At 38.0% G+C, this 60948-nt stretch overlaps 1 protein-coding gene and 1 long non-coding RNA gene across 3 annotated transcripts; one reads left to right on the top strand and one right to left on the bottom strand.

Moving 5' to 3' along the window:
- Positions 1 to 3679: 3679 nt before the first annotated feature.
- On the bottom strand, positions 3680 to 49116 carry SLF2 (SMC5-SMC6 complex localization factor 2). 2 transcript variants are annotated; one of them, XM_081104616.1, is made up of 20 exons: positions 48816 to 49116; positions 45971 to 46014; positions 44766 to 45496; positions 43446 to 43503; positions 36393 to 37348; positions 35348 to 35418; positions 32295 to 32417; positions 31760 to 31927; positions 28372 to 28474; positions 24672 to 24747; positions 23764 to 23905; positions 21541 to 21643; positions 19292 to 19468; positions 17856 to 17953; positions 17187 to 17274; positions 15416 to 15547; positions 14917 to 14994; positions 10442 to 10528; positions 7481 to 7549; positions 3680 to 5536 (listed from the first exon to the last, which is right to left on the bottom strand). In XM_081104616.1, exons 1-20 carry the CDS (start codon positions 48953 to 48955, stop codon positions 5501 to 5503), a joined length of 3480 nt encoding a protein of 1159 aa, XP_080960742.1. In that variant the 5' UTR covers positions 48956 to 49116; the 3' UTR covers positions 3680 to 5500. The 2 variants fall into 2 exon arrangements, with proteins under 2 accessions (XP_080960742.1, XP_080960743.1); XM_081104617.1 differs by having other exon boundaries at positions 44766 to 45208.
- Positions 49117 to 49369: 253 nt separating this feature from the next.
- Positions 49370 to 50679, top strand: LOC308528819. Its single transcript, XR_013996736.1, has 3 exons — positions 49370 to 49614; positions 49733 to 49800; positions 50326 to 50679. It is a non-coding gene; the product is annotated as an uncharacterized lncRNA (long non-coding RNA).
- The last annotated feature ends 10269 nt before the right edge of the window (positions 50680 to 60948 follow it).

The raw sequence follows: 60948 nt of genomic DNA, 5'->3' as shown, positions 1-60948 counted from the left end.
AGAAGAGGGACAGAGGAAGAGACTCGAAAGCAAACCAAGAAATTAATCCTAACCTAGCTATGAATTTGTGTCACAGGCAGGGACACAGGAGGTAGGTCGTTCTTTGAGCAGGTTGTTACTCATCCTTAGAATCACCACCTTGTCTGTTTCAGTGTGGCTGTGAGAGGATCCCATTTGAAAACCTGGTATACTTTCCAAACAGAACGCAAATGTAGGTTTTGTATTTGCATTTGCTAGATTGTTCTCCCAGCTCTGCTGAAGGAAAGTGGCTGTGGGTAGTGCGGGTGTCCTCAGCCACCCACACCAGCATTTGGCTCCAGGCTTGGCAGAGCAGTTACTCACTGTAGCAGGGACCCTCGGTGTAGGGGGTAGGTATGAACTCCTGAAACTTGAGCAGAGGTTCCCTGAGGCAAAAAAACCCAACTCTGGCCTAGTCAAGTTGTTCTGCTTGCTGTTCACTGTGGCAGCATTTCTGTTCCTGTTTTGCCGTCTCCACCTCTGGCTTGCCCAGTACTCTCCCTTTAGGTGGTGTGATCTTTACTTTGGCCACACTACAGCTGAGGTGCTGCTTCAGCAGGGACTGTCACCAGTGCAACAATGCTGTCGTCTTACTGATCCACAGTGCCTCAGAAGCCTGTTTTGCCTGTTAAGTTTTCCTCCCAGCCAGTCGTCTTGGAGTCAGACCCAAAGCTGGGCCTTCTGGTTTGACCTCTCTTAACTCCAGCCTGGGGAATGGTTAGCAAGGAAAAGGGAGTGTCAGGACATGTCCACAAAATGCTGGGAAATCACCACCCACCACCCCCCTTTCTCGGCTTTAGCATGCTGAGTTTTAAAAAGTCACCACCTTAATTTTTTACCAGCAGAGGCAGACCTGGACAGAGAAGCCTCTGGGGCTCACTGGATCAGAAAAAATAGAGCATGCATAGTTTCAAGAGGTATTTGCTCAGATGTCAATGAAGCCCAAGTGCCTTAAGACCAGTTTTGTCATCTGAGAAGAGCCTCAACTTAGAGCTAACTAACAACAGTTAGCATTTATTGAGTTCTTGCTATATGCCAAGACGTTGCTAAATATTTTTCATGCATTCGCTCATTTAGCCCTCACAAACTCATTATTCGTTTTAGCAGATGAAGAAACTAAGACACAGAGAAGTTAAGTAACTTGCCAAGGATCAAACAATTGTCCTGGTGAATCTGGGATTTGAGGTCATGACTAAGTGCAAGGGCAAGGACCTTGTACAAGGCTGTGCTGCCTGTGTCCCAGTTCTTAGGCAATGTCTCTGCTTTTGCCTATGCTGTTACTCCTCCACTGTCAGAGAAAAATGCTTACAGGCTGTCTCCTTTTAACTAGCCTGTCAGAAGGGAGAAATATCAACATGATACCGAGACCCAAGGCCCCTGGCAATCATGTTTAGCCCTTCTATGACCTCATAACTCCTGTGAGGTGGTGCCAACCAATGTCCCCACAGCTGGTATATCCAGGGTTGTATCTGCCTGGCAGGTTGGAAGTGATCCGGCCCTGCCTCCACATTGTATAGCTTCTCCTGGACTCTAGAACAGGGGTGTCAGGCCAAGAGTATTATTTTCCAGTTCTCTTTGCCCAATAACAAAGTATTTTCACCTGGATACCAGAAGGTAAGATTCATGAGAGCTCTGTTTGTTGTTCACCACTGAATCCTAAGAGTGCCTAGCAGGTAGTAGGTAGGGACTCAACAGTTGTTGAACATAGTGAATGAGGTAATGTAAGAATGAGATTACTGAATTCCTAACTGCAAAGTAAATAGCAAATTATTAATTGGTTATATAAAAGTGAACTATATACAACTATGGTTTTAAGTATTTATTCCAGAAACAGGAGACATCAAACTAAAGACTGCCTGGAGAATCCAAATCAAGAGGAAGAAAGAAGCCCTAGCCAGTTTGGTTCAGTGGATAGAGGGTTGGCCTGAGGACTGAAGGGTGCTGGGTTCGATTCCAGGCAAGGGCACATGCCTGGGTTGTGGGCTCAATCCCCAGGGGGGGGCGTACAGGAGGCAGCCAATCAGTGATTCTCTCTCATCATTGATGTTTCTATCTCTCTCCCTCTCCCTGCCTCTCTGAAATCAATAATATATATATATATATATATTTTAAAAAGAGGAAGAAATCAGTTTAAAAAGCAGGGAATGGGGCAGGTGAAGAAACAGGACATTCCAGATACTTAACCATCCCCACTCCCGAACAAATATTACTGAACACATGTTCAAACTGAGAAAAAGCCATTTTAATAATGCACACATACATTCATAGGACTTTAAACAAGATGTAGTATAAATCTTTAAAAAAAAAAGGAAAGAAAAAAAAGGAAAGAAAAAGAAAACCTGTATCTCCTTGTAAACTGCCTAGGAGCTGGTGGATTAACTGGCTGACAGGACTGCCCAGGGAAAAGAAACACACAGATTAGAGGTGCACCACTGTTAAGAAGTAATAAATAACCACAGATCATGCTCTACATGCCCACCCATCTGCACCCTAATCTTGCCTCCGTGGAGGCGAATCAGGACAGTCCTTCCCTAATTTTCAAACTAAGTCACTTGTTAATGGATCAACTCTTAAGTTTTTATTTTAAAATGTAAAAATTATTCTTGGTTTAAAGACTTGACACATTATTACTGGCCAGTCCCCACCAACTATACTTGCTTGACAGAAATAAAAATGCAAATGTTCCAACTGAGCCTGGATGACAACACACCATTTTCTCTCTTTTACATCTGGGGAGATATTTGTGAAGTCAAAAGCAAGCTATTACTTGTATCTCAAAACAAAAACAAAATGCCAACCTTCCAAAAGGTGACAAAGGCACCATTGCCGTCAGGAGATAGACAAAAAAATGTACAAATGCTGTTACTTTACTGCTACATAGATGCATTTTGTGCATGGAGAGCATCTTCACTTAACATGATATAACGAATAGAATTGTATTTTCAGATAACAAGAAAAGCAGTTTAGAAAAGGCAAACAGTTACACACAAAAGCATAAACACTTACAAATACCTTAAATTTTAGCTTGCAATAAGGGTAGGAAGTTTGACATACATATCCAGAAAATTAGACAAGGTGATTTTTTGGCACAGTAATAATACTGCCAAACACACCACCACTCAGTGCAAGCTTTGTTTGCCAAGTCCCAAACTGGCCTGACATTCTCTGTGCAATGAACATTTTCTCCCCCACTACCATCCCGTCCACTGGGTGGGCAACAACAGCAGGAGGGAGACAAAGCAAGGGGACTCAAGAGAGAGAAGGGTAGTACTTGATTTGGGAGAAAAACCATGGGCTACTTGTGCTAAAAGAGAATCCCACCATTTTTATGAGAACCTGAATGCAAATACTGACTGAAACATGACCTGGAGACTGGAGACGTCTACCAGAGTCACAAGTACAAGAGTCCAAACCGATGTTTGGCCATTTATTTTAAAGGGACACATGAAGCATATTTCTCTAATGGAGAAAGATAATTAAAAATAGAGACTTTTCTTATTGGAACTGCTAAATAAAAATGTATCAAAGTGGTTTTAAATTTGATGGGCAGTTACCTGTTGAAACTGCAATATAAAAGGGTCACTTAAAAAAAAACACACCTGAATATCCCACTTGCCCCCCATCAATGTACACATTAGAAAATATTTACACACTGTAATTACAAGCAATAGAAGCCGTATTTTATACTTTTGAGATTTTGTACACTTTACACAATGCAAAATGAGAAAAATATGAACACTTATAAAATTACACACAAATAATGTATCTACAAAGTATTAAATTACAGAGTGAAAGCCCCCACTGTTGGGCAGATAGATGCCAGAGTTTCAAGCTTCTGTCAAATATAACTCTTTGTATCTATCTCACTAACCAGAAGTGGCATTTTCTAACAATACCCTTAAGAGGTAGTATCAAGTTAATATTCTTACCAGTAAACTCAATACGGAATAAAACTTTAGTTGGTCTGACAGGGTTCTCAGGAACTGAATTTACTTACGTCTTCCCTAGAAAATCTCTAACTGCTCAATGCTTGACATGGGCTCAAAAGTATTTTAAATGATAAATTAAAGATACAATGTTTTTTACTCCTCAGCCTCAATTCAGAGGTAGAAAGCCAATTTTCCAAAATTTCTTTTCTCCTCTATCAAACTACAAACATCAAGTCCAATTCCCTTTCCCATCATCTTTCCCCCCACAACTGGAGACCTCAGGGTGCTCAGGAGAGCTAGCAACGTCACCCAAGTTAATACTGAAAGAAAAAAAGAAGCTGGCATTTTCTTTTATGAAAGAAACCCTTCTAAAAGGGACACTCAGTCAACAAAAGAATTTTTCAGAGCTAATAAGAGTCTATTACTACCAAGGGCTTCGAAGGGCCCTTGGGCTAAGACCAGCATATGTATTTCCACTAACCCTCCACCATGTAAACCAAAGGGTGGCTTTCCAGTGTTTAAGAGTTTAGAGCAGCTGTGGTTTTTAAGTGCAACAACTTTAAAATACAAGCACAAACACACGTGTATGTGCAAACACATGTGGCAATGTTCTAAAGAATAAACACCATTCAGGTTTCTGCCAAGGTTATATACTCATGAAAATAAGGTTTTGGAAACTTGTCCAGATATTTAAGCTTTTACAATAAGACACTTCTGTAATATGGCTACTAAGGGGCCAGAATTCTAAGATTTAGCCAAGATTCTATGATTTAACTGGTATTTTAAAAAATGCACTGGAGATTAAAACAAACTGCATATGAATGTTTTGGCATGAAAACAGAGCCACTATTTTATAGCTTAACCTTTGCCCCTTAAGGGGATCTGACAATATACCTTCTATTTCTCAACCATTTAAATGTATTTTAAAAAACCTAACTGATTTATAATCTTGAATAGTGAAGGAAAATGCATGGATTGGAACCTCCTATGGTTTGTAGGAGTTACAAGCGATTTATCCTTTTTGTTACTAAACTTATATGAAGGTTTTCCATTAAGTTTTAAAATAACCAAAAGGGAAAATTAAACCCAACTAGAACTTGGTCTTGGTTTCCATGTATAACTTCTCACATTGGTCCAAATCTTTTCTTACATATTTCATGTGATTATCCAACTGCCACAAATACAATAAAAAACAAAACAAACCCAAACAAACAAACAAAAACAACACCACCACTGGCTTATCGTTTAACAGAGGAGTTAGTTAATAGGGGCAGATAAGACATGCAACTATAAGCTGCTTCTACTCTTCCAACCTGTTATAGGATTCTACTCTTTTAAAAGGCCAATTGCCTTAATTAAGCAGATTGTGTTTCATATCTGCCTCAGAAATGGCAATTTCTTTTATTACCAGCCTCAAACTAGATATTCCAGTGGCACACTTGCTGCCCATTTTCTTAGCATTCCGCTGGATTTTGTAGTAACCCTTTATACTCCTCTAGGAAAGGCTCTTATTGAATTTCTCTTGGTTCATATATTTGCTGTTGCAACTCCTGTTAAGAATCTGGAACCCAGAAGTCATGAAGTTGCCCCTAGAAAATAGAAGAGGGGAAAAAAACAGAATAAAGAAAAACCAAATTATGAATTAATCTTTATAACACATATTATCATCATCAAGTTTTAATAACAAAAGAAATAAAATCTTTATATTATATAATTCTCTAAAAATTTATGATAATCAGATTTAAGTTTCATATTTTGTGGTCTAACAATTAAAAAGTATAAAGTAAGTACAAGATGATTTCTCTTCACCAACACACACATTTAGAGGGTGATATTTAAAATTAAGTAAAATGTTGAGCAGATTAATACAGCTTAAGATTTCTCAAAGACTTCTCTAATAGGGCATGCATATCTTATGAAGGACACCAACAACAAGGGAGTCAAAATGTCATAAAATAGTGAGATTGCTTCCTAATTAATATTCAGTATTCCTGTTACTTTGATAAAAAATATAAGCAACGCCTAGGCCCTGGACCAGCAGCATTGGCAATACCTGAGAACCTGGTAGAAATGCAGAATATCTGAGGTCTAACTTCAGACAATGAATAAAAATCTGCATTTCAACAAATTCCTTGTTGATGCTTATGCACATTAAAATTTGAGAAGTTCGTTTGTAAACAAGCATGATGGAAAACTTAATAGCAGGTATTTAAACAATACCTCTCTTAAATAAAGTCTCCTTAGATATGACACCAAAAACATGACAAAAGGAAAAAAAAAACAGATAAAAGGAAAAAAGAGATAAAACTGGACTTCGTCACAATTAAAAACCTTTGTTCTACAAACTATACCATCAAGACAATAAAAAGACAACACACAGAATGGGAGAAAATTTTTGCAAATTATACCTACTAAGGGATTTGTATTTAAGAGTATAAAGAACATTCTTACAATTCAATAATAAAGATAAAAACTCAATTAAAAAATGGGCAAAGAAATTGAACAGACATTTCTCCGAAGAAGCTATATGAATGGCTAATAAACACATGAAAAATGCTTATTAGTCATTAGAGAAACACAAATTAAAACCACAGTGAGATTCTACTTCCCACCCCCCATTAAGCTTTAGTAAAAAACAGGTAACAAGTGTTGACAGAATGGGGAGAAATTAGAAACCTCAAATAGACTGGTGGGAATGTAAAATGGTGCAGCCACTTTGGAAAAGTCTGGCAGTTCCTCAAAACACTTAACAGAATTACCATATGACCCAGCAATTCTACTCCTGGGTTTATGCCCAAGATGTTTTCACTTGAGAAGATATGTTCACACAAAAACCTGTACACAAATATGCATGAAAGCATTATTCTTGATAGCCAGAAAATAGAAACAACTCAAATGCCCACCTAATAAGTGGGTAAATAAAATGTGATATATCCATGCAGTGGAATATTATTTGGCAATAGAAGAACATACATGCTACAACATGAATTCACTTAACATTACATTATGTGAAAGAAGCCAGTCATAAAATACCATAGTGTATTATTTCATCTATATGAAATATAAAGAACAGGCAAATCTATACAGACAGAAAGTCTGTAGTTGTCTAGGGCTTGGTGCAATGGGAATAGTGGTTGGGGAATGGGAGTGACTGCTAGTGGATATGGGACTTATTTTTTTTACTAACAAAAATGTTCTAAAGTTTGTTTGTGATGATGGCTGTATAACTCTACATATACTAAAAACCACTGTAAACTTTAAATGTCTGAAATGTATGATATGTGAATTTTATCTCAATTAAGCTGTTAAGAAAAATGCTTCTTGTGAAATATAACCTCCATTTGATGCACGTACACTTCTTGAAATAAATTAATGAATATAAAGCAAACAAAAAACCCCCCAAACTATTATATTGGAGTTTTCAGTTTATCTTAAGATACATAGAAGTGCTGTCATATTTTTTCAAACAATATGAAGAAATACCAGTTAACAAAACTATTAAGAATAAATAAAACTGTTTAATAAAATGACACCTGAGTAGGCCGACAGTTCTGGATAATTTCCTGCCATTTTCCATGTATCCTGGCAACCAAGTCTTTTACCTTAAAAATATCAAATAGGGGAAAAGGATCAGATTAAAACATCCTCACCTAAAATCAATTTAAGGCTTGATACAAAAGATCTGATAACTGTGACAGGCCTACACACAATTTGATTTTTGTCAAGAAATAAAAAAATAAACTACTCATCTTCTTTTTTTTTTTTTTTTAACAGAATCTACTCTGCTTTTTTTTTTTTTTTAATATATTTTATTGATTTTTTACAGAGAGGAAGGGAAAGAGAGATAGAGAGTTAGAAACATCGATGGGAGAGAAACATCGATCAGCCGCCTCCTGCACATCTCCTACTGGGGATGTGCCGGCAACCCAGGTACATGCCCTTGACCGGAATCGAACCTGGGACCTTTCAGTCTGCAGGCCGACGCTCTATCCACTGAGCCAAACCGGTTTCGGCAACTACTCATCTTCTGAAGGTGCTTTAAAATCAGTGCTTAATAAGACTCATCCCCATAATCTAAAATAGTGAACACTTAGGACTCCATTTTCCAATTAGATACAAAAGATCATCCACAAAAACATATTCCCTATCTTCAAGACACACATTTTCAATTTGCTGGCTTTTGAACACTCAGAGAAGCTAAAGGGGAGCTTTTGTTATTGGGGCCCTAGGCTTAGGCTGTTCCCAGCTTCTATATGAAAGTCTGAAGGCCACAAAGAATGGTTGTCATTTGTTCCTTTCAACATGATGAAGCTTCTTTAAATACGTGGTACAGTCCTACATTTGGAGGTTTAACAAGTTTTTATGTAAAACTTAAATTTTCCTACCACTCTAGAGATTCTCAATTAGGTCTTGAACATAACAGCCTGAGAAAAATGTTTTAAACAAGTCAGGAATTTTATAGCTACTTTAAGTTTATAAAGTAAATTACAAGATCTTTTTTTTTTTTAAATATACTTTTGATTTCAGAGAGGAAGGGAGAGGGAGAGAGAGAAACATCAATGAGGGGCAAGAATCACTGATTGGCTGCCTCCTGCACGCCTCCCACTCGAGCCAGCAACCCGGGCATGTGCCCTTGACCGGAATTGAACCCGGGACCCTTCAGTCTGCAGGCCAACGCTCTTACCCACTGAACCAAACCAGCCAGGGCGCAAGGTCTTCCCCTCCACCCCCCCTCCATTTAGAGTTCAGTAGATTCAGTTTCTCTAAAACAATTACCACCTAGAGGCTTGTTGAGAGAGGCTCTCAACTATTTCAACTCAACTATTTCAACAGGGCCATCCCCTAAACAATTTCCATAGACCTCTACGTTATTCTCCACTTTAAGAAAGAGGAGCCCTGGCACCAATCTATGTCCTGCCCTTGGCTTTAAAAAAGAAAAACCTTGGGTGGTCTCTTTTTACCATGTCTGTCAGCAGTAGCCACTACCACTGAGTTCTACGGGCCAGTAACTCTAGTTAGTATTCAAAAGAATGTGTGCTTCTGAAACTACAGTTTCCACTCTAGGCCAAAGAGCTATCCCCTACATGTATTTGAAAACCTGCAACCTGATACAGCTTTCTTAGTTGCTTATTATTGTATTTAACTTAAATCTACTAAAATAAATACAGATACTAAATCCAAATGGGCTAACGTTTACAGCCAATTAATGTAAGATATAGTTACAAAGCAGATAGTCAACATTCAATGACTATTCAAACACAGGGACAAAAGGAATCAGTTTTGCATTATAAAAGCTAAAAGATGATTTGGAATAAAAATATTCTTAGAAGAAAAAGTTTTTTTAAAAAGTGTTAAGTTAGTGTTTCAGGAAAAACTGCCAAATAATTTTATTAATACTAAAGTTGTTTTCCTAACTCTATACTCATATACTTAGCTTTTTTACTCTTTGAATATACTAAACCTTTAAGGAAAAAGCTTAGCAAGCTTACTGCTAAATCATTTCCATCCTAGAGCTCAGACTGGCTGATGGGTAGGACTGAGAGACTTGAAGAGTCCTTCTTCCTTTAACACATTCTCAGGTGGAATATTCAAAGAATAACGCCTACCTTATTTCTTCTCTCTGAACAAAACAAACTTTTATAACCACCATTTTAAAACTTTTATATTTACTTAAACAATGCTTTAATCCTTCAAGTCTACTTAACACTAGAAAGACTGAAATTTAGTATATACCTATATTGCCCAAAAGCAGTCAAAATGACTGCATTGTGAAAGAATAATATCGGAGCACTCTTCACTTATGTTCCTTAGCTTTTCCAATAACTCACTTCTATTCGACATTTCTTTCACGAATTTAGGGCGCAAAAGAAATAAAATAAACAACTTATTATAACAAGTATCACTGCATAAAGATTCGAATAACAAGTACTAGTTTAGCTTATTGAGCAACTGCAACTTATCAAGTATCGACAATTTATCATGTACTTGTATGTTATCATGTGACGGTAATCGAAAAAAACCGAAAACTGTTATTTCAATACAGAGCTGAACTGGTCATATAAGAAATTTACTCAATTCAATAATAAGAGTCTAAAATTTCCCAAGCAGTCAAAATGACTGCTTTTGGGCAATATACGTATAACACCTATATATATATATATACCGGAAATGAAGGAGGGGGAGGTAACTACAATTATTAATAAACGCATTTATATGTTGTACAAAAAGTCACAAAATTCTAAGACATTGTGTCCTTATATACATAATTGTTTTTCTAATTGAAATTAAAAAGCAGTCAAAATGACTTCCTTGGGCAATCTAGTGTTAAACATAAAGGTCTTAACTTGTACGTAAGCTTCATTAATAGAAGAATTTTCCTCATCTGTCAGGAATTTTAGAATAGAAAGCATAGTAAAATTTCTCTTCCTCAAATATTAATGTAACCAATGTTTAACAAACAAAAAAACATGTGAAAAAATGAAATGCACACTTACCTTAGTTCTATAAAACAGTCTTGCATCTTCCCTAATATCACACTTAACATGCTTTTCCAAAGCCCCACAGAGGTGCACAAAGTGTTTCTGTGCAAAACAAATGCAAGGAATGAAAACAACTCTGAAGCATTACAAATTACTAAAACTCAAAAGCGTTTAAAAATTTACCATTCTCCAGTTAGCAATCTCTGATTTAACCACCCAACACAATAGCAGTCGTATCAGTGAAGTAATAACTGCCACAATGGTTTATTGCTAGTTAATGTAAAAAGATATACACAATAATAGCCTGGCCAGTGTGGCTCAGTAGTTCAGCATTGACCTATGAACCTGGAGGTCATGGTTCAATTCATGGTCAGGGCACATGCCTGGGTTGCAGGCTCCATCCCTAGTGTGGAGTGTGCAAATGGCAGCTGATCAATGATTCTCTTTCATCATTGATGTTTCTCTCCCTCTCCCTCTCCCTTCTTCTCTGAAATCAATAAAAATATGTTAAAAAAAAGATATACACAAAAATAAAAGTTGTTTTTTTGCTACGAATTGAAGCACATTAATGGAAATTAATCCCAGAGCCCAGATTGTGACGTAATGTGTTAAAAGTCCTTCCTTTAACACATTTTTTTCATAAAATATTCAAGTAACAGCTAACATATTTTTCTCTATAAACTATTTTAATAGTAGTTTCTTGAAAAATTAAATGTCTTACCACAATTAGATATCACCTCACACCTGTCAGAATGGCTTTCATGACTAAAGCAATAAACAAGCGTTGGTAAGGATGTGGAAAAGGGAACCCTTGTGCACTGTTAGTGGGAATAAAGATTGGTGCAGCCACTGTGGAAAGCAGTATGGAATTACCTCAAAAATTAAAAGTGAATCTGCCTATCACCCAGTGATTCAACTTCTGGGAATTTATCTGAAAAAACCAGAAACACTAATTCAAAAAAATATATGCACCCCTATGATCATTGCAACATTCTTTTTTTTTTTTTTTTAAAAAAAATATTTTTATTGATTTTAGAGAGGGAGAGGGAGAGACAGATAGAAACATCAATGATTAGAGGGAATCATTGACTGGCTGTCTCCTGCATGCCCCCTACTGGGGACCGAGCCCATAATCTGGGCATGTGCCCTTGACCGGAATCGAACCCAGGACCCTTCAGTCCGTAGGCTGACGCTCTATCCACTGAGCCAAACCAGCTAGGGCTCATTGCAGCATTCTTTACAATAGCCAAGATTTGGAAGCAGCCCAAGTGTCCATCAGTAGGTGAGTGGATAAAACAGCTATGGTACATTTATACAACGTACCATACTACTGGACCATAAAAAGGAAGAAAATTTTTACCCTTCGGGACAGCATGGATGGACCTAGAGAACATTATGTTAAGTGAAATAGGCCGGTCATAGAAAGACAAATACTGTATGATTTCTCTCATATGTGGAAATTAATAAACAAACTAAACTACCAAGCAAAATAAAGACAGACTCATAGAGAGCAGGCAGGGGTGCTCTGGTGGGCAAGGGTGTTGCGGCGGTTGGTGGGGAGAGAGGGAGAAGGATTGAGCAAAAAAGAAAAATTAAATGTCTTTCAAGTTTTAGAAGTATATAGTCCAAAACAGTCACTCTCATACCTATACTTAAGTTGAATATACTAAGGTAAGAATGTAAATAGATACTTTAAAAAATATTTTCTTTTTTGCCTGGCTGGCATGGCTCAGTGGTTGAGAGTCGACCTGTGAACCAGGAGGTTGAGGTTCAATTCCTGGTCGGGGCACATGCAGGGGTTGCAGGCTCGATTCCCAGTGGGGGCATGCAGGAGGCAGCCAATTGATGACTCTCTCTCATCACTTATATTTCTATCTCCCTCTCTTTCTCCTTTCCTCTCTGAAATCAATAAAAATGTATTTAAAAAAATTTTTAAATTGACTTTTAAAGAGAAAGGGAGAGGGAAACATTGATGTGAGAGCAAGACATCAATTGACAGCCTCCTGCACGCCCCCCACTGGGGATGGAGCCCCAAACCCCTGCATGTGCGCTGACTAGGAACTGAACTGGCAACCTTTTGGAGCATGGGATAAAGCCCAACCAACTGGGCCATACCAGCCAGGGCTAAATGGTTACTTTTTTAGGAGGGAAATGTGATAATAGCTATTTTAAATAATTAAAATTTGAAAAATTTATAACCTTTGATCTAGCAATTCTACGAATTTACTCTACAAAAATGCTTGCATAGGTTGGTAGAGATATATGAATAAGCATATCCATGTTAGTACTGTGTGTAATCACAAAAATATAATATTCAATAAAGGTTTTGAATAAGCATAACCAATGGACATAAGACACTGGGGGATAGGGGAGGCTAGGGGACTGTCTAGGGCGGGGGGAAAAAATGGACACATATGTAATAATACCCGTTGTAATACTTTAAGCAATAAAAAAATAAATAAATAAAATAAAATAAAATAAAATAAAGGTTTTGAAATTATATAGTTTTTAGACAGAAGTGCTTATATCTTAAAGCAGCGCTTTTTCAACCAGTGTACCATAAGAATTTTTTTTTTAAAGGGGAGAATGATTATTTTTATTTTTTATTTTTTTAATAGATATTTTACACGTCTGTTACCTGGAATGCCTGAACTATTGAAATTAGGACTGAGCAAAAAGAAAGAAAAACTCTGCGAATCGATTGTCTTAGCTCCGTTCCAAAAAATAAAAGAAAAATCTGACAGTGGTAGATTTCCCACTGAAATTATGTTCCTAAATAGCATGCTAGAATTCTTCCAGTGGGCACCCCACACAATGGTGACACAGGCCTAAGGTTTTACCTGTGTATGCTTGTTTTCTGCACTGTACTCAGGTTTGGTTGCTTGATGTTAACTTTAAGGAAAATATAGCTACAGTGTTCATTATGAACACAAACAGGAGACAATACACCTAATAACGCCCATATAGCCAAAATGTAATCTCATGAGTACATGTTTAAAAATTAACAGGTGGGGCCCTCCTGGGTGGCTCAGTTGGTCAGAGTGTCATCTTGTATTTTTATTTTTTTATTGATTTTTTTTTTACAGAGAGGAAGGGAGAGGGATAGAGAGTTAGAAACATTGATGAGAGAGAAACATCGATCAGCTGCCTCCTGCACACTCCCTACTGGGGATGTGCCTGCAACCAAGGTACATGCCCTTGACTGGAATCGAACCTGGGACCCTTGAGTCCGCAGACTGACGCTCTATCCACTGAGCCAAACCAGTTAGGGCTACCATAAGAATTTTTAAAACATGCAATACCTGACTATTTAGTTAGGGGCACTGACTGCTTTTCCCTTAGAGTATCAAATAAAAAAAGTGACGATATCCAACACAATAATAGCCATGAATGAATCAAAATTGTACCTATTTGTTTGGTTAGGCTGGCAAAAAAATATATATATTTGGTGTGACGCAAAATTTTATTAATTAGTTTATATGTGCCATGAGATGAAAAAGGTTGAAAATAACTGTTACACAGCAAATCCAAGGTTAACTTTTATTAAATTTTCTCCTACAAAAGAATTTTCATAAATTGGTACATGGAAAACAGTATGGAGGTTTCCCCCCAAATTAGAATAGAACTATCATATGACTGAGCAATCACTCTTTTTGATATCTACCCAAAAAATCTGAAAACACTTATTTGTAAAGATATATGAACTCCTATGTTCACATGGTGGTCAAGACATGGGAACAACCTAAGTGTCCTTCGATGGATGATTGGATAAAGAAGATGTGGTACACATATACAATGGAATATTACTCAGCCATAAGAAAAGATGAAATACTGCCATTTGGGACAACATGGATGGATCTTGAGAGAATCATGCCAAGCAAAATAAGTCACACAGAAAAATATAAGAACCACATAATTTCACTCATGGAGATATAAAACAGAAAGCAACAAATGGACAAACAAAACAAACAAAAAACTCATAGACACAGATAACAGTATGGTGGTTACCAGAGGAGAATGGAGGTGGAGTGAGGTAGAAGAAGGTTAAAGGGGTTCAAATATGTGGTGACAGAAGATCTGACTTTGGGTGGTGAACACACAATACAATATATAGATGATGTATTATAGAACTGTACACTTAAAACTTATATAATCTTTTTTAAAAATGTTTTTATTGATTTGTAGAGGGAGAGGGGGAGAGAGGAACACCAATGAGAGAGAAACATCTACCGGCTGCGTCTTTCACGCTCCCTACTGGAGATCGAGCCCAAAACCTGGGCATGTGCCCTGACTGGGGATCGAAACTGTGACCTCTTGGTTCACTGGTTGACGCTCAACCTCTGAGCCACACCTGCTGGGAAAAACTTATCTCATTAACCAATGTCACCCCAATTAGTTTAATATAATTAAAAAGGAATGTTCATTCATTCATTCCATCAATAGTGACATTTATTAAAAACAAAAACCAAAAACTATTTAAAACTACTTACCCGTTGTCCAGAAGAAAAAGAATGGGAACAACTAACTTCACCAACTAAATGAAGAAGAATGTAGGTCAGGTAATATGCCTATTAGAGAAATGAATAAAATGAACACCCATGAAATTAGCTAGCATAGATATCACTCCAGTTTACACATTGGGAAAGCTGCCCAGGAAAGATTAAGGATTTGCTAAAGTAAATTGAGTCAGTAAGTACGAAAAAGCCATGCATTTAACCCAGACTTTCTGATTTCTAACGCAAGTGCATTCATTTTACCTCACAACTGCCCAAGTAAAGGGCTACAAAAAAATATTCCCAGTATTAAATTACCAATAACCATCCTTTTTTAACCTCAACCTCAACTCTCAAGTTTACTGAAGAATTTTGTGATAGTAACATTCACTTTATAGTACTCTCTAAATGCCTATGCTATATCAGTCTACGGTTAGGAAGGTGGCATCAGTCATGCTCATATGTACTCTTTTTGAGATGATCTATTTTCAGATACCTGCTTTTCAAGTTCCAAATGAAGACTGTCATCAATGATGCCATTTGGTTGTTCAGCTCTTTTCTTCAAGACCATTTTCTTCAATAAATCAGAAGGCTTCATTTGTACAAGATATCGATGTAGGACTGATATCTATCAAAAGAAAGACATTGAGTAAATATTGAGCAATACAGTTGTTCTTTCTCAGGCTTTTTATTTTATTTATTTATTTTTTTAGTGTGTCCTCTGTTCATTTTGGCTTCTCTAATTTTGGCCCTTTAACTGATAACAATTTCTCTTCTATTTTAAAGTCCTCAATTGCTTAAAAGGGATTTTAAATTAAAGATTAGTGCTTGTAATTGATGATAAAAGCGTAAGGAGGAGACCAAATGGCATTATAATAGAGATCAAAGAGTGTATTTTCTGTGAAATTATTTGAAAGTCAGCATAATTGAATCTGTGAGTAGAAGTCACTGAATTTTTAAAAGAATTCCCTTTTGAAGGCAGTAAATATCACTGAAAGGACTGAGAGATATTTGATAATGACCCTGGTGACTCAGAAGTGGTCCCCAAGTATCTGGAATCAAATCTACCACAACTCCACCAATGCAGCTGTTTCTTTTAATCTCTCTGTCCCATAGCACCTTGTGCACACTTCTATCATTGCTCTTACTACACTGTACCACAATGGTTGTTTTTTGTTTGTTTGTTTCAACGACTTAGGTTGTTTTCAAGGGCAGAGTCTCTAATTCATCCCCCTTCTCCCCCCAGATTATCTTGTACCAAACTGCAATTCAAACAAGAACACTACATCTAAATCCGGTTCTATGTTGAGTTTTCAAATATAACTATGAGTAGTCCCATTAGTACTATTAATGTTTGAAAAAAGCCTTCAGGACTTCTCAGAGTGGAACTTGCCTAGGACATGTTTATACACACTCGTGTATCTATGTGAATATTTACTACTGAATAAGTACTGAAGGGCAACAACGCTTAAGCTCTACAATTTAAAGACTAATATTAAAACAGGTAGAAGATGCAATTAATGTACAACTAGTGGCTCAGTGCACTAAATTCGTGCACTGAGGGGGAGGGGAGGGTGTTCCCTAGCCTGGCCTGTGCCCTCTCACAGTGCAGGAGCCTCACGATCGATTGCCCAAAAGAGGTAGGCTGGAGCTGGGGGTCCTGCCCCCGTGGCCCCGTGCAGTGCAAGCAGCGTCAAGCACCACCCACCCTAGTGATGGATCGTGAGGGCATGAGGGCATGATGACCACCTAGGCTTTTATTAGTATAGATAGTTTTGCAATTTCTAATTTTGTGATAAAATTGCTAACCTTGATGCATTAATTTAATAAATGACATCATATATAGCACATTATGATTTTCTCAGCAGGTTTTATATACTATTTCATCTAAATTAGTGGTTGCCAACCGGTGGTCCGTGAGTTTTGAAAGGTTAGCAACTGCTGATTTAAGGAAACCTTTGGAGCAGTGGTCGCAACCAGTGGTCTGCAGACCACTGGTGGTCCATGAGGTCCAAAAGGTTGGCGATCGCTGATGTAAATGTCCACAACAGTCCTATGGAGATGGTAGCGGGTGTGATACCATCTCCATTTCACAGATGAAGAAACAAAATCTCATTAATTAAGTATCATCCTAAAGATTACATGAATAGTATTATGTCTGAGAGTTGAGATCTAATCCTAGGATTTTTGACTCAGGATCCATCAACTTTCCCTACATTTTACTACTTCTTCCGTTTATTAAAGGAATACAAAAATGTTACCTATACCTGCAGATTATTGGTGTTAGGGATATCTTCACGTTTCTCATCCAAAAGCTTTGAAATAATCACTAGGCTGAGGCACTGTCTCAGTTGCCTGGAATTACAATTTTAGAATGTATTTTAATCAATACTGTTTGAGAAGCAGATGAATGAGCCAAAAGTTCTTCTAGTCCGGCTAATTGAAAATATAGCTAATCAAGGGAAGGCTATATAAGAACATATAAGCTTTAATAGAATAGTAAAAGTTTCATGTAAAATATCTGTACATAAAGTTAGAGTTGCCTTATCAGAATCAGGCTGTGAATACATTTTCCCAGAGCTGAATATGAAATAAAAGACTCAGATCTAACACTTAAGGTATGATAAAAGGAAATAAAGGTCCCAAAAGCATTATGTTATTAATATAAACATTATACATTTTAAAATATATTTTTATTGATTTCAGAGAGGAAGGGAGAGGGAGAGAGAGACACACATACACATCAATGATGAGAATCATTGATCGGCTGCCTCCTACACACCCTCAACTGGGGGGCAAGCCCGCAACCAAGGCAATTGCCCTGACTGGGAACGGAACCGTGATCTCTTGGTTCATAGATCGATGCTCAACTGCTGAGCCACATCGGCTAGATAAGACTATACATTTTTAAATGTTTAATTCTCACTTTTCAATACCTTCCACGGGATGTCCAGTTAGGGACCAGCTGTACCAACCACAGAAGGTTGTGGGGATGACTGGAGAGTTCATTTATGGCCACACAGAGTTCAGGCACCTGAAAACAAAGAATGAGTAAGATTTTTCAAACAGGACAGTGGAATCAAATATCCAACAGATCATCTACAATGATCTTGCCATAATGGAAGCATTATAATGAAAAGAGCACTCATTTTTAGAAACAGCATGGAGTCTAGTACCTGCTAAAATGTACACAGTACACAGATTAAATTTTATCTTAAACTCTAGAACAGACTGAACAGATACCTATCTATATGTACTTAAATTTCCTTCTTGGAAGAATAAAGTGATTTGAATACAAATATCAGTTCCCAAAGGTGTATAATGAGAGTTGTACAAGACTGTACATCTACCTGGACCTGGGATTTCTTGCATTTTAAGGATCTTTCGCTATTCCAGTATTTAAAGTCTAACAGAATTGCTTCAAAATAATCCCTGAGTAGGGTAAAGAAATATGGGGGGGGGGGGGGGGGGAGGATAACAGATGAGACAAGATAATGTCTTGATAATAATGAAGCTGGGTGATAGGTAGTTAGGGGTTCATTACACTTTCTTCTATTTTTACATTTCTTTGAAGTTTTCCACCAAAAAGCTTGAAAAACATAATTTTTAAAAGTCTAACAAAAATTATGCACGTTTAGCCTCAATATGGCTGCAGAAGTTCAACTTATATTTTTGTATGTATAACTTACTCCAGCATTTCTTTTTGGTCTCTGCTCAAAGGTCACTCTAGAAAGGCATTCCTTGACTGCCTTGCTACTCTCTATACTCATGTTTTGCTTTATTTGTAGCCCTATTATAACTTGACATAATATAATCTACATTTACTTTTTACTTATTTTTTTAAAAAAAAAATATATATATTTTGATTTCAGAGAGGAAGGGAGAGGGATAGATAGAAACATCAATGATGAGAGAGAATCATTGATCGGCTGCTTCCTGCATGTGCCCTTGATTGGAATCCAGCCCACAACCCTTCAGTCTGCAGGCTGACGCTCTATCCACTGAGCCAAACCAGCTAGGGCAACTTTATTATATAACCCTCTGACTAGGGTAAAACTACCATGAGGTCAAGGGCTTTGTCTTTTTTCACAGATGTATCTCTAGCATCTACATTAATGCTTGGCCCACAGTAATTCCCCAATAAAGACATTGGGGTGGGGGGAGGGGGAGATATGTGGAAAAAATAGTTTTAGAGATGATTCAGTTGTAATGAATTTAAATAATATAGTCCCAGCAAAGATAGTCCCTTCCTCAGTTTATTTTTCATCTGCCCAAGATCTTAACTGAGCTTAGAAACTATTCTGCATGCACTGTGAAAGTCAAGTTGTGATGTTACACCAGAAAACCAATACTAAACTTTTAATAATATTACCTTTGTGTTCCAATCTCTGATGTTTTTCATCAGGTTTATCAGGAGACTTTGAAAGTCCACTAGAGGAATCTGCTTCAGCTGTTTTTCCAAACTCATTTTAAATAACATTAAAATCAGCAACATTATTTCGTGATCCTGGTAACCTTCTGGATGTATTGATGTACATAAGCCTAGAAACTTTGACACAAATGCAGAGACAAAGCTACTTGAGATAAATTTTACTTAGTGTAAAATAAGAACTTTTAAATAAAAAATGCAAGAGAGAATTATGTAGAAAACAAAACATCAGTTGCCTAGGGAAAAAAAATACTCATGCTAGTAGTTGAATTAGGTGATAGGATTAAGTATTTTCTTCCTTATTTTCTCATTTTCAAGATTTTCCTTTTTCTTTCTTAAAAAAAAAATACATTTTTATTGATTTCAGAGAGGAAGCAAGAGATAACAATGACAGAGAATCATTGATCGGCTGCCTCCTGCACGCTCCCTACTGGAGATCAAGCCCGCAACCTGGGCGTGTGCTCTTGACCAGGATTGAACCTGGGACCCTTCAGTCCGCTGAGCCAAACCAGCTAGGGCTCAAGATTTTCTTAATGGCATAATATCATTGATTTGATCCAGGGGTGGACAAACTTTTTGATTCGAGGGCCACAATGGGTTCTTAAACTGGACCGGAGGGCCGGAACAAAAGCGTGGATGGAGTGTTTGTGTGAACTAATATAAATTCAAAGTAAACATCTACACTAATAAAAGAGAAAAATGGTAATTGGCGTACGGCGATACCTTTTTCATTGGCTAATCAGGGCTATATGCAAATTAACTGCCAACTAAGATTGGCAGTTAACTGCCAACAAGATGGCGGCTAATTTGAATATGTAGGCACAATGCAGGGAGGCGAAAGGGAAAGCAGGAAGAAGCCCCCTGCCACTGACAGTGATCTGAAACCCAGGGGGGAGCTAAGAGCTGGGGGGCAGGGCAAAGGCGGCCCTGGGGCCGCCTTTGCCCTGCCCCCCAGCCATGATTGGAGAACCAGGCGCCTTTGCTGCCCTGGCCAGTGATAGCAGGAAGTAGGGGTGGAGCCAGCAATGGGAGCTGGGCACGGTCGAAGCTGGCAGTCCCAGGAGCTAGGGGTCCCTTGCCTGGGCCTAAAGCGAAGCCCACGATCGCGGCGCCCCCCGCTGCCACTGCAGGTCCCCGCTGCCCGGGCCGGACGCCTAGGCCAGAGGTGTTAGGCCTGGGCAGGGGCGGAGCCTGCAACCGCGGGGAGCTGGGGGTCCCCTGCCTAGGCCTGACACCTCTGCCGGAGGCCTCAGGCCTGGTCAAGGGGCCGATCCGGTGATTGGTGACTGGAGGGTGATGAGGGTCAACTCCTCTGGCTGAGGCATCAGGCCTGGGTGGGGGGCGGAGCCAGGGATTGAGGGGATATGATGGTCCCCTTGCCCAGGCCTGAAGCCTGGGTCAGAGGCGTCAGGCTTGGGCGGGGGGTGGAGCAAGCGATCAGAGGGAGATGGGAGTCCCCTGCTCAGGCATGATTCCTGGGCCAGAGGCCTCAGGCCTGGGCGGGGGCCAGAGCCAGTGATCGGGGGGAGATGGGGGTCCCCTGTCCAAGCCTGACACCTCTGGCGGAGGCATCAGGTCTGGGCAAGGGGCCGATCAGGCGATCGGAGGGTGATGGGGGTCAACGCCTGAGGGCTCCCAGTATGTGAGAGGGGGCAGGCTGGGCTCAGGGACACTCCCCCCCCCCCCCCACACCCAGTGCACGAATTTCGTGCACCGGGCCCCTAGTCATTACATAAAAGGGTACGGTCTTTTTTTTTTTTTTAGTTTTATTCATTTCAAACGGGCGGATCCGGCCTGCGGGCCATAGTTTGTCCACGGCTGATTTGATCCAGCCACTAAAAATGTTTTAACACTTTCTTAGTCACTGAGTTACATTGTAATATTTTTTCTTCATACATCTGAATTCTAAAAAATTATTGGTTTTAAAGATATTAGTTTCAAAAAGCTTCTTAGTAAAGTATTCCTAGAACTATGTTAAATATATACTCTGATCTAAAGATCCCTTTCACTCCTAATATTAAAAATCAAAATAAAAACAGCAAAAATAATCTTTAAAACAAAGATTATTGCTAAGGAATTTCAGAGACGGGAAATCACCTGGTAAAACACTACTGATTTTGTTTTAAAACTATTAACCACCAAAGTAAATGGTTCCAGCTTTGCGTTAAGACACACATAAGTGTTTTACTTACCTTAACCACATTTAAAATGTTGGTTTCAGGAAGAGTTGAAAAAATCGGCTTACAAGATGAATCTTCACTTCCTTTTCCCCCCAGTGTCATTTGTGTTTCAGAACTATCGAAAGTGAATAAAGCAAAACGAAATTCGGTACAATATAATAATTATAAGAAATATAACATCAAAAATGTATATTTTATTGAGGCATAATTTACGTACAATAAAAGGAATATGCTCATTTTAAATTTTTTAAAAAATATATATTTTATTGATTTTTTACAGAGAGGAAGGGAGAGGGATAGAGAGTTAGAAACATCGATGAGAGAGAAACATCGATCAGCTGCCTTCTGCACACTCCCTACTGGGGACGTGCCCGCAACCAAGGTACATACCCTTGACCGGAATCGAACCCGGGGCCCTTCAGTCCACAGGCCGACGCTCTATGCACTGAGCCAAACTGGTCAGGGCCATTTTAAATTTTGATAAATATATATACTAGTGTAACCACCATCTGAATCAAGAAATAGGACATTTCCATTACCCCTAAAAGTCCCTTTACGCCAGATGCAAGTCAATATACTTTCTCTCACTCCAGGTAAATACTAATTTGATCTCTATCTCGATGCATTAGTTTTTCCTTGAACAACTACTTATTATAAGGCACTATCCTCATTGCTTTTGGTGTCAGAGAGTTATGTAGATGATGGCTCTGACTACAAAGAACTCTTAGTATTTAAAAGCCTCCTATGACTTAAAGAAACTGCCACAGCATATAAAGAAACAACTGTAAGCCCCCAATTTTGACTGAGGTAAGTGAAGAGGAGACACATGAACTTGGCATTCAAAAGATCTGACTGGGTGGCTCAGTTGGCTGGAGCATCATCCTGTACATCAAAAGGTTGTAGCTTTGATTCCTGGTCAGGGCACATGCCTAGGGTGAGGGTTCCATCCCTGGCAGGGCATGTACGGGAGGCAACTGATTGATGTTTTTCTCTTCCACTCTCTAAAATCAATAAAAAGCATACCCTTAGGTGATTTAAAAAAAAATTTTTCTTGTTTAATCTGATTAAAAAGTCAAGAGGTATATAGATACAGTGTGCTGTGAAGAATTATACTCCCAGTCTAGACTTTCAGCCACTCATTTCCCCTCCCCACAATCACTACTAATTTTAGTCCTTTTTTCCACAAGTGTTTTATGCATATACAAATAAATATGAGTATTTCACCTCCTCACACCTTTAATATAAATGTTAGCATACTATATACTACTTTGTGCACATCTCTTTTTTCACTTTATATTTATCATAGAGATACTTCCATATGTGAAGAACTTTTTATCTTTCAAAAATATATTTTATTGATTTTTTACAGAGAGGAAGGGAGAGGGATAATTAGAAACATCGATGAGAGAGGAACATCGATCAGCTGCCTCCTGCACACTCCCCACCAGGAATGTGGCCACAACCAAGGTCCATGCCCTTGACCGGAATCAAACCCGGGACCCCTGAGTCCGCAGGCCGATGCTCTATCCGCTGAGCCAAACCGGTCAGGGCACTTTTTATTTTTTAAATATCTGCTTGGTAGTCCTGTGTCCCTTCCTAGCTATACACGTTGGGCAAGTTACTTAATATGTTTCTATGCCTTACTTACCAGCAAAATGGGAATGAAAATACTAGTAGTTGTAGTGATTATTAAATGAAATGCTACATATTAAGACCTTAGAACCATGCTTTGCACATACTAAGCAATATGTTTTAGTAGTTGTGATGATTATTATTAATGTACCATATTCTGTCCCCAATAAATGGACTGTCTTTTGCTCTTTTAAATAGTGTTTCAATAAATAAGACAGGTAATATTTTGACAGAGAAACACTAAGGATGGAACTGAGGGGTCAGCATGAGGAAGAGCCAATGCAACAATGGCTAATTTAGAGAAAGAACAAGCAGATATTTTGGTTAGAACAAAGGGAGAGCAAAACAGAAAACACGTAAAATATTATTACTGTGTTTTTGAATTTTAAAAAAAGTTTCTATTTTCCCTTGTTAAACATGATGATGGCTTTAGCTGAAGACAGAGGTTCATGTATTTAATTCAAGATCCATTTCAACTTTGAGAGATTTTTAAAAAAATCAAGAATGGATATTAAAGTTATTAAAAGAATGACTATTAACTATTCTTATATAAAAATTGTTTAAAAGAATGCTTTTAGCATTAATTATGAAAAGAAAACTTACACTAGATTATCTTCATTAAAGTCTGGCTGAAGATTCTCCAGAGGAAACAAAAATCTAAAATCAATTCCCATATTGAAAAACACAGCTGCTATATCAGACAATGACGGGATCCAAGGCCAAACTGGTGAATCACTGAAGGTATCTATTAGAAGAAAATATTTTATCTCAAATCCTGAGTTCACAAACTCACAGTTGCAAGGTGACAGTCTGCATGTGAAATATGGATTATTATAGTGATTCTATATAATGACAACTGGTAATGATATGTTAACAATATAGTTGTTTAGAATGATCATATAAAAACTACAAATTTTCAAATAAATATGAAAGAAATGATATTTATGAACAAAGTATCTGAGAGTGATGGATAAAAGCAACACATCTGAAAAGATGGAAATAACAATGGTAAAATACCACTACTATTAGCACAGGGTGATTTTACCATCACCAATGCCTATGTGTCACAATCCTCAAAACAAGTAAAACAGCTAGATCACAATGCTTGTTTCATTATAAGAGATCTCAAAGGTTTTGAAAAAGCAATTGTCACACTTTTGCAATAGACACTATCAACTGCCTCAGTGCACAATCAGTATAATATTGTTGCTCACCAAGAGCCAATTAAAGTTAACTGACTGAATAAGTAAACTTGCAACTATTTCTACTTATCTAGCACAGTAAGCCATGACTTGGTAAATATTAGGTAAGGGCTGCCACTTGCAACATCTTATACAATTAGAAAAATGCAGACACTCATTTTTGATTGGAGTTTCATTTCATTTTTAGATTACAAAAATAATTTTTATTCTATATTCCCAAATATCCTACTAGTAATTTTCAGCAATACGAAAAAGACCAGGTACATATCAACCAATAATTCATAATGCTAATTACCATTATATACTCACCATTTCTAATTGTTATTTCCATCAATGTACTTAAAATCTGCACGGACACAATACAGTCTGTATGAACTGACATCATCTAAGTAGATGAATGATAAGAGTATTAAGGAGAAGAAAGAAAACATAAGCATTTACTATTTGCCAGCCACATATACAACAGGTATTTTATGTGCATTTCACTTAATACTTATAAAAACCTTATGAAGTGGTCATACATCACACATAGGAGCAAACAGGCTCGGAGAGATTAAAATACTCCACCCAACATAATACATGAGCAGCTGGAATTTAAATCCAGGTCTCATTCTGAAGTCAGGGCCTTTTCAATTCCCACATGTTATTTTTAAAAACTTCATTTATAGTAAGACAAATATAACATTTGAAACTATAAAATAATTTTCAAGTTCATATCATGCCACAAAACCCAAAAACCATAAAGGAAAAGGCTGACAGCTTGATCACTTCCCAGGCAAAATAATCAAACCAAGAACTAGTAAAAATACTTGAAAAGATACAAATATGCAAATTAACATACCAACGTACTTTTAAAAAGATGTTCAGTATCACCAATAATCAATGAAATACAAAGAAAAATAACAAGATGTCATTAGTTGACTTCAAGATTGGTGAAGACTGAAAATATTGATAATATTCAGTGTTCAGAAGTGTACTAGGAAACAGGTAGTATGGCCAGTGTGAGTGTACTTTGGGAAAATTTTAAAAATAATTTAGTAATTTATGCAAAGTTATTGTCTTTGTACTTTTTTTTTCCAATCCTCACCAGAGGTTATGTTTATATTGATATCTTAGAGGGAAAGAGAGAAACATTGATGTGAGAAACATCAATTGGTTGCCTCCTATATGCACCTCGACCAGGGATTGAACCCATAACCTAGGTATGTGCTCTGACAAGGTATAGAACCTATACGGGACCATACTCCAACTAACTGAGCCACCCAGCCACGGCTGTCCTTGCACTTTGACCTAGTTGGCCTTTTTACACAGGAATTTATATGCAGAGTCATGTAATTAATAAAATTTTACAAGATAATTCTTTGGGAATAAAAGCACAAGTTTAAAACTCCTCCTTCCTCTCTGTCTCTAAAATTAATAAAAACATATTTAAAAAACAAAACAAAAACCCACGTGAATTTCCTCTGAAAACAGTAAAAAAATAAATAAATAGTAAACTGTCTTTCTGGTCTACTACATTTAGATCACAAAGATGTAAAACATTTTCACAATTAAATTTACAAAATATTAATTAGGACTATAGCATTAAAATGAATTCTGAGCCCGGACAGTATGGCTCAGTGGTTGGGTGTCGACCTATGAACCTGGAGGTTACAGTTCGATTCCCAGTCAGGGCACATGCCTGGATTGTGGGCTCGATCCCCCTGGAGGCTTGTGGGAGGCAGCTGATTGACAATTCTAATAATTGATGTTTCTATCTCTCTCTCCCTCTTAAATAACAGTAATAATTTTAAAAAAGACATTTAAAATGAATTCTGACATTTATTTTTAAAAACTTTTAAATTGGTCTCTACATCATGAAAAATGAATTTGGAATTGGAAAGGAGAAGTGAGACCAGAAAAAGTGCTTAAAAAATAATTATTAGTTTGGTTTTCAAAGAATAAATACGAAGAATATAAAAAACTGCTTACACACAAAAAACAAACACACAAAAAAACTGCTTACACAAAGATATGCTTGTATGCTATCATTAGGGTTTTAAAAAGGTCATAATGATGGGCACACATCAAGAAGATGAAAATTAACATAAGCTAAATGTAAATTCTTATTTGTAAGTTTAAGAAAAAATATGTATTACATAATTAGAGAATAGAGGCCTGTCATGAGAGCAAATAAAATTCTGAATTGTAATAAATAGAAATATGTGGGTAGAGTAGATAGGTAAAAAGCTTGCTAGAAACTGCTGGTAAGAAAGACCTTATCTGAAGCATAGGTCCATTTATATAGGAAGGGGAAAATACTTTATGAGTGACACTGACAAGCTAAAGGTCTATCAGAAAGATGATCAGTAAAGAGACTGGAAATTTAGTGACTGCAGAATGTTTAGTGTGGAGAAAGAGGACAGTCCTGATAGTTATTTAAAAATAACTCAAGGGCCCTGGCTGGGTAGCTCAGCTGGTTGGAGTGTCGTCCCTATACACCAAGGTTGCCAGTTGGACTCGCAGTTAGGGCACATGCAAGAATCAAGCAATGATTGCATAAATAAGTGGAACAACTCATCGATGTTTCTCTTTCTCTCTCTCTCTCTCTCTCTCTCTCTCTCTCTCTCTCTCTCTCTCTCAAAATCAATAAATAAAAATAACCGAAGTACTGTAAAGATAGTTGAAGCAAATTCTGGGAAGCTGTAGAAAAGATACTTAGTACCACTAGATAAAAACCATAGGAAGACATTTTTTCATTTAATTAGGACTGTTAAAAAATTACTGGGGCCTAAGTAGTCAGTTACTGGAAGCAAATGCTTCTGCCCCAAAGTCTGCCCACCTGTTATTCTCTTTGTCTAGAATGCTCTTCTCTCACATAGTGACAAGGCTCAGTTCACCACCTTCTTCAAGTCTTTACTCAGACCTCACCTTATCAGTAAGGCCTTACTGATACCATATATATAACATACATAGAAAAATCAAACTTTCGTTAGCCTATTTTTTCTTCATAGCACTTACCATTTGATATACCTACAAATGTGCACACACTCATTTATTGCCTGTCTCCTCTATACTAGAATGTGGATTTCATGAGATCAGAAACACCTTTTTCATTGTTATTCTCTCTTCACTACCTGTCAGAGCTGGCACTCAAAACTGCCAGCTTTATGAAAAAATGAATAAAAGCCTATACTGGAATATCTAGTTCTTGCCAAATATAAGATTCTTTCAAATACTATCTTAAAGCCCAGGCTAGAAACTCCATGTTTATCCCACTTCTCACTTCACATATCATAGTTCTCTGATACCACTAAATATTTATAAAGTTACCATATAGATAATCCAAAAATTAAGATAATTGAGGTAGATTTAAGAGTTAGATATGAGCCGAAACCGGTTTGGCTCAGTGGATAGAGCTTCAGTCTACGGACTGAAAGGTTCCAGGTTAGGTTCCGGTCAAGGGCATGTACCTGAGTTGCAGGCACACCCCCAGTAGGAGATGTGCAGGAGGCAGGTGATCGATGTTTCTCTCTCATCAATGTTTCTAACTCTCTATCTCTCTCCCTTCCTCTCTGTAAAAAATCAATAAAATATATATATATATAAAAAAAGAGATATGAATGAGGAGAAACATTCCATTTGATTTATATTAAAAAGAAATGAATGGGGAAAGATTAGTCAAGTCAAATCCTAAAAATGTATGCAGTCACCGCCATAAAAATGGGGGCAAAAGGGTACCCCCAGGATATAAGCATTAGAAGATCTTTCTGAAACTAACTATAACAGTGATTTACCAATGTATGTCCCAGGTACATTACTGACTATCCTACACACTAGCTGCATTAGTATTTTCTTTATAATCTTTTTACATTTATTCTTTTGCCTCATTCTAATCCACTGAAATCATGGGTTTGATAAGCTGTATTAGTTTTTTCTCTAGTAATGTTCAAATAAGATTATATTTTAAAAGCTTACTTTTGACTGGGAAATACAGTTGGAAGCAATACCCCTCACACATTTCTCTTACCCGAAACAGCCACTTTAACACAGGTACAGGACACTGGACATAGTGATAAGCAGAGGTAAGGAAGCCTTGCGTCGTCAAAAAAATCTGATCCGTTTTTCCTGATCTGAAAAAATAAAGCAAACTCAATATGACTGTTGACAAGAAACTTCTATCACCATACCTGACATAATCAGGAAAATGAGCAAGGACAACATCCTTAAGTCATTCTTGGGTGGGTTCCACTCCAATGGATGGATTACTTATAAAAGTAATTGAAGTAATTGAAGACCTAAAACTGATCCAATCTGTTGGGTTGGTTCTAGATTTATCTAATGGACAAATCTACATTAGCTGGCAGTGTTTATCAACAGGAAGAGCCTATCAGGTCTCAGGACATCGTCTGCTTTGCCAGCTTGGGTTAGTACTTCCATAAAACTCAGCACCAGAATTAATGTGATCTCTCTGGATCTGAGATACCACGCACTGAGAGAAATTAGCTCTGTGGTAATTCGAGAGAAAAGCATTGTGATAGAGAATGCTAATTGTTTATCCCAATATCTATCCTTGCCTTTCCTCTTTTCCAAACCCTGATTTTTAGCTTGGCACACTGGCTCCCTGAAATAAAAATTATTCCCAGCCTTCCCTGTAGGTAGATATGGCCACGTTGACTAAGTTCTACCCAACTAACCATAAATAAAAATGTTGTGTGGGATTTCTGGAAATGTGAATGCAAAGGCTGGAGCTCCAAGAACACCTAAAGCAACCAAATACAAAGGATGGTGAAGAAGAAAGATTATACGGTGAAACACCAGCTCTGGACTTCCTATCTATGAATTCTTTCACATAAAAAAAAAATTTCTTATTTAAGCTCCTGTTAATGTTTTAAAAAATAATTCTTTATTGTTGAAAATATTACTTATGAACTCTTTCTCTCCCCGTTGACTCCCTCCAGTCCTAAACCTGCCTCCAGCCCCAGGTCCTCACTGACCCCCTTGTCGGTGTCCATGAAGCCTCTGTTATTTTATTTTATAATATATTTTTATTGATTTCAGAGAGGAAAGGAGAGGGAGAGCGGGACAGAAACATTAATGATGAGAGAGAATTATTGATCGGCTGCCTCCTGCATGTCCCCCACTGGGGATCAAGCCCACAACCCAGGCATGTGCCCCTGACAGGAATTGAACTTGGGACCTTTCAGTCTGCAGGCTGACACTCTATCCACTGAGCAAAACTAGCTAGGGCAAAGCCCCTGTTATTTTAATAGTCACTGTTATTATATACTGACTACAGGCCTGATGCACGAAATTTGTGCAAGGGTAGGCCTTTGCAGCCCCAGCAGCCTTGGCTGCCTCTCGGCCCTCACAGCCGCGTCCCCGCCCACTGGTCATTCTGGAAGGTTATTCCAGAAGGTAATTCTGACGTCTGGTCTAATTAGCATATTAGCCCATTATTACCAGGTATACCGGTTAATAATGCAGATTTTTAAAAAATTTAAAAAAATATTTTATTGCCCTAACCGGTTTGGCTCAGTGGACAGAGCGTCAGCCTGCGGACTCAAGGGTCCCAGGTTCGATTCTAGTCAAGGGCATGTACCTTGGTTGCGGGCACATCCCCATTAGGGGATGTGCAGGAGGCAGCTGATCGATGTTTCTCTCTCATTGATGTTTCTAACTCTCTATCCCTCTCCCTTCCTCTCTGTAAAAAATCAATAAAATATATTAAAAAAAATATTTTATTAATTTTTTACAGAGAGGAAGAGAGAGGGAGAGGGACAGAGAGTTAGAAACATCGGTGAGAGAGAAACATCGATTCAGCTGCCTCCTGCACCCTACCACTGGAGATGCGCCCGCAACCAAGGTACATGCCCCTGACCAGAATCGAACCCGGACCCTTCAGTCCGCAGACTGATGCTCTATCCACTGAGCCAAACTGGTCGGGCTAATGCAGATTTTTTTCAATAGATGGAGTTACACATATGTTGATATATGTGCGATTTGATATGTATGCTATTTTGTTGTATTGACAGCAAGCTTCAAAACTTCATATGCCAAATTTGCTGAAGGTGTTAACATCATAGATATTTTTATGCTTAAAAATGTCGAATTTCGTGCCAAAAAAAGAGCATTTGCGTGAAGTTTTAATTCATTACTTTATTTTAAAGAAAAGTGCTGCTGAAAGTTATCGTATACTTCAGGAAGCTGATGGTGTACATGCTCCACCTCAAGATACTGGTGAACTCTGGTTTAAACGCTTTAAAAGTGATGATTTCAATGTGAAAGACAAAGAACGTCCGTCCCGGTCAACCAAAAAAGTTTGAAGACCAACAATTACAAGCATTATTGGGTGAAGATGCGTGTCAAACTCAAAACAACTTGCAGGAAGATTAAACGTTGCTCAGCAAACAATTTCCGATCGTTTACAAGCAATGGGAAAGATTTTAAAGGAAGGAAAATGGGTGCCACATCAACTAAACAAAAGACAAATGGAAAACCGAAAAGTCATGAGTAAAATGTTGCTTCAATGGCAAGAAAGAAAGTCTTTTTTGCATCGAATTGTGACTGGTGATGAAAAGTGGATTTATTCTGAGAATCCCACACACAAAAAATCATGGGTTGGTCCAGGTCCACCATCAACATCGACCGCAAGGCCAAATCGCTTCGGAAAGAAGACAATGCTCTGCTTTTGGTGGGATCAGGAAGGTGTGGTGTATTATGAGCTTCTAAAACCAGGTGAAACCATTAATACTGATCGCTACCGACAATAAATAATCAATTTGAAGCACGCTTTGATCGTAAAACGACCAGATGGGATAGAAGACAAGGCAAAGTAATTTTGCTTCATGATAACGCACCATCACACACTTCAAAACCAGTTAAAGACACATTAAAAGATCTTGCCTGGGAAGTATTAACCCACCCGCCATATTCACCAGACCTTGTTCCTTCAGATTACCACTTGTTCCGATCGATGGCACACGCACTTTCTGAGCAGCACTTCAAAACATACGAAGAAGTGGAAAATTGGGTCTCTGAATGGTTTGCCTCAAAACAAGAAAAGTTCTATTGGGACGGTATCCACAAATTACCTGAAAGATGGGGGAAGTGTGTAGCTAGCACTTTTGATGTTTCTCTTGAAATGATCATGTTTTCTTTGATTACAAAATCTGCATTTTTAACCGGTACACCTGGTAAGATCTCATCATAATAAAGGCATGTGATGTGCCAGACGACTATATTACACTGCTTCCTATAATTAAATAATAAAACACAAAGGGCAATAGTAATAAAGAGGAGAAGTAAGAAAACTGGATAGGTCATAATAGAAATTAACCTTTTAGAAGGTTATATCAGTCAGAATCTTAGAGTAATTTTTATATGTGAAAAAGTAAAATGTATGTTTTTCTACTTACTTAAGAATAAGCTTTTCTACAGCACTTTGTCCAATAAAACCAGAGTCTCTTAAATCCAAGGTATACTGATTGAAAATTTTTCCGGAATTGAGTAAATTAAATATTTCTTCACCTGGATGATGATCAGGAATAGCATCAATTGTAATTGAAAATTTCTTTAGAAATTCCCTGAAATTAAAAAAAGTTATTGAATAACAAAGTTATATTGCATTTAAATTTATATTTAAAAGTTGAGTGTAAAGCAAACTTTTCTTAGGATCAGTGTAATCCTAGATTAGAAGACTGGCATGAAAACATGTGTTTTGCTCCTCATACTTTTTGCTAGTTATTAGTCCAAAGCCACTAAATGTGTGTGAAAAGAAACAACAAACAGGAGAAAAGACAAATGATATAACTTGGCCTTAACATTTGCCTTTCAAATCCATCACAGATTAGCCACCAAGTGAATAACCATCAATTGTCCATTTATTTTATAAAAATAAAACTTAAAAATGTATAAACTTAACAGGGTATATATTATGAAAAACCAGTATACCTGTGCTCTTCTAAGAGGCCATCCTCATCATCTGTACTGTCTTGATCTCCAATTCTGATTGGGGATTTAATGCCTCGGCCCTGCCTAATATCTTCCTGTAGTTGCTTCTGTAGTTCATCTAGCCTGAGAATTGAAAGAATGTTATAATAAATGGTTTGCCCTAAAAATAAAAACAAACTTTAGTAAAACTCTTATTAAGTACTAGAGGTCCGGTGCATGGATTCGTGTACGGGTGGGGTCCCTTGGCCTGGCCTGTGGGGATTGGGTGAAACTGGCTCTCCAACATACCCTGAAGGGTCCTGGATTGCGAGAGGGTGGTTCTCGGTGACGCAACCCAGAATCGGGCTCCCTTCTCTCTGGTTCTGGGTGCGTCACCCAAGAACCGCAGCTGCTAAGTCACCGCGGCTCAGCAGCTCCTGCGTTGAGCATCTGCACCCTGGTGGTCAGTGCGCATCATAGCTACCAGTTGGAGCGTCTGCCCCCTAGTGGTCATTGCATGTCACAGCTACTGGCCAGTTGGTCAGTCCCTTAGGCTTTTATATAGATAGATAGATATAGATACTGTTATAAGACAAACTTTGTTTACACTATGGATTAAATCATGTCTCCCAAATAATTCATGATAATACAATATAGTATATATTATTTTCATTAAATACATACAAAAAAATCTATTTTAGGTCTCGGACTTTTATCCAGTTACAGTATAGTACTAGAATAGTACTCCATCACATAAAAGACTTGAATGTTGCTTTATAGCTAGGACTTCAAGAATGATGTCCAAATCATTTAGAGAAAGGGGAAGGAAAAAATGGCAAAGAATAATTCAATGTTTAATCTCTAATGCTCATTTGACTTCCAGTAGACCAACAACCTAATATTGTTAACTAGGTTTTCTAGCAGCAGTAGTCATTATTGCATCATCATCATTACCATCATCACCTAACTCTTACCAAGTACTTGCTATGTGACAGGCACTATCCTAACTTTATGTATTGACTTTTTTTAACCCTCACAACAACCCCACGTGGTAATTCATGATTACCCATTTTATACATGAGGAAACGGCCTTACAAAAGCTAACTTACTCAAGCTGACAATGTGAGGAGCTGGAATTCAAAGTTAGAGTCTAGCATTTAAGTCCTTCCTTGCTTATATTACTCACCAAGATTATTTTAACGAGGTCCTTATTCCCAGCTCCAGCCCCATAGTAGAGGAGTGTAATTTAACAATAAATGACCAGTAAATGTACTACTCTATTACTGCAGGAAACAGTCAATCATCAGATCAAACTAGCATCTCTGCCTTTGGTATGAGCAATGTTCAATTTATATAAGCAACATCAGATTTGACATCGCAAGTAACATGAATTCATGAAAGATTTAAATAAGTTTATAATAAAAACAATCCCTCTAATTATATTCAGAAAGGGGAACACTTCTGACGTAGTATCTGCAATTCCTATATCTAGATACTTAGTTATCAGGTTTGAGACACATATATAACATCTTAAAGCCAGTTGAGCTTTTAGTGAAGTTCTCTGAGCTCATTTCAAGGATATACTTTGAACTAATAAGGAATATATTTACCTCCTCTCATTAGCAAAAGTAGTTTGCAATTAGTCACATAAATTTCACTGGGGTTATTATGACTCTCAAACTTTTTTATTTCTTTGTGTGTGCATGTAGAAGGTATCAGTCAAAACTAAACTTCTTCCTCACAAGAGTAGCTTGGTGTATAAATAACAGGTCTGGTGTCAAAACCTGGACTAGGCAGGCATAAACATTAAAAATTTTTTTACCTATGCAAACAACAAAAACAAACAATCCGATTAAAAAATAAGTAAAGGATCTTAATAGACATTTCTCCAAAGAAGCTACAAAAATGCCAATAAAGACATGAAAAGATGCTCAACCTCATTAGCAAAATGCAAATCAAAACCATGAGATAACCACTTCATACTCCTTTGGTTGGCTATTATAAAAAGAAAACCACAAACAGAAAATACCAAGGCTTGGTAAAGATACACAGAAACTGGAACCCTTGTGCATTGCTGGTGGAAATATAAAATGGTATAGCCACTATGTAAAACAGTATGGCAATTCCTCAAAAAATTATGCATAGAATTACCATATGATCCAGCAATTGCACTTCTAGGTATATACCCCAAACTGAAAGTGGGTACTTGAAGAGACATTTGCATATCCATGTTCACAGCAGTAATATTTACAAGTCAAAAAACAAGAAGCGACCCCAATGCCCACTGATGAACAAAATATGGTATCTATATACAATAGATTCAGCCTTACAAAGGAAGGACATTTTGACACATGCTACATGGATAAACCCTGAAGATATGCTAATGGAAATAAGCCAGTCATGAAAGGACGAATGCTTATAATTCTATTTATATGAGGTATATAGATTAGTCAATTTCATAGAGACAGAAAGTAGAACAATAGTTACACCAGGGAATGGGAGTTATTGGTTAATGGATATGGGATTTCAATTAGGGATATGAAAAAAAAAAAGTTCTAGGGCTAGATGGTGGTGATGGTTACACAACAATATAAATGTACTCGATGAAGTGTACATTTTAAAGTGATTGAAACAGTAAATTTTATGTTATATATATATATAATCATAATAAAAAACCCACAAAAATTCTAATGCTTTAAAAAAAAGTTTTTATTTATTTCAGAGAGAGGAAGGAGGGAGAGATAGAAACACTGATTGGCTGTCTCCTGCACACCCCCTCCTGGGGATCGAATGCAAAACCTGGGCAAGTGCCTGACGGGGAATAAAACGGGCAATCTCCTGGTGCACACTGACACTGGTGCAATTGAGCTACACCAGCTGGGCTCTACTAATGCTTTTGATCAAGAATTTCAGCTATCAGTTAGGTACTAGTTGTGGTAAGCAGAAAGAAATTTATGTTAATGGAGTATACCATAAAAAGCTGGAGCCTCTGATCCACACTATAAACAAGAATACCTTATTTCTGAAACAGTCAGCATGTTAAATTTAGCAAGGTAGTCATGATGCTAACTAACCTTTGTGTGTCTTCCATTTCCTTCACTAGACGCTCTAGAGTATTTGTATAAGTTCCACTATGAACATGTTCCTAAAACAAGAAGAAATTTTAGGAATACTTTATAACATATCTTAGTAGAAGAATTGGGATGTTTTAAGTTATTCAGAGTACTAAAGAATATTCTCTCTTTCAATAACCTGGGCCAGGAGAATACCTTTCTTAAAAGAGAATTTTCATCATCATGCTTTAAATCTAGTATTTTGTACTATAGGCAATTTGATTTTGCCATCTACTAGGAAAGGCACTACTTATAAAAAACTCTGCTAGCCTTAGGAACTGACTGCAAACACCCAAAGGCTCCATGGCTACCCTATCTTTATTTTTAAATCCTATTTTAGTGGAATCAAACTGTTAATTTTTAGGTGTTACCATGAACATTAACACCTTCCCCACCAAATTTTACAGACATATAGAATTTACTTCAGCTTATTCCCAAGATAGAATGAAGCACTTTATAAATAAAATTGCACACCACAATTAACAACATTCTACACTCTACCTTCATTTACAGCAGTGGTCTCCAAAGCAGGGGGTGTGCAAGGTGATCCATTGGGGTGCAGGAAGAAAATAATAGAACTTCTATTTACATGGAACTTCTATAGAAACTCCAGTAGAACTTAGTCTATAGTAACTTCTACATAAAGTCTATAGGAAAATACCTTTTTCTTCTTCCTTTAAATTTTTTTGCATATTCGTTAGAAAATACATAGTATAGTGATACATGTATTAACCTATAAGTATACATATACATTGGGGTGCATGCTCAAAAATTGTTTTACTAATAGAAGTGTGTGTGATCAAATAAGTTTGGAGACCACTGATTTACAGTAATAAAACTAAAGAGATGGGAAACCCATTAACCAAACAAAAACTATCAGTTTCAGACCAATTATGACTCATAACAAATACTGGCTTTTAAAATAAGTTCTAACATTCTATCCCTCTTTCATAATCAATCCATCTTTCCCTCTTCAAGTAAAGATAAATGTTATAGAACTACTTACTGTATAGTCTGATGGCTGAGATCCAAGCCCCTTGGAAAGAGCAGGAGGCTTCCCTGTAGATGTAGGAGTCTGATTGAAGTTCAAAGCCATTATTTCTTCCAGGGATTTTAATGTTTCCTCTTCCTCATCACTGTCTAGGTTGTAACCTAAACTTTCTTCATCACTATCAAAACCACCCGTTAGTTTTCTTTTCAGTGCACTGCTACCTGCATTAGAACTTCCTGAACTCTCTTTATCTGAAGGGGCTTTATCTGAAGGTGCTGGGATACATGGCACAACTTCCAAAGCAGCCGGGGGAGACTTTGTAGGAGTGCCATATTCTGAATGCAAAGATCCCCCTGAAATTTTCCCTGAAGATACATTAGAATCAGCCTTATTAGTCTTTGCTTTGTGCTCCTTGTGTTTGGAGGGCTCTGTAGAATGCCCAGAACATTCTTTAGATGAAGAACGTTCTTTATCTTTTTTAGAATTTAATGGTACCCGAGAGGAACCAGCACTCGGATCATGGGAAAGTAAAGGTAAAAGTTTTGTCTCCTTTGATGCCACGGAGCTAGCAGCTTTATTTTTCTGAAGGTTGCTAGCTTTCTTAACTGTAGACTTTTCCTGAGGTAAAGATAAGTGGGGTTTCTGCATCTTAGTCTCTTTGGTACTTGCCACACGGACTTGGTCACTATTCCTGGAAGAATGGTGGCCAGAACTTGAAGGTGCCAAGCCTGCAGTGGAGCGGTCAGCTTCTTCATTCGGTTCCTTGGCTATATCTTCCAAGCGCAATACATCACCAGGTGTCTTCAGTGCAATGTGTTTTATAAATTTCTCTTTCTTATGTGGTCCATCAGGACGCTTCTCAAGGAAGGACTCTTTTGCTTTTGGCATTATAGATTCTCTTGTGCTTTTCAGATCTGAGTCCACAGAGTTCCTTTTTCTTTTGTCAGGGAATTTATTCTGCTTAGAGCCTGCTAAAATTTAATTTTTGCCAGGTTAGTGAAAACATATTTTTCTATCTTAGTAAAGTTTACTCAATGTTTAGAACAACCTGCCAAATGTTTACATTCTAAAAGTTTAGGCTGAGATTATTTACCACATATGGAATGAAGAAAAAGAGTTAATACTATCATTTACTTTTTAACTGATAAACACTGGTGAGTTCAAGAAAAATAAAGCTAATGACAAATGCTTATTTTCATTCCAAAACTATTAAAAGTTTACTACCTAAATAGGATTAAAGGTGTGACTCTCCAAAACATAAAAAACTGTGTATCTGTATCAAGGAAAGGGTTACAAAGGCACTTTCCCTCAAAGTGCATACACCCTTTTATTAGACCAAGGACTACCTGGTTCCAGAAATGTAACACTTCTATATCTAAATTTATATGACCTTAAAAACACACATATGGTAACTAGTTGAAGGCAGACATATTTTAAGTTCTCAATTTAAAAAATTAATTTGTCTTTCTCCCTAGTACTTGTTTATCTTTCCCATGTGTCGCTCTAGTCTTTAGCTATGTTATGGGTTGAACCATGGCTCCCAAAATGATATGTGGAAGTCCTAACTCCCAGAACCTCAGAATGTGACCTTTTACAGGGGGTAATCAAATTACAATGTCATTAGGGTGGGTCCTAATCCAATATGACTGGTGTCCATATAAAAAGGGAAATTTGGACATGAAGACATACATGCAGAGGAAAGATGACATAAAGATAGACAGGGAGAAGATGCTGTGATTGGAGTGATGCATCTATAAGTCAAGGAATGCCAAAGATTGTAGGCAAACACCAGAAGCTAGAAGAGGCAAGAAAGGATCCTCCCTTAGAGTTGTTAGAGAGACCATGGCCTACTGATATCCTTAACTTTATATTTCTAGCTTCTAGAACCATAACATAATAAATTTCTGTTTTAAGCCACCTATGCTTTGGTATTTATGGCAGCCCTAGATAACTAATATAAGCTGTGTTAGCAGTTTCATCCAGAAGCAATTTAATAACCACATATATTAGAGTTAACCAGTTTTTAAAAATTTCTTATTGCTTAAAAATGTGGTTTCATTAATTAATTCTTAAAATTCATCATTCATAGCCTAGCCACTATGGCTCAGTGAAGAGAGTGTTGGCCCAGAGACTGAAGTGTCCCCGGTTCAATTCTTGTCAAGGGCACGTACCTAGGTTGCAGGTTCAATCCTCGGCCTGGTTGGGGAGCATGTGGGAGACAACCAATCAATGTTTCTCTCTGTCTCTCCTCCCCTCTCTAAAAATAAATGGACAAATATTCTCCAGTGAAGATTAACAACAAAAAATTATCATTCATTAAAAATTCACTACTTATCTGCAGCAATCCTGAAAAAGAACAAAGTAGGTGGGATCTCAATACCAGATATCAAGTTGTATTACAAAGCCACTGTTCTCAAAACTGCCTGGTACTGGCACAAGAATAGGCATATAGATCAATGGAATAGAATAGAGAGCCCAGAAATCGGCCCGAACCAATATGCTCAATTAATATTTGACAAAGGAGGCAAGAAATACAATGGAGCCAAGATAGTCTCTTCAATAAATGGTGTTGGGAAAATTGGACAGATATATGCAAGAAAATGAAACTAGACCACCAACTTACACCATACACAAAAATAAACTCAAAATGGATAAAGGACTTAAATGTACGACAGGAAACCATAAAAATTCTAGAAGAATCCAAAGGCAACAAAATCTCAGACATATGCCGAAGCAATTTCTTCACTGATACAGCTCCTAGGGCACTTGAAACTAAAGAGAAAATGAACAAATGGGACTACATCAAAATAAAAAGCTTCTGCACAGCAAAAGAAACCATCAACAAAACAACGAGAAAACCCACTGTGTGGGAAAACATATTTGCCAATGTCATATCTGATAAGGGCCTAATCTCCAAAATTTATAGGGAACTCATACAACTTAACAAAAGGAAGATAAACAATCCAATCAAAAAATGGGCAAAGGACCTAAATAGACACCTTTCAAAAGAGGACATTCAGAAAGCCAAGAGACATATGAAAACATGCTCAAAGTCACTAATCATCCAAGAGATGCAAATCAAAACAACAATGAGGTACCATCTCACACCTGTCAGACTGGCTATCATCAACAAATCAACAAACGACAAGTGCTGGAGAGGATGTGGAGAAAAAGGAACACTTGTGCACTGCTGGTGGGAATGCAGACTGGTGCAGCCACTATGGAAGACAGTATGGAGTTTCCTTAAAAAACTGAAAATGGAACTCCCATTTGACCCTGTGATCCCACTTCTAGGAATATATCCCAAGAAACCAGAAACACCAATCAGAAAGGATATATGCACCCCTATGTTCACAGCAGCACAATTCACCATAGCTAAGATCTGGAAACAGCCTAAATGCCCATCAGTAGATGAATGGATTAGAAAACTGTGGTACATCTACACGATGGAATACTACGCTGCTCTAAAAAGGAAGGAACTCTTACCATTTGCAACGTCATGGATGGAACTGGAGAGCATTATGCTAAGTGAAATAAGCCAGTCAATGAAGGAAAAATACCACATGATCTCACTCATTCATGGATAATAGAGACCATTATAAACTTTTGAACAATAATAGATACAGAGGCAGAGCTGCCTCAAACAGATTGTCAAACTGCAGCGGGAAGGCCGGGGAGGGTTGGGGGGCAGGAAGTAGGGGGGTAAGAGATCAACTAAAGGACTTGTATGCATGCATATAAGCATAACCAATGGACATAAGACACTGGGGGATAGGGGAGGCTAGGGGACTGTCTAGGGCGGGGTGATAAAATGGACACATATGTAATACCCTTTGTAATACTTTAAGCAATAAAAAAAAAAAAATTCACTACTTATATAATCAGTATTCTCAAAAATCAAATTTCCCTAAATCAAGTTTCTTTCTGCACATGGACAGATCCTCCATGTCCCCAAATCCTCAACAAATTAAAAATAAAAAAATAAAATAAAAACCTCGAGTTAAGCAATTATTTGTATATCTTGATCAATATGTAATCTGGAAAATTCATCTTATAAAAATAAAAAAATCAATTAAATACATGCTTCATTTTTCTACAGATATTTCCCATTACCTGAAGAAATCATTCATGTCCACTCAGTTTTCTGGGGTTAAATGTTCTATAAAAAAGGATAGGGGTCCCTTATAGTGCAGGATAAGAAATCAAATAACTAAGAAAAAGGGAATACTTAGGACAGATGTATATTGATTATCTTAAGTTTGAAGGTTATAAGAAAGATAGCTACAGATCTGTCAGTTTGAGTTTTGTTCCATTTTCCTAGAGAAGTCAAATATTTATTATAGTTAGTAATGAGAAGAAATTCCTGCTTTGTTCAGGAACTGAAAACTTATCCAGAAGAGAAAAAGTATTTGTGGGCAAAGTTTAGGAAAAATTAGCTTACTTAGAGCTTTAACATCTAGAATTAGAGGAGGGTGAATTGGTACTATGGGTAGGCTCCCTTTTTGCAAGCTCGCTAGGGCAATGGATTAACTGCAAAATGTTCATGATCCTTTTGTTTGAAATAAAAAGAACTATTTTTATTGATTTCAGAGAGGAAGGGAAAGGGAGAGAGAGATGGAAACATCCATGATGAGAGGTAATCACTGATTGGTTGCCTCCTACACGCCCTGAGGATTGAGCCCACAACCAGGGCATGTGCCCTGAGAATCGAACCATGACCTCCTGGTTCATAGGTTGACACTCTACCACTGAGCCACGCCAGTCGGGTTCATGATTCTTTATGCACCCCTTGTGTAATCTTCAGATTGAATGCTTTACAATATTTCAAATATGTATCTATAATAATAAAAGCGTAATATGCTAATTAGACTGGACAGCCAAACGACCTTCCAGACATCCTTCCAGATGTCCTTCCAGACGAAGCCGGGGCTGTGAGGGCCAAGGCAAGCTGCTGCGGCTGCAAAGGCTGAGCCCCTTGCACGAATTTCATGCATTGGGCCTCTAGTTAGTATATAAAATACTCAGATAAGACAGTGATTGAGTCTGTAAAGAAAAAATCCAAATGCTCAATAAGGAATTAGATATTAATAAACTATGGAATAAACTATCGATGGATTAAGCTGGACCTTAGAACTTTCAGCCAAAGGATGGGGCTCTGGAAGACCAAAGAGCCAAATGCCTACGCTGCCAACATTTCTGAAACCCTCAAAATGTGTGTGATTATGCATAGCATCATCACAACTGTGTAATAGTAGTAATAGGAACAAGACATAAATTTAAATTATTAATCTCTATTCAGATAAAGATAAGCACTCTTCATGTTATTTAGAGTCCTAATATCCTTTATATCTGGTTGACAGTCAACTGAAGTATAAATGTATATTTATTAAGAGTACAATACCACAATTGTGAGGATTATGAAAAACATATTAGAAATAAAAATATAAGTGAAGGCAACATCTTAAGTCTGCCTCTGAAAATAGGCAGTGTTAAAAAACTTCAGTATGTGGTATTATATAAATAAAACTACAGTCACCACTGAGGAAATCTATAAATCTGTGAAGATAATTCTTATCTTAGTCATTATCGGAGGGGGGGAAAAAGCTGAATAGCTTGGTGGTGTAAACATCACTAGCAGCCTCTTATACTGGAAGAGCTAGCCTAAAAATATTTTGTTCCTCCATTTACCTCAGTGCAAAGAGATCATTTATTTATTATTACAAACACTGAGTGCAGGAGCAATCCCATACCTGAGAAATAATTGTTCTTGTACTATTAATGTCAAAATTGACTAAAATTAAATCACCAAAATCAACATTATAAAATTTAAATAAATTTTAAAAATTCTATGAAACTTCAATCTTATTCCTGATGCTAGAAGCTCTTTAATAATGGTAAAGTATGATTTTAGCCTTGGCTGAAGATTAATTTTAACACTTGAGATCACCTGGTCAAAATGCAATGCACCTCTAGAATATATAAAAAAGTTTTACACAAAACTGAAGAATGATAAGTCAGAACTGTCTCTATACCTCCATTTTTTAAGTTTCTAAAAGTAACCATCTTATACAGATATGAGGCTCAAACAAATTAAAAGGATATAGAACAGAGTATGGCACATAGTAAGTGCTCAATAAATGTTTGCTAGTATCATGAGTGTGGAACTTTGTAAAGTCTATTTTTCAAAGTTTACAGTCATATCAAATTATTAACAGTTGTTATTTCTGGGGGCCTTTCATTTTTTGTGCTATAAATTTCTGCAGTTTAAATTTTATACTGTTCTATTTTCTAGTTTAAAAAAGAGAAAGATATTTTAAGAATGACTGAATTAACAGCAGCTGTTTGCTATTATGTATTTTCTCAACCAATAGATATTAAAAGTACAAACTAGTATCATGTAGGCGCCCTTGAAATTTGATACTGAAAAGGGATCTTTGTATTTGAAATACAGGAAACACTATTGTGGTTCATGATAACTGTTTCAACCTTATACAAAGCATCTTTAATACACCAAGACTTCAGATAGTCCACAATTCCAGAAATATAAGATTATGCTTCTTAATTGAAGCCAAGGATTCAGAAGAACAATGAATACCAATGTGAGAAACACAGTTAGGAACTATTGAAGAATGTGAAGAGTCAAGACAAATCACTGGTTACTTATACTAAATTCTAGGACTATTCCTTTTTTTTAAAATATTTTTTACTAATTTTTTACAGAGAGGAAGAGAGAGGGATAGAGAGCTAGAAACACCAATGAGAGAGAAACATCGCTCAGCTGCCCCCTGCACACTCCCCACTGGGGATGTGCCCGCAACCAAGGCACACGCCCTTGACCGGAATCGAACCTGGGACCCCTGAGTCCGCAGGCTAACGCTCTACCACTGAGCCAAACCGGTTAGGGCAAGGACTATTCCTTTTGAATATAATATTACTAAACCCTAAACTAATGCGACACTCAATTCACCTCTAGGAGGGAACTGCATACTTAAACAAATTTGCTTTAAGAAACAGTGCCATTAAAATGCAAATTTATTTTAAAATTCATAAATTTAATTTTGATTCTACCTGAAGCAGAGCCCCATGAATCAGAAGACGATCTTTTTCTTGAGAGATGTCCATTTTCCTGTTAGCAAAATGAGATAAAATTCATTAAGAGTTGGGGGAAGAATGTGAATTTTTCTTCATACATTTGAACAAAGATTTCTAGACTGAATAAAGCAAAAATGTGTATTTGAAGTTTAAATTCAAGCTTCTATAATAAAATATTTTAAATTCTTAAGTTTTATCACAAAAATAAAGGGCATTTGTATCATAAAAATATAAAAAATGCCATAAAATAAAGTCAGTTTTTATAACACAGATTTAGAAATTTACATTCATAGCTCAGGATTAAAATTTTATTAGAGCAGTGTACTATTATTCTGATAAACAGTAGGCTTAATATTTGCCAATCAAATGGATACAATTCACTTTTCAATACTTCTGTTTAAGAACTGATACAACACCAAACAATGAAATCTTATAAAAATGGACCAAATGTTACTAATCTCTATTGATAATTAGCAAATCTCACTGGTAAAGGCACCAAACTCCTTGCAAACCCTAGAGTTTATAAATATATTTTCTTGCAGCAATCTCCATTCACTCCCAGAACTTCATAGTTTGGTTTATTTTTGGTCTATCTGGTATACAAATTTCATAGCAGCTTTTCATCATAGCACTTACTGTTACCTAATCTTCCTGGATTTGCTCTGTATGTAGAGAAGCTCTCTGAAAAAATGTTATTTAACAACTTGACTTTCCAGGGACGAGGCTCACCTTTTGTGCTGATCTAAGTTTGGTCTAGTCTCAAAAGATAAATCTGATGAGGTTAAGATGTGAAGGGGGATGGATGGAGGTGGAAGAGGTCATAGAGGGGATAAATGGTGATGGAAAAAAACTAAATTAAATGAAAATTAAAAAAAAATGTATTTGGATAATTTTCTAAGCTTTCTAAGACTCCTACTCAATTATTTAAGATTTATATATAGTCTAAACCAGTGGTTCTCAAACTTTAAAGTGCATCAAAATCATCTAGAAGGCTTGTTAATGGCAGATTGCTGAATTCTACCTCCACAGTTTCTGGTTCAGTGGGTCTGAAGTGGGGCCTGAGATTTGTATTTCTAACAACTTAAAAAATTAAGGGCAGGAAACATTATTTTACTGAGTTTGATCAACTGTTGGACAAAACCTAATGAAATCAGCTTCTACTACACAATCTGTGTTATCAGTATTTCTTTAATAAGAGATACCAATATGATGTTAACAATTTTAAAATATTTTTAGATTTAGTATCTAAATATGATAAAGCAGTAGCTAAGCTAATTCAGTAATTATTTCACATACCAGGTTTGAGAGATTACTCTTTCCAGGTCTGACATCATTCTGTTTACTTTGTTCCTGCCTTGGTTGGTAATTTCTTTCTATACTTGAGGATTTTAAGGAAAGACTGTTTGCTTCTGAGAAAGAATTTTCTGAGTTGATTCTCTGTTCCATTTGCTCCCTTCTTAACTTCTTTAGTTCTCTTTCTTTGCAGTAAGAAGCTAGTGACAACTGGAACTTAGCTCCGAGTGGGCTTTCTCCTGGGTGATGCCTGGATAGGCTGCTTCTGCTGCTAAGACTTCTGGAGGTGTTCTTGAAGATGTCAGTTTCTGTCACTGTGGCCTGCTTTTTGGAATCTGCATTGTTCTTGGCTCGATCTCTATCATTCTTCTCCCTGCTATTTTCATGAGTGTACAGTGACTTCCTTCTCTCTGGAGATCGATGTTTTTTCTTTAGTGTCTTCATCTCTTTAGACAAGTGACATGAAGGAGGAATATAGACAGTCTTTGTAAGTGTCTTTGGACATTTGGTGGTTAGTGACACACAAGGCCGACATGACTCATGATCTTTAGGGTGCTCTTTAACACCTTTCATTAAAGCCTCTAAAATAGAGCTCTTTTCTGATGACAGCTTTTTGGGTTTAGATATTTTTGGCGAGGATAGTTTCCTTTCAAACTGCTCTGTCCCAGTGATGGATAAACCACTTTCTCCATATTTGATGTTTGATTTTTGTGGAGAATCCAACATATGTCTGTCTAAATAGCCAATTAAAACACATAAATCGCATGTTATTAAAAATATACAAACTATTTTGTATAAATATTTAAAGTATGAATAATACTAATCACACAAAAAATTCAAATTATTTATTCAGATAACAATACACATTTTATGGGGGGTAGGATTAAGACACAATTTGTTAACAGCCTTACTTTCATAAGCCTTCCTTTTGCTACATCATGTAAGTTCCTTATGGCTCTATGAAATAAGTTACTGTATTAGAGAGTCAAAACAGTATGCATTATGAAAATTGACTAGAAGTTTTAAAACACAGAAGCAAAAAGTTTATTCATGATGCTTAGAATTGTTTATCTTTGTAAAAAACTGCATTTTCATTTTCAATTTTTAAAACTGTTTAATCAAATTAATGAGTTTAGAGCAGATTTAAGAACTGAATCCATTTCCCTCTCCAAAAAAATCCCACAAAAATGCATTAGTAGTATACATACCTGGTTTTGAAGTTGGTTTGAAGAAATCTATAATTGACTGCTTCCTGAAAATAAAAGCATAACTAATATGGAATCACATAAGCAAATACTGAAACCTCAATAATTCAGAATAAGTAAAGAACACTAGATTTATAGAATATAGGCTGGATTTCACTATCTAGTTTAATCAAAATCTGACAATGGCAATAATGCTTTGCTAAGCTGATTATAAACAATTGGAAATATAATTGACCACTTCCTGTAGGGATAAATTTGTAAGTACAACTGAGGTTTATATAATCTATAGTACTAAAATGAGAAGATTGGAGTGCAGATCCAGAGAACTGGTAGAGTGCTTCCTAGGGCTCAAAAAGCTCACTACTACATAGAGTAAAAGATCTTGAGGGGATCTGATCCTATTCTTTAACTTCAGTAATATGATACAAAATAATGCTTAATCAGTGTTTGCTAAATGAATAATGGAGATTGTAAAAACTGACTAAAACCTGAAGAGACTCATCACAAGAGTAGATGGTAGAATGGGTTGATTTGGCTGGTCTGAGGATGCAGCTGAAGTGTGCTGACAAAAGACAAAGGATCAAGTATTAACCTTATACTACTCTCTTGTACACTACAGTAAGATGCTAATCTAAGTAACAGCAGAAATTGGAATGAGTTCACAACTACATAGTGTCTCAAAAACCTTAATTTATCTAAGAGTTCTTTTTTAAAAAAATGTATTTTTATTGATTTCAGAGAGGAAGGGAGAGATAGAAACATCAATGATGAGATAGAATCATTGACTGGCTGCCTCCTACACGGCCCCTATTGGGGATTGAGCCTGCAACCCTGGGCATGTGCCCTTGACTGGAATTGAACCCAGGACTCTTCAGTCCGCAGGCCAATACTCCATCCACTGAGCCAAACCAGCCAGGGCTATCTAAGAGTTCTTATTTACAAAAATAACACATTACCTGGGGGGAAATAAAACAAAGAGAAAAGTTAACAAGAATAACAAAACCCAAATTGTTTTCATTTTTTAAAAAAAAATTCTGCACCCTACACTGGACACAGAGTGGAACAGGACCATTTTATCAGAATTCGTATTCTGATTTGTTCATGTCTTTAGAGTTATTTGTCAGCTGCATAAAGAGGGATGTTATATCTAGAACAAAAAAATCAATCTTCTGGCAAATATAGCTAAAATGTAATTATTTTATTGAAAGAGAATAAGCAACAGTCTATGAGTTTCCCTCAACATTTATCCACTAAGAGGTTGGAATGCTCAGAGAAAACGAACAATCCAAGTCCCTTGACGGTTAAGCTTCTTCTTCATCTTATATACTTTACTGATCACATTATAAGAGCAATGTCCACCTTTAATGGTTTATTGAGAGCCTACAATGTTTGTTTGAGATGCTGGTAGAAAAGTTAAGAAGTTATGAAATGAATGAGTAATGGAGGGAAGAATCTATGCATTTGTTTTCATACAATAAATTAGACATGTCACTACATGAGAGTCAAGAAACAAATGCTAGAGGTTCTGTAAAGGGAAGAAGGATGATACCTTCAGTTATTGGTTGAGAAAAGAGAGATGGGACAGAATTAAGAAGCAGTTAATTCAAAACAAGACAATACTAAATGTTTTTACATTAATTACTAAAAGTAACACTATATCTCTTTCCTAAAATATTAGATCCCTGGCTCTTTTTTTACTATTATACTAGAGAGAAAAATGGTTTTGTTAAACATGCAAGGTATTTGCAAAATAACTATGAACGTAACTTTCAAGGAATGTTTCCTTAAGTTCACATGCACAGAAATGTCTATTATTTATAACTAGTTAAAAATTTTATAACAGCTCACAAACCCTTATCTGAAACTTTTGGGGCCAAATGTATTTTAGAATTCTGGATTTTAGAAAGGCAGGTAACTTCGATGCCGTATGTAAAGCCCCCAGTGGGGTCTGATATTGCACCCTGTAGCAGCAACCACATTAATATTTTTCCAGCAAAACTCATGAATACTTACACTTCATGGGATAAAGGCCATACAGCCTTCCATTAGTTCTAATCAGGTTTGGCCTCCGAGTAAGATGTGGTGCCAAACTCACTGAAAACTTTTGGTTTTCCTAGCTTCCTGACCTTCAGAATTAAGATAAGGGATTGTGGACCTGTTCTACAATAGCAGAAGATACATTTACTGTTAAACTTACGTTACAAGCTCTTAAAATAAAAAAGACAGTACCAAGTGTGTAGAGAATTTAAACATGTTTTATTGTCAGAGGATGTCATTTGAAGAAATTCCCCATCTTTTTACATAGCTCCCACAAAATCTTTACATAAAAAAACTGGCCTCTTGGATTGGAGAAAACATCACATTCCAAATGTGCATGTTCTTTTAAGTATGAATTATCGTTTATACTGAACTCAAAAGTGATCTGTGGGCTTCCCTCATCACACCTTACGTAATTGCTCACCTACAATACAGGAAAAAACGGCTTATACGATTAAACCACTAGGATCAGTACAACTGGCAAAGTACAGAAAACCACCTCGATGTGCATTAACCGGTCAGGGCCCCGGGTCCAGCTATCATACAGGACGAAAATCACGTTCTGAGGCGGGATCTCCGTAGCCATCCCGGCTGCGGTCACTAGACCGAGGACAGCGTCCTAACTACAGAAAAGGAAACTCGAACTCCCAGAAGCCGCCGCGCGGAGGCGGGGCGGAGGTCTGCCAGGCCCCAAAACGCTGAGGCCTGAGCTCGCGGGGGATGGCGGGAACTGGAAGAGCGGCCGTCCGCAGTCCTCCCTCATACCCTTGCCCCCGCGACCCGGCCCCTTCTCAAGCCCTCTGCACTGTACCTGTCCCCAGGACTCTCTGTTCTCTTTCCCGCTGCAGCAGGAGCGGTACTACCGGGTCTCAGATGGCAGCGCGGGGGCGACGACCCCGGGGCTGGGGATGAGGGGAAACCTGGCCTAGCGAGCATGCAGCGCCTTGTCATGTCGGCGCCGCTGGCGACGGCGGCATGAGCTGTGGCTGGAGAAGTTGGGTGCGTGGTTGCCGTCTTGCTGCTGGGACTCGGGGAGGCTGTCGGAACAGAGGTGGGCGGCACCCCCTTCTCTCTTCATGGCGGTTCTCTCTCTTCGGAAGTGACTCTTGTGTGAGCGGGAAGGAACCAGAGGACTATCAGGGGGCGGGTCTTACTTGAAGAATCGGGCTCTGATTGGCTGATACGGCGGTCATTCCCATAGTGGCGCAATAGAAAGCCGCAGCCTCTCAGGAGAAGGCGGGGTTTCGGGAAGGGGAGGGGAGAAGGAAAACTGCCCCGCGGTCACGTGCGCGGGGCGGGGGCGGGGCGGGGGCGGGGCGTGCTGCCCAGTCCTGCTCGCGTCAGCCTGGGCGGGCGCGCGGGGGCGGGAAGACGCGGGCTGCCGTAGGCGCTGCGGCAGCAGGCGACACCCGGCTGGTCGAGAGAGAGCGAGGGGCGAGGTTTGCAAAAGCAAAGCCGAGCAGCAGCTGCCCCCCTGTGTCACACAATCGCGTCTAAGAAATCCCCAGCTGTTCATTACATCGTCTGCAACATCTTAGGCCGGAGTGCCCTAATGCTGTCACCACTTCCTCGGTATTCTGCACAGCCAGACCTGAGGACTTGCCCATTCTGTGAGCGTTCTTGTTAAGTGCTGTGGTGGATTATTATTATTTTTTTTTTTAAAGAAGGAAAAAAACCCCCATTCAAATAAAGACTGATTTTATTCCACAAAAACATTTTGCTTTTCAGCTGCTGAAAGAAGTTGTCCATGAAGGCTCTGCAGCCAGACTCCTTGGAGATTTGGAAAGGAACGTAAGGTCAGGTTTCAGTTACCCATGTTAAGCGTGGACAGCATAGATTCGTGAAAGCGCCCAGCCATCTCCAGTCCTTTGTAAATGGCCTGTGCTCTGGAGTCTGCGAGCCAGGGTTTTCCTTACAAACTGGTCAGAGTATCTGAGCCTCAGTTTCCACATCTATGGAGTGGGTACTCTGCTTCTCTTGGTAATTGTGCACTATAAAATGGATAAGCAATGCAAACTGCACAGGTGAGAGTCTCTCGTGGAAAATTAGAGTTCGTTCTTTAGACGGACTCTTAGACTTTAATTTACAAAATCTCCCAGAGACAGGCCACATATCGTTATCACTATTAACCAAAACAGCAATCTCAAGGTTGTCTAAGCTTGAATTGGCAGGACTGTTCAATCAGTTGGATGGAATGAAATTTTAAACGACACAAAAGGATTTAGACAGGTCTTTAAAGTTTATTGCACTGAGATTTAACTGCTTCAGTAGCTAAGGATGCCTGACTGACCTGAAATTCACCTCCTTTCCTTCCCAATTAGCCCTCAAGAGGAAGAATTAATGAGGAATAAAGTGGCAAACGAGGTGACAAAGTGGAGGGTGGAAGACCAGCCGTGAATGTACAGGTCTCGCATTCATCCAAAAAGCACATATACACAGCTGTCTATGTACTGGGTCGTGGTGATGCAAGAAAAAAAATACTGCCCAGCCAGGTGTGGCTCAGTGACTGAGGGTCGTTGCAGGAACCAAGAAATCACCAGTTCGATTCCCAGTCAGGGCATCTGCTCCAGTTGCGGGCTGGATCTCCAGTCGGGGGTGTGGAGGCGGCAGCAGACTGATGACTCTCTCTCATCATTGATGTTTCTATCTCTCTCTCCCTCTGCCTTCCTCTCTGAAATCAATAAAAAAAATTTTTTTTAAAAAGAAAGGAAATACTAAAATGAGGGTCATTTCTAATAACTGAGAAGTTACTATATCTTGCATTGTTCCTTATATAAAAAAAGAACATAATAGATGCTCAAAAGGTGTTGAATGAACAATGGCATACGTCGTTTATGAAGGGTTTCTACATGTATTATTTCCCGCCTCTTGTGTTAGTGCTTTCTGTTGGATGTGTCTACACTAGTAAATCCCTGCTTCTAGAGCAGCACATCTATAAAACATTTAATCTGATTCATTTCATTGCATGGTCAGTCCATAAAAAATAGAGTAATGCATAAAAACACGTTCTGCATGATCAATTAGTTGCTTTTCTTGGATTATAATATTTGAATCATCCAGCTTGCAAGGTATCACTTTAAAGTCTATACTCATGCTACCAAACAATAGTTTTCACATTTTCTTAATCTGAGCAACAGATTATGGAGTTAAGTGAGGCAAGAAATCCCTTGATCAATAAATGGAATGGAATCATAATGAAAACACAATTTAAAAAATCTCTTCTTAACAGGGAAGCAGTTATCTAAATCCGCAATAGGCATCAAGGATCTTCTTTGTTTAAACTGTGTTTGAAAATGATACAAATTTGGGTTGCAGAGTGAAATATGCTCAACATACTAACCAGAACTGCTAGGAATCTCTAAGGCTCTTATTTTCCCCCAAATAGTGTTGGACAATCTATTTTGTGCTTATACATCTCCCATTTTGAATATATATATACTGTGTGTGTGTGTGTGTGTGTGTGTGTGTGTGTGTGTGTGTTGATACAAGGGCTTTTCACACATTCATTTGTAGAGGGCCAGTAATAGACGGCCAGGAAGCTGTACACTAGGGGAAAGAACTTAAAGAACTCAGGTATTGGCACTTAAGGGGAGAGAAAACTTCATGTGGGGCTAAGGGGAGAGGATGACAAATAAAGTAGATAAGACTGAATTAGAGACTTAAGACACAACTTCAGGCAGGGCTGGAAACATAATTTGAAGATATTAAGCCAGACGAGATTTGGGGGCATGGGGATAAGGACGCAAAGACCACAGGAATGGAGTGGCTTCAATGCATGAAGCTTCTATGGGGTACAGTTTAGCTCAGTTTAGCACCCCGAGTTATTAAAGACAATAGAAGGGGCTCTGACTTTGGCCTTGATGGGTTGGGATGGGGCAGCAGCAGGAACAATGTTTCATGAACAACAGATCAAGTTTGCTGGGAACGGCAAGCCCAGCGTGGGAGTATGAGGAGCAGCCATAGAGCTGATGCCAGAGATCCCAAGCAGTCACAAAGAAAGAAAACAGCTTGGGCAGATTGTCTCACACAATAAGTACCTTATTCAGCAGGGAGTGAGAGAACAAAAGGTTAGTTAAGATTACAAAGAACGTCACTAAAAAGGAGGGAACTCTAAAAGTAACTTCTAATGACATTTTCATTTTCGCTCCGAGATAGCTGTACTCTGGAATAAACTCTGAGGCTCTTGGAGGGCGGGCTAGGGCAGCTGAGAGACAAAGGTGGGTTTGCCACAGAGCTGCCTGCGGGTGGCCAAGAGAGTGTGCGGGGGGGGGGGGGGGAGGGGGGGGCAGAGGTCACCTGGGAAGGGGGATAAGGAATAGGCTCAGGGAAACAGGAAATAATTAACTTGAGAGCTTGACAGAGAAAGGAAGACCATGTGATGATCCGAAGAGGGGAAGGCAGTTCCAGCATCTCGGGATCTACACAAATCATTTTTCAAATAGATGCTGGACTCAAAGCTGCCCAACAGGTGCTTGGAAAAAGCCTTGGCTTCGTCTTAAGGGGCTGCTGGGGAAAAGTCAAATGTAATCTAATGTCATGTCAAGTAACTGAACTTCCTGGGAGTAATTAGTAAAACTCTGAAAAACCAGATCTAATGTTTGGGAAAGTGGGTTTCTTCTTATTTCATTATGAAGTGGTGCAAGATAGTGCTCCCCACACTTAAGAACATGAGCAACATGTCTGAGATTTTTGACATGCCTGTTTCCTACACTATAATTTTATGTAATATTTTTCTTTAACTCACTTTTTAAACTTAAATACATTTATTTGAAAAGAAAATGTAAAATCATTTCCATAAGTGGAAAATCAGTATCACTTGGGAAGTGATAACTTTCCAAATGGAAGCCAACTATAAAAGCTAATTACTAAATAACATATAAATAATATCCCCATGTTTTTTTTTTCTAGGTTCATCTTGCTTACTAATGATGGTAGGCATATGTATTACTCATACATCTGAAATAAGAAACTCCTTGGGAAGTATTAGTTGTAGGGACTCTAACCTGTAATCGGGTGTTTTTCAGACTTGGTTAGCAACCCATTAGAGCGGTGGTTCTCAACCTTCCTAATGCCACGACCATTTAATACAGTTCCTCATGTTGTGGTGACCCCCAACCATAAAATTATTTCGTTGCTACTTCATAACTGTAATTTTGCTACTGTTATGAATCGTAATATAAATATCTGATATGCAGATGTATTGTCATTGTTACAAATTGAACATAATTAAAGCATAGTGATTAATCACAAAAACAATATGTAATTATATATGTGTTTTCCGATGGTCTTAGGTGACCCCTGTGAAAGGGTCGTCCGACCCCCAAAGGGGTTGCGACCCACAGGTTGAGAACCGCTGCATTAGAGGGTTTTGAAATTGATATAATGAGTCACAGATCACACTGAAAAAAACAAAACAGAGAATGAGTAGAAAATAATCGGTGCACTGCACATCATATTTCATTATGTGTTGCTTTGCAAAACGCTTACTTCTGTTGTACATATATTTTATATGGCAGTGAAATAAAAAAGTGTTTCTGTGGTTCCAACTGTGGGCAGCGGTGGAAACGTTTGAACGTTGTTGCTATCATCTGTATTCATATTTCATGCTTCTGTGTATTGGTGGCACTGAACAGCAGAAGCTGCTTGGAGGAAACAAGATGGGCTTCCTTTAGTGACTCTGCTGAAGGGAGGGGCAGGGGGTAGTGGCGGCAGGAAACATAACCAGGGCTCTCCTTGTACCCTTTTAAGGCCATGCCCTCCAGGAGTGGGAGGGGTCTTGTAGAAGGAGACAGATGTCTCTCCAAGAAGCTTGCTTTTACCTTTCCTGTGCTGTAGATAGCTTCAAGATGGGGAGAAGTGGCTAAGGTGGCCCTATCAGGTCCTGCCTTGTCCTCGGTAATCTAGGGACTTCAGATGAGAAATGGGAGAGAAGGGGGAATAGTGCAAAAGATGCAGAAAGATCTCTATCCCTTGTTCAATCTGCCCCTCACATGAAACCCCACCATCCTGGAATGGAAGGCAATCTATAGAGTACTGGTTCTCAACCTTGGCTGCACATTAGAATCACCTGGGAATCTTTTTAAAATCCTGACTTCTGGGCCTCATCCTCCGGAAATTCTGTTTCTTTGTTATGGGGTGGGGCCACCACATTAGTAACAAACAGAATTTCCGGAGGATGAGGCCCAGAAATCAGGATTTTAAAAAGATTCCCAGGTGATTCTAATGTGCAGCCAAGGTTGAGAACCACTGCTCCAGAGGATAATAAATTTGATCTCATACCTTCACAATGCTCTTCTCAGAATTCAACACACCTGTCATGCCCCATAGGGCCTTTCTTTATCAGGCCCTGACCTGCCTCTTCAGAGTCATTCCTATCAGCACCATCCTTAAACTGTAATCTCCACAACACTAAAATATTGAACTCTTAATGCCATGCATGATAATATGGCCTCCTGAAGATGTTCTTTTAGTTCCCAAAGAGTTTTTTTTTTAAATATATTTTTATTTTTTCAGAGAGGAAGGAAGAGGGAGAGAGAGATAGAAACATCCACGATGAGAGAGAATCATGGATCGGCTGCCTCCTGCAAGTCCCCCACTGGGGAATCGAGCCCACCACCCGGGCATGTGCCCTTGACCGGAATCGAACCTGGGACCTTTCAGTTCGAAGGTGAAGCTCTATCCACTGAGCCAAACCGGTTAGGGCTCCAAAGAGTTTTTTAAAGGTGATGCTCAACATTTAAAAACCAAGAGATTTCCCAGGAAATTCTAAATTTCTGGCTTCAAGAAGTACAAAGAGGGAGGTCTCACACGTATGCCGAGAGGGGCTAGCTAGGTAATACAAGGGCATGAATCAGGTCCATTTCCCCAACTTTTATAGAGTTGGGATCAGAAAAGTAATTTTTGACAACAGTGAAGACAATGATGGCAAACACTTATTGGTCCTTACTGGGTCAGGCACTATTCTAAGCACTTTATGATTACTGACCTTTTAAATCTTTACCACTTCCCTACAATTTAGGAAATGGTGGTGTTTGACCAGTGTTTGCACAAGCCTGATGATAAATGGCACCTGGACCTCAGCCTTAGTGAGTAACGCGGCGGAACTGTGGGAGAACCAGAGGGTGTATGTATTCCTCACTAAATGGGGGCAGCCTCTCCAGGCCACAGCTTCCATGCGGGGATGGAGGCGTCATGTTTTCTCCTCCTCTCTCAGCATCAGCCCCTGGGAGTGGTGGGGTGAGGCATGATGTGGACCTGTAGTAAAGGCCTGCAGCTGCCTATTTCCGCTGCCCTAGATGTCTTGATGTATACCCTAACATTTGTCTCTCTAGTTTGATGAGATCATGCTCTCTTAAAGCCAATGTCGCACGGCTTGAGTGGCTCAGTGGTTGAGCGTTGACCTATGATTCAGGAGGTCATGGTTTGATTCCAGGTCAGGGCATCTGCCCGAATTGTGGGCTCAGTCCCCAGTAGGGGGCGTGCAGGAGGCAGCCGATTAATGATTCTCTGTCATCATCGATGTTTCTATCTCTCCCTCTCCCTTCCTCTCGGAAATCATAAAAACAAAACAAAACAAATAAGCAAATGTCTCTTGGAGCCGAAAGGGCAGGAGATAGTGAGTACATTTGGTGCCCAGAGGTGTGTTAAAGGGTGTTGGCAGGATTCTCACTCAGGGATTCTTACTTGAAGAAATTGCCATACTTTACCTATAATCAATACCTAGGAGCATAAAGAAATTGCCACACTTTACCTCTGACTATACCTAGGAGCATTTGTTTTATGTTTTCATTTTCAATAAAATGGCTGATATCTATAAAAAATAAAACCCATATGTTTTGATCCAACAATTCCCCTTCTAATGTATCTTTAAAATATACTTCTATATTCAAAGGTGGCTCTATAAAAAGTATTAATTACAGCACTGCTAGTAGCAATAGACTGAAAGAGAACTTACTAGTCTAGCAATAGGAATAGTTAAACAAATTATGGTACATAGTAGAATACTATGCTGTGGTAGAAAGTCTGAGTTACATGTACAGGATGTGTTATGGTTAAATGTGTAGGCCCTAGGGTTCAAGTGCCTGGATTCAAATCCCAGCTCTGCCACTTAGCAGAGCTGTGACCTTGGGCAAGTTTAACCCCTCTGTGCTACTGTCCTCATCTATAAAATGGAATGATGCTACTACCAGCCTCATACATTTTTGTGAGTTCTAGAAAAGTTAATACAAGTAAAGCACTTAGAATAGTGCTTGGAATATAATAAGAACGATAAGGTTTAGCTATTGTTACTTGTTGTTGTGACTCAGGGGAGTGTTATCTAGGCATGTGTGCGGGAGAGCTAGTCTCAGTTCAAGGCCCCTGCAGGCTCCTTGGTCACACAATATGGATGCAGCAACATTATGGAGTAGTTATGCTGAATTCCCAACACTTGTAAATATTATAAACTGGTATGAAATAATCTCTAAGATATAGTAAGTGAAAAATTAAGTTGCAGGACAGTGTATGCTACAGCATATACATACACTATGTTATGTCTTGTATAAATAAAAGGGGTTATTTGTGTGTACAGGCCAAAACTATCTCTGGAAGGATGCAAGTGACTTCCCAGCTATAGTGTAATACTTTCTGTATGGATGCGCCATAATTTATTTAACGGGTCCTTCACTGCAGGACTTGTTAGTTCCCTTTCAGCCTTATACTATTGATAATGCCGGAACGAATACCTCTATACATTCACCTTTGTGAATATAGAAGTAGATCTCTCAGATAAATTGGGAGGGAAATTGTTGGGTCAGAGGACATGCACATTTTATATTTTTTATAGCCATTGGCATTGGTCCTTTTAAGTGTCCAACTTGGTCATAAGTAAAGAAGCTTATAACAGTGATTGCCGAGAGAGAGGTTTTCCCCTATTTGTGAAATTTATATTTTGCACATATTATTTTTCCAAAGAAACATCTATCTATCTATCTAATCTATCAAAAAATAAAATGACCAATGATTTTACATGAAAAATTATGCTAAGTGTTATATTAATTGCTTACAATGAAGACCTTGCCAGATATCCACCATTATTTCTGTTAGCGGCTACTCATTTACTCACCTCCCTTCTATAAGGACCTCAACACTGACACTCCTGTTTCTACTTTTTTTTTTTTTTTTTTTTTAACCAGGGACATATAGGAGGACCTGAACTGTTTGGCATCAGAGCAACTCCTGCTTCTACTTTGTGGGCAGTGTGGATGCCACTAAATTATATTATCTGACAGAGATTTGGTAGCACATTTGTTGCTGAATTCTCAAACTCTACATGTCTTAAAAAGAACTTACTATCTTTCCTCCCTAACCTCCAAACTGATGCTCTCTTCTCCTGTATTTCTTTTAAAAATATACACTGAGTGGCCAGATTATTATGACCACCTGACATTTGTAGGCAGATTAGCTATAATTTCGTGCTGAAGTTGCTAGAGGGCCAGACCATTATAAATAAGGAAGCAGGTTGTTTACTATGACAGTAGAAGTGATTTTTTTCCTGAAGATATGGCTAAACAACGCGATTTAACAGCCTTTGAACGTGGGAGGTATATTTTTTTATTGATCCCAGAGAGAGGAAGGAAGAGGGCGAGAGAGATAGAAACATCAATGATGAGAGAGAATCACTGATCAGTTGCCTCCTGCACGCCCCGCACTGGGGGTTGGGCCCGATATGCCCTGACCGGGAATTGAACCGTGACTTCCTGGTTTATAGATCAACACTCAACCACTGAGCCAAGATGGCTGTGTTTCTCCTGTATTTCTTATCTCAGTGAATCTCTCCTCAAGCCAGAAATCTGGGAGTCGTACTGACACCTCCCCTCTGTTACCCTTAGCCTCCACCTGTTATCAGTCACTAAGGTGTAGTGATTTTGCGCCTTAAATATCATTTGTATCCTCTCTTCTCTCTAAAGAATGCACATATAGCCGAAACCGGTTTGGCTCAGTGGATAGAGCGTCAGCCTGCGGACTGAAAGGTCCCAGGTTCGATTCCGGTCAAGGGCATGTACCTGGGTTGCGGGCACATCCCCGGTGGGAGATGTGCAGGAGGCAGCTGATCGATGTTTCTCTCTCATCGATGTTTCTAACTCTCTATCTCTCTCCATTCCTCTCTGTAAAAAACCAATAAAATATATTAAAAAAAAAAGAATGCACATATACACATACATATTTGATTCTTTTAAAAAATGTAAAAGATATAGACAAAGACAAGGAATACAATTATAAACATATATTCACCACTCTGGACTCACAAGTGCTAACATTTTGACCAGTTACTTCTCCTCTTTCTTGGTCTTTTTGTTCTTATAATAAAGCATTACAGAAATAGCTGAATGCTTCTTAACTGACACCTCTAGTTTAATTCCCCTCCCCCTACTATTGTGGTTCTCCATGCCTCAGATTTATTTTTTAACATACATATATATTTAGTTAGAAAGAATATGTAGGATTATTTTGTATAAGTTTTTAAAGATATGCACATATGGACATTTTACTTATGTATGCAGTTCATATGCCACATTTTATCTGCCCATTACAAACAATGCTGTCATAAACATCTCTGTGCATGTTTATTTGTGCCCATGTGCAAGAATTTCTACGGGTTATATAATCAGAAGGGAAATTGCTGGGTCATAGGGTATTTGCATTATCAAGTTTATTGTACACTGTCAAATTGTTTTCCATAAATGGCTGAATTAATCTACAGTTCCACTAGCAATATATGAGAGCACTGTTTTTCTCGTGTTCACTCCATTATTTGATATTGTCATCTTTTTTTTTATTTTTGCTAATCTGAAGTGTGAAAATGGTTTCTCATTTATTTTTATTTTGTATTCCTTTCATTATTAGGTTGAATATCTCTTTATACATTTTTTGGAGGAGCATTTGTTTTTTTCTTTTGTTAATTGCCTATTTGTATATTTCACCCAATTTCTAAGCTGTTTGTATTTTCCTTATAGGTTTGTAGAATTTAAAAAATATGTATATTTTGCATACTCAAATTTCCTTTCCATCCCTTCTACTGCACCCCAGTCCAGGCCCTAATCATCCATTGTAAAGTCTCTTGCAACAGCTTCCAAACTAGTTTCTCTTTCTTCACTTTGCCTTTCTTCAATTCATCTTTCACACTGCAGCATGAGCTGTGTACCTAGCAAGCAAATCCGAACATGATATTCCCAAATTCATTACTATCAGGGAAGCAAAATGACAAAAACATCATAATCGACAACAACAAAATCCCTAAACAAATGTTAAAGTCCTAAGTCTACAACTAAATCCTTGGTGTACTACATCAGGTCCTCCATGATCTGATCCCTTTTTACCTGAGTGAGGCTATCTCACTTGTTCCTCCTGTGCATCTTCCATCCAGCCGTTCGGAACAGAGAATGGCCCGGCAATTGTTTGAACACATAAGCCTCACTCGTGCTTCTGGTTTTTTTGTGCACCCACTTGTACTGCTATCTTGTCCTCCTACTAAAAATTTCCCTAACATCCCTGAAGAGATCTGGTTGCTCCTTGCTCAACCCATGTGTACACTATGATGCCACTATAGTATTTATGACCTTGAACGGAAATGATTTCTTGTATACATGTCTTCTCTGTGGATTAAAAGCTTCAATTGGCAAGGGCTCTGTCTGTCTCAAGAGGCAGCCTAGTGGAGTGGTTAGGAGTGTGGGCTCTGAAGCCAGACTGTCTGGTTTAAATGAGCTCTGTTACTGTTTAAGAAGGTGCTTAGCTTCTCGATGCCTCAGATTCCTCATTTGAAAAATAGGAGATAATAATAGTACCTATCTCATTGGCTTGTATTAAATCAGTTAACATATATAGTAAAGTGCACAGAATAGTGTTCATTATAAAATAGGTGCTCAATAAAGATTAATTTTGATTATTCCTGTTTATTAATCATTATTCATAACTATTATTTATTCATGGTAGGCACTTGGTATATATGCATAAATGAGTGCATATATATATATATATATATATATATATATATATATATATATTACTCAGCAATAAAAAAGAATGAAATCTTGCCATTTGCGACAATGTGGATGAACCTCCTAGAGGGTATTATGCTAAAAAGAAAAGTCAGAGAAAGAAATACCATATGATTTTACTTATATGTGGAATCTATAAAAAACAAAACAAAAAAGAAACAGATCCATAGATATAGAGAACAAACTGATGGTTGCCAAAGGGGAGGGGAAATAAATAACAAAAACTAAAAATAAATAGATAAAATAAAGCCAAACTCCTTAAAAAACACAGGAGTGAGTTAAGAGAAGATAGATGTGGTTAAGATTGTAGGCTTTGGTGTCAAGAAGTTTAAAAAATATATATCAGAAGATACTATGAAAGAAAAATAAGTGAAAGCATGATTATTGAAATCAGTGTACACCAGCTTCTTTTTATTTGTATGTTTCATCTCAGAATCTCAGAACATGTGGAAGCAGAAGCAAGCAAAGCTTAATGATCTTATAAACAGAGGCACTCAATCCTGCCATACTCAACATTCTGTGCTTACAACAAAAATTTAACACCACTTTAATTCTCCTGGAATTAAATTCATAGATAATGTAAACTACACAAATAATTTCAAGAAAATTACAATAATAATATAAAGGTGAAAAAGGAAAACTGGATTACTCTGAAGTACTATACTAATATCAATAAAAATAATGATATAACAGGTTTCTCACAATGTAAAACGCTCCGACACTAATGTGAGAACTACAGGACAAAAACTGTCCCCACAGAATGTCAGTGCGCCCCCTAGGGGACAGTACTGTGCCCACTGAGAACAAAAACAAAAAGAATTCGTAATGAGAATAAAAGAATAATTATTCAACTAATGCTTATTGTGGTGAGCGTATTCCTTTTTAATTTGTAAATCTCGATAGGTCAGT

Source organism: Myotis nattereri, assembly GCF_964212035.1.
Source record: "Myotis nattereri genome assembly, chromosome: 13".
In the NCBI taxonomy this organism is placed as follows: domain Eukaryota; kingdom Metazoa; phylum Chordata; class Mammalia; order Chiroptera; family Vespertilionidae; genus Myotis; species Myotis nattereri.
Note: the sequence above shows the minus strand (reverse complement) of the source record. Positions and strands in the feature narration are given on the sequence as shown.

Bases quoted from the DNA above. Each gene is read 5' to 3' on its own strand.
- SLF2 (XM_081104616.1), bottom strand. From the start codon at position 48,955: ATGACAAGGCGCTGCATGCTCGCTAGGCCAGGTTTCCCCTCATCCCCA. The intron at 24,748-28,371 runs GTAAGAGAAATG...TCATCTACTTAG, and splicing joins TGTTAAAGTGGCTGTTTCGG to ATGATGTCAGTTCATACAGA. The intron at 7,550-10,441 runs GTAAGTGTGCAT...GATATTTTTAAG, and splicing joins GACTGTTTTATAGAACTAAG to GTAAAAGACTTGGTTGCCAG.